This window comes from Mytilus galloprovincialis, chromosome 10 (assembly GCF_965363235.1).
Source record: "Mytilus galloprovincialis chromosome 10, xbMytGall1.hap1.1, whole genome shotgun sequence".
Taxonomy (NCBI): Eukaryota; Metazoa; Mollusca; class Bivalvia; order Mytilida; family Mytilidae; genus Mytilus; species Mytilus galloprovincialis.
The window spans coordinates 74,309,420-74,381,508 of record NC_134847.1 but is presented as its reverse complement, the minus strand read 5'-3'; the positions used below and the strand labels follow the sequence as shown (position 1 = coordinate 74,381,508).

Below are 72,089 nucleotides of genomic sequence, written 5' to 3'. Positions count from 1 at the left end.
AAGGCGGTGATTAATTTTCTTTACCATAACACATAAATATAATAAAAAAGACGTCAACACATTTGACAAAATCCGATGAGAATTACAAATATAACATTAAACATTTAAACTAAATACATGAATTTGGGATGGATAAGTACCGTACCACGTCTTATAGTAATGCGAGTTCACATATATTTAATAACATATATTTCATATATTTAATTTCATATTTATATTAATACGCCAGAAGTGTATTTTGTCCACACAAGACCTATGTGTGACGCACAGATACAAAAGTTTGAAAGCCGAAACGAGTACAAAGTTGAACATTATAAATGAAGGCGGTGATTAATTTTCTTTACCATAACACACACAATATGAAATAACACCGAAACGGACCAAGCATCAGACAAAACACCACGAGAATAACAAATACAACATGAAAACCAAATATATGAATTTGGGATAGACAAGTACCGTGCCACGTCTGATCTCAATATACTTGTGATTTAAAGAATTTTAAGTTTTTCATTCTGCCGTCGATAGCCGAAAACTAACCCTCCCATTATTTATCCCACCCAATATTTATAATCAGTAGTTTCAGTCTCATTTTCTGTGGAAGTTTTATTTTTCAGCGTATGTTCCTTGCCGGTGTTACTGTGGATATACGAATTTACAATATATTCGACTGATTAAAGGACGTTGGATCAATAGAGTTTATAACCGATAATTTGGATTCGGATTAATTCACAATGGTGTAGATGTCAGATTTATCGTTGCCGCTGGATATAGACGTGCGGTCAAAGTGTTGTTGATGAATGGTGCTGAACATTGATTGGATTAACTTTAGCGTCTATTATTGTTTTTTCATATGCAATTGTAATAATTTGCCAAAATTAAATGTTTTATTTTAATTCGTTTTAATTCCTACTGAGCATTTATTTAGTATTGCTTTGCATCCAGTCGTCTCATATCTTTAATATATCTGCGTCTAATTACTTCGAAAGAGCAAATTATTATTTTTCACCACTCACTCGTTTCATACGACTTTAACTAACAAGCCAATTAGATTCTTATTGTGACAAAATTTAAACAAAATAACTGCTAATAGCAAAATGTTAATTTTCAGTTCCACATTTATAAATATTTGATGCAGATGCAAATGGTTTAAATCCTTTACGTTACTTATTCATCATCATAACTTTTCAGTTTTATCTGTTCTATTTGACACCTTTTTCGATATTCGTTTATCTATTTCAGAGCATGCCAAAATTTATAGCTATGTTTTGTTCAATAGGTGTATCATTTGTGTACTAGAATATATATTTACTCTGAATCTTAGATATTTATGTTAAGTGTCATTGTTATGTGATGATTTATCTGAATAAAAATTGCATTGTATTTGCTTTAAGATGGCAAGTGCATGATACTATTCTTGAAATGATATTTTTCAAATAAAAAAAAAAAACTGGGTGTACATACTAGTGCTCCGGAAAGGTTAAAAGTTCCTAATCCAAAGTGTCACCCGTTGTGTTGAACATGGCAAAAAAATATGTTGAAATAACACACAAAACAACAGAGCAATATGAAATAATAATGATATTAATGAATTTAAATCTATATCAACGAGTATATTTCTGCTGATTTTATTGAAAACGTGACCGAGAAATTTTCATTACGTAATGAAGTGGTACACACCTAACAATATAATTTTAAGTAAGATATAAAAACAATAGACGAACAACGAATTCTTAAAAATGAGAGAATTGATGATGATGTATATAACTTTGAACCGCTAAAAACTGAGAGGCATTGAGATATTTAATATTTATTTATGATATCGACAAAAATAAAAATATCGGAAATTTACAAATATTTTCGTAAGAAACTGCAAGTATCGTATGATTATAAAAGCGTTTCAAAAGACCAAATGCGACGAGAAGGGAGAAGATTCTTAATTCTATTAATATGCTAGTTCATCGGTTGCAGTAAATTAATACAACTAGTCCAATATTTGTGCACTCGAATTCGATCGATATAATATCAAGTTTAAAAATCAAGAAAATGTCTTCTGCTACCATTTACTAATTGAACATATAGCATTTGTACTCATCTTGACATACAATTAACTTCTTTGCTTGTAACAAGAATGATAACTCAAAGTAATTTGATAGGCAAATATATATGAAGGTATCGTATTTTTAAAATTGTTTTCAAGTAATGGTGTCCATCTAGGACTTCGTATTCTATTTTTTCTATTGTAGCCGAGCTATGAAGGTAATCCTTGGCAACGTTTTTTGCATTTTATGTTGTCGACAAGAACATGTGCGTTTTGCATTCTTGTTACTCCTACATTTGTAAAGTGTACCAATCTCGACCTGGTTGTATACATTTAAAAGGCAAGTAGTAGGAGATATTATTTACTGTTTACGAGTGAATTCCTTAAGTACACATGTTGATCTGGTAAATCTGTTGATTTTGAAATCAATAGGTCAATGGCTAAAGCTACAGTTACAGTGTACAGGACATTTATGTTTTTCTATGAATTCTTTGTATCCCGATAGAACTGCTTAAGAGTGTATGACTTCTAATTTTTCATGCGAATATTTAAATTGGGCACGTAACCTTGTTTGTTAGTCAGTGTCCTAATTTGTTTTACAGAGTTGGTTCCACAAAGAAATTTCTGTATGATAAGGCTATCATGCTAGCATTATTAATACATGCCCGCGATTTTAAAATCTATATTTCACTCGGTCTTGAGGAAGGATAGGGGGACCCCTTTCAATTGTTTTCAATGTGTTCTCATCAAGATTTTCATGGATATTAAGTTTTGAACAGTGTAGTTGTAGCAATTTTTCTTTCTTGATTGCATTGACTTTGAAATACAAGTTGGTATTTTTGGGACCATCAATCAAGGTTCATACTTTGTTTTTACTTTTTTCAATGAATGTAAGCTCTTACTCCAAATTAGATTGATTTTGATTTTCGCGACAGCTTTGTTTCCTTTTAGGATTTTGCAGTAACAGGAATAAGGTTGCCATGAAAACATTACGATATAATGAAGCGAGGAACTGTTAAATAGTGATATATAAAGGCAACAGTAGTATACCGATGTTCAAACTCATAAATCCATGGACAAAAAACAAAATTGGGGTAACAAACCAAAACTGAGGGAAATATAGATATAATTTTTATCAGTTGGACAGGATTAATTGTAAAATATGTATGATGTATTAATTTAACGTCAGTGAAATAAAACTGTATTTGCATGATTACTCAGCGGTAAAGATCAATGATTGTTTAATTGATCAAGTCATCAATAGTCGGAATACATGTTTATACATCAACTGGCAAATATCAATTCTGAAGTTTAAAGAATAAGCCGATTATCGAATCAACAATCTCCCACACACTTAAAGAGCATACGGAACCTGCAGATCATCGAAATGGTTTTATAATGAGTCTAATTTTATGGGAGTGAAAAACAGTAGAACGATGGTAGAATTGTAATTCTATTAGTTACATATTGTGCTAGTAACCTAATATGGTATATATTGGGTCAGTAAATTCCATATGGGGTGTGAGCGAAGATCGAATCTCCATATGGAATGTACTGACCCCATATATACCGTATTACGTCACTAGCACACTAGTGACCTATCAATATGAACAAGTCTTCAATACTGGTAGCATTAAGAAACTACTTCCATTGATCCTATAAAAACAGATGCCAACAATAACAATTTGTTAGGTTTAAATGTGTTTCAATCTTAGTCATCAATTTCTTCGTCTGTTGAAACCTGAAACCTAAAAGATGTTTTTTTCAGTACCGTTTTGTTTTTATAAAGGTACGTAAATCCACCACTTACCGTGTATGAAATAAGCCCCGCCTCCCTACTAACCTAATATGAAATTTACACAGTCTCCACGCTTTTAACCAATCATATTCCTAAAAATGTATAGGAGGTAAGATAAAAATGTATACCCGATAACATCCCATTTATTTTGACCAATAAACGTTAAAAGTCATCCGTATTTCAAATGAAATACTAGTATATTATTGTCCCATATCAATGATAATTCATGTCAACACAAAAGTGCTGACTTCTGGGCTGATGATACCCTCAGACGTATCAACTCAGTAGATACAAGCATTGAGAATTTTGTATTTTTGCCAAACCAGCATTTTGTCTACAAAAGACTCATCAGTGACCCTCGATTAAAATAAAGGTTTAAAAGGCCAAATAAAGTACGAAGTTGAAGAGCATTGAGAACCACAACTTCATAAAAGTGTTTCCAAATAAAGTTTTGTTAACAGTTAATTTATAATTACGACCACATCAATGATAGCTCACAAAGGACAAGTGGTAAATTCAAACGTTTGATCAAATTAACAACCACTTAGCGTTAATTGAAGTAATATATACTAGGTCACACAGGCTTTTAATGAAAATCTCGAATAATACCGAACCTGCATATAATTAAAAAGACCATTTAGAAGCGAATGTTTGAATTTCCTAAGATGCTTAACAACATTTAGGAAAATATAAAGAAGTGCCGCATAAACAAATGATGGACACAGCCACGGTTATTTAGATGTATTGATGTTGTTTAGTTTTAGCCTTTATGTCCTAAATTTGGTTTTCATACATATTAAAAACGTGACACCTTTAGCTAAATATAATATCTAAGCAGGCAGTGCAAAATAATTAAACAACTATCATAAAAAAAAAATACAAAAAATAAACGTAGAATCTTTGGAATAAAATAAATAAGTGAAACATTTTCTGGCAGATTATAAACAATCAACTTATAGTATATAGTAACACATGTACTAAGTATATGACAGTGAGCAATTGAAGATCACTGTTGGAGTATAATGTACCATTTTGGAAGAGTGACCTTCAACTTTTATTCTATTCCTAAAAAGTAGTCCAAAGTCCCTCATGGAAACAAAGAGATCATATTGTTGGTTGATTTGTTATTCACTAAAAGATATGTTAAATTCATTATATATTTAAAGAACTTTATTGACAATATGTCAGGCTTTCGTAATTATAATTTTAACTGATTATTTACATTTCAAATTCTGAATTGAAGGGATAATAATTAGTATTGATTTGACTGCTATTAATGAATATGACTTTCACATATTATGAAATGAAAGTAATTTTTAAAATAATCATATATAAGTCTATTAGGTTCTAATAAATTGCATTTTTAAAGAAAAAAAATTCTTACTGTTAAAAAAAGTACAAATAGTTTAAATCGTTACTTGATCCGATGTGTTTTTCGACTATTATTATTTTATCCAAATGTTATATTTTATACAATTTACAATTATATATTTATAAAGCAATCATTTACTTGTGGATTTGAAGCTCTACATATTGAAAAGACAGTTGTCTATCGATGAAGACTATATGTTCTTTCTTCTAAGTCATATTTTGTTCAAACAAATTGCATTCCTAGATCCAGCAGAGGATATTTTAGTAAAGAAAACTGATATTTTTGTGGCTTAATTTATTATTGCTATTATTTTAAACAAAATATGACTTAGAAGAAAGAACATATAGTCTTCATCGATAGACAACTGTCTTTTCAATATGTAGAGCTTCAAATCCACAAGTAAATGATTGCTTTATAAATATATAATTGTAAATTGTATAAAATATAACATTTGGATAAAATAATAATAGTCGAAAAACACATCGGATCAAGTAACGATTTAAACTATTTGTACTTTTTTTAACAGTAAGAATTTTTTTTCTTTAAAAATGCAATTTATTAGAACCTAATAGACTTATATCTTCCTGTAGTGATTAACAGACAATTATAGTCTGTTCCGACTCAGGTCCATGTGGATCTACTAACAAACAGTTGTTTTTGTCTTTTTGTTTTTAGAAAATCGAAACATCAATCATATATTGGAAAACAATTTACCGTTGTTATCCATATTTTTAATACTAAAGACTCAGATTAAATAGTATTTACCTGCAAATTGAAAAATGTATAAAGTATATACTCGTATGTTGTCATCATGTGGTGGATTCCCTAATGCGTTAGTTGTTCAGTAATTTTGAACGACAAACATATAATGATAATAATGATTTATTTTTACAAAATTGAGTTTTGAAGATCTCGACTTCGCCTGGTCACTAATTTTATATATAGCTTTTATTTTTGTATTATGAACTTATGCATATTGTATTACGTAGGTACTGAATACCACAAAATAACGCTTGCACATGTCGAATTTAATAGAATCATACACATTTGTTTTTTAAATTCCTTTATTTCCATCAGTTCCTTGTTACATTGTCTTCAAGAAGTCCAAGCTCCTTGTGAAGAATACATATACATTTCAATGTTATTATATCAATAAATAAAACATCAATCTAATAAATGTTTCTTAATATCATAAACATTTGCACACACACAAATGTCCTTCTCCTGTCTGTTTCATTACATTATTATTTATAACGTACCAAGGCTGGTCAATATTCTAATGAATATATTTGTATGATGTGCTTTATTTCACGGTTGAAATGACTTTGATACTAATCGTTTGGAAATAAGCACATGAAGATAAATAAATGATTAAAACCGAAGGCAAATACATGAACAGATGAACAAACATCGAGTATTAATCAATAAATATTGTTATGGAACATAGCTATGTACAGTTATTGTGGTGATGTGTTTTAAAGTACGTGAAATGAGATACAATCCATATAAACTCATTCAAAATTCAAAGTACAGAATTAAAGGGAAATCATTTAACACGATTGTATGAAGATGTTGAGTTTTATTTCCTTTTTTTTTTCATCGATAACAAATTATTTTAGAACAAATGAAAGAAAATATTACAAAATATTTCTTGCTTTATTTCTATCAAAACTTAAGGTCTTACATCCTGTCAATATATTGCACTTATATTTTGAAATGGCACTTTAGTCTAGCTCATACTTTCCCCAGACTGCTATTACATTTTGTACACTAAACCCGTCGGATATGTACTGACTGATAATTTATTTGGGGATAATATGATTTATTTATCAGTTGGTATACTCTCTGGACTAGCTTTAAGTCAATTGCAGATACTTTTAGATCAATTCTTTAAGTGCTTTTTTTATCTGTTCATGTATGTAAGTTATTGTGTGTACTTGATGTCAATTTGTTGAGTACAGCCATATATAATTAAATTTAACAGTGTTTACTAAATTGTGCTGTTAAATCACTGTACCATGTTAGTTGTCTCATTGACAATTAAAACATCTCCTTGTATTATATATGTTTATAAAGCAACGATATTGATAACATTGTTATGATTTCATAAAAAGTGTAACCCAATATTTTAACCGAATAAAAGTTAATTTGTGAAAATATTATAATTAGACTATTGCAACTATTAAGGGAGGGGCGAAAGATACAAGAGGGATAGTCTATCCATAGATTGAAAATAAACTGACAACGCCATGGCTGAAAAATAAAAGACAAACAGACAAATAATAGTACAGAAGACTCAACATAGAAAACTGAAGACTACGCAAACAGGAACCCTACCAAAACTGGGAGTGATCTCAGGTGCTCCGGAAGGGTAAGCACCTTATTGATAACGGACATGATACGATTTGACAATTAATCAATTAGTTTACTAGCTTCTAATCATATAATGATGTTTTTTTACTGTATACTCTATACAAAATATGCCATTTTGTAACAACCAGTAGCTTGAGAAAAAACCCGGAGACCTATTATTTTTAATATATTTTTAAAAATGTCACAATATACGTCATTCAGGCAACGTATGAACAAATTCTATAATCTTTAGTATTCCCATACCACTTTAAGTTATGTGATGCTTACGTGTGTCATGGTTCAGTACGAAGATTATTTTCGTTCCGATAGAGCAACGTAATGAGGAAAATGAAAAATGTCTTGTTTTAATGAAGGTAAATAAACTCATCATAGATACCCCAACATACCAGAATTAAGCCAGACGTGCGTTTCGTCTACATAAACCTACAAGTGACGCTCGAATCAAAAAAGATAAAAAGGGCTAAAAAAGGTAAGAAGTTAAAAATTGTTAAGAATCAAAATTCGGAAAGGTTTTGCCAATACAGCGAAAGTAATCTATTTCCTGGGTAAAGTTCGAGTAATTAAAACAGTGGATAATGATCAGATTGAGACCTCATGAAAGCTCAAGGCAAATGGAGGGGTAGTAAAGAGTTTTAGTATGAATTTAAATTCTTAGAAGTTCGAGGCATATACATGTTAAACAAATGTGTCACAACGCTATGTTTTAACCTTGGCAAAACAAAGGTAGTACATATGAACTTTCCATTCTAGGATATAATTTTACGAAATTTAGTTGTAAAAGGGCAACGTTATAACCGTAAAATGAGTTCTGATTACAATAACATTGTTTATATTTACAGACTGAAGTGCAACTTTAAAATATGTGATATGAATATACGCGCGTCTGGCGTAAATACAAAATTTAAGCCTGGTATCGATGATGAGTTTATATATATCTAAATACGTTTAAGACCACTAAGTTTTTCCATGTTAGGAGCCTTTAATTCATAATTAGTTGTCGTTGGTTTCTTTAATGTCTATCATTGTTACTTCGAGCATACTTTATGTTGTTCGTTTTCCTTTTTGGACTGTTTTACAAGTTGTCTTGCAGGAGGATGTATTAATAGCTTACTAAACCATATATACGAGTGTGCTCATTATCGAGGTTCGTACAGTGATCCATATAAAATACGATTACGGGTTATACTTTTCAATGAGGGAACTAGGAACTAGAGTCCAAATGACGTGGACGTTAACAATTATAGGTCAAGGTATTTACATCTGTCTCTGGTGAATACTTGACTCATCATCAATAAAAGACATTAATTTTCCTTATGTTTATATGCAATGTAATCAATAAAAATAAAGGCAACAGTAGTATACCGTTGTTCGAAATTCATAAATCGATTGAGGAAAAACAAATCCGGGTTACAAACTAAAACTGAGGGAAATACATCCAATAGTGCTATAGCATAATTGTGCTTATTGCAATAAACGTATTTATCTTATCTTATCTTATAAGAGGAGAACTACGACACAACAGAAACTCAACACTGAAAGGCAACACTTACAGAAACGAACTATAATATAACAATGGCCATTTTATAATCAATTATAACACAGATAATAATTAAAGCAAGATGCTCAAGAATGAAAAGTAATTAGTCAAAAAGAACTAACTATTGACTGACCCTGATGTATTATCCATAAATAAACTTGTTGTAGATATGGAAATAGAACTCTCAAAAACAGATAAAAAATATTGTCCATTAATGATTGATAATTATGAAAAAAATGATAAGTCATTCCGGAATGTCGACGTTTGTAGTTTTGGGCATTTTGTTGTTTTTTTTTTTTTATTTATTAACGAAGACCAATTTGTATTAACTGTAAGTAGAGGATAGGATAAAACGTCGGTGCAATGCTGTTGGGGAGTAAGTGAAGAAAGACAATTATTTCGATAATACCCACCCGCTCTCCACTATAACTATGTATTTTGTTTTTGGTACTGCTATTCTGTTCTAAATATTTTCAGGTACATGTATATACTAGTTAATAAGCGAGAGTTCTTGATTGTAAAACAATCCTTAATCATTGATGATTTACCATTTGCTGCCAATAATTGCAGAAGTCAGTGAGAGGTTGTATTTATAGAAACATTTGTTCATTAATAAGTAAAAATTGTGTTTGGAAACTTCGTGTGATAACTTTTGGATACAGATGGTTCATATATTATTTTAGTAATTAAGAACATTGTATATCAGGATCATACATATATCTACAAGTCTAAAGTGAAAACAACGGTCAAACCTATAATTGCAAAGAATAAAAACAAAAATTTGTATATGTCTTCAAAAGACCAAAAAAAGTGAAAAGTATATTTTAACAAAACACATTTGACCAGCAGGTCGAACACCCGTTTGCCAAATAAACTGATTACCAGATGTAATTAATAGATCTTATTATTTACCATCAGAAAACAATTAATTTGCAGAAAAGATGGTAAACCGCCAAATGTAAGGTGCGAAATTTTATACACCATATCCGGATTTCGTCTATTAATGTCTCTTCAATGATGTTAGGAATTGAAACGGTATTTGGAAGGTCATAAAATTAATCTCAATTAAGGAAAGACTCTTGGGTCTTGAAAAAAGTCTAAATAGGATGAATATATTATATAAATCCGAATTAAAATATAATACAAGCCCACTCGAAAAAAAACATAACAAGTCTAAATTGAAAAAATCGTTCAATTAGATGATTGCGTTGGATAAAAACTGATATTTTAAACATGTTCATGCTTAAGAAATGTCTTGGTAGAGGGATCTGAATACAGAACAAACATCATTTCCCAGAAGACCAACATATTTGACAAGAAGGTCGAACAACTGATGTTCTAAAACCCTGCTGACTGCCATTGGCGATTGCAACAGAAAAACAGATCACTAGATGTAACAAAATGGTATGGAACGCCGGAACTGTCTTATAGTGTAAATATTTAATGTGTTTTGTCGATTTGCCTTTACGTCCTGTCATTTCTTCTTTATGTTATGTGCAGATGCCTTTATTTCCTGACACGGCATCTCTTTGTTATGTAAAATTAGTAATTTGTTTGGTCAAACAATTGTATGATATGTCATTGCTAATCTTTGTTGTGTAAAATATGCATTACATTATGCTGTAACTACTATATATTCTGTGAATAGTTCGAAACTTTACGATCAACCACCTTTTCATTCTCTTATATTTTATCTATGCTGTGTCTATTCTTCTTTTACGTAAGTCTGTTAATAATTGCGTCCTGTCTCAAGTGTTATTGTTATGTCAAATGTTCTAAAGCTTTTGTTTTGATACACCTTTGTTCTATGTAAATATCATGATATTATAGTATTTTGGCATTATGTTTTGTTTATACATATGTATCTCCAGTGAAAAACCCAATACATCATGATATAATTCATATGCGTTTTGCCGAACAATTGATACTCTCTGTGAGCATTCATTACGTCATGTGCAAATGCCTTTTACATTATATGCAAATAACTAATACGTTTTGTGCAAACCTCGTTTACCTTATGTGCAAACATCGTTCACCCTGTGTGCAAACATCGTTTACCCTGTGTGCAATCATCGTTTACCTTATGTGCAAACACCTATTATGTTATGTGCAAATACCTATTAAGTTATGTATAAAAACTACATCATTATGTGCAAACACTATTACGTTATGTGCAAATACCGCTTACATTATTGCAAACACCATGTAAGTTATGTGCAAATGCCTATTACATTATGTCCAAACATCTATTACGTTATGTGCAAACACCTATTACGTTATGTCCAAACACCTATTACGTTATGTGCAAACACCTATTACGTTCTGGTAAACGCTTTTTTGACACAGATTAAAACAAAACGCATCAATGATGTGCATTTTGAAAATGAAGAAATTAAAAGTTTGACCTTTCTAACTAACTGTGGATTTTTATATTAATTATATTGATTGGTGTAAAAATGCTATATACATACAATGTATCTAGTTTTATGGGAAATTATTTTGCTCTACGCAAGAGTGTGCGTTATGCATCCATGCTTTGAAAATTTGTTTACTTTACTTGTTGAAAATTGTAACAAATATACAGACACGACTTTAGTTTTCAAGAGGTGCAACCGAAAGGAACAATACGATATAAAAAGGAAGATGTCGTACGAATGCTAATGTGACAACTCTTCACAAGAGACCAGGATGATTTGTTATTACCCTCCAAGTAGGGTTTTCATCTAGCGAGAAACGTGTACTAGATTAATGCTACAAATGTAATGACGTCTCCCACGATTCATTTAGCAGCTAAGGAATCCTACAAATGTTTAAGATTTTTTTTTTTTTTCATATTAAAAACTGCATTATCCTGTAATCTACAAAAATCATGACGCATACACATATTTTTTTTTGAATGAAAGGGTTATCAGCCTTGTTTCACCTTCACTGGCCATACTCGAATATAAATCCCGCAACTTGAAACTCTAGATAATGACTTTCATTTATCCGTTTTTAGTCCGGTAACTTTTCGAACCGTGTCATCAAGAACGATACAAAAAAATAAATATTATAATAAATTGAAATGTTTTCTTCTATTATTTTTTTTTATAAGTGATATGCATATCGTTTATTTTGTTGTCTATAAGAATAAATAAATGATTTCGTTGCTAAAATGGTCATCTTAACATAATTTTCCTTTTGAATTTCAGAAAAAACCTGACTATCTATAAAAAAAAAGATGTGGTATGAATGCCAATGAGACAATTCTCCACGAGAGACCAAATGACAGAGAAATAAATAACAATATATAGATCTTCGTATGGCCTTTAACAAAACACCCATACCGCATAGTCATCTAATCTATTTATTTTTCTACCCCATTTAATTTTTCACCAGTTTAAAAAAAAATGGTTACAGTTAAGTAATTCGCTTTTATCCTGCAATTAGCTAGTTATTGTATACAAATAACAGATAAACAAAATTTTTTTTTGCTTTGTTTGTACATGTACAAATACATTTTCCTGCTACCCGTTTCCATGTTGATCAATCGGTAATATATTTCTCTCTGGGTAATCTTCATTTTGGGGTTTTCTTCGAGTCCGCGTTTCAATAATTGTAAAAATCAAAGACAATGGTTAAGATTTAAACAACTTATGCTCAAATACCAGGTGCAAATTGTAAACAATATAATATGTACATTGTCAGAAATATAAAATGTATTAGTTGTCGCTGCGAAACAGGAGAAAATTCGGTAAGCGTCGCTTTTCGTCCTGTTTCTAAAGCTCGTACAAATAAATTTCACGTTTACCGACAAAGTACGTTTATAATCAATACATTATTCCACAGTTGTTGATATATTTAAAAGAAGATGTGGTATGATTGCCAATGAGACAACTATCCACAAAAGACCATATTGACACAGACATTAAAACAACTATAGGTCACCATACGGCCTGTTGATATTTTATCTTTTTTGTTCAATATTTCAACGAATATCGTCGTATAAACTAGAAACATCAACCTATTTTCCGAACGGAGAGTCATAAATTCAATGAATATTATTGCTTGATATACGGTATAAACGGTAAGCTTCGATTCGTTTAGTTATGAACGCGAATGGTTCGATAAATATAGCTAAATACACAATTAAGCCAAATGTTCATAAAAGGGATTAAATTTTGCTGCACATCATTATTTAAGAAATCTTCTGTTAAAAAATATAAAATTTCATACAAATATATTCTTTTGGATCTAAATGTTATCATTCTAAAATATGTTTTGACAGTTTCCGTTAAATATTGCCATTTTTAGATATATCTGTCCCCTTTTTCTCGGCTACTGTTAAAGCGAAACGGTTTTTTTTTATTAATAGGTTTCGAGGCATGAATTTCTTATGATTTAATCCAAATTATCCTCAAAGTGCGGTAACAATCTTGAATTGATGCAATCTTGTTCGCCTTGAAATCGACGTAACATATTTAGTCAAAATTCTTAAAATGAAATCACCTATATAACGAAAAGAAAACTGTGAAGATTTTAACACGAAAGGGAAGGCTTAAATTCTTCTGTAATTTTCCTGCTACCAATTATAAATTAAGAAAGTCATGTTTTGTATTGTTGGACTTTTGGAACCCTCTTATTCATCCGTTTAAAGCACCATGAAACAATTGCCAGCTAACTCCGTTTTCAAAAATCTTTAAATGTGCAGTATGTCATTGATACGGTTTGAGTTCTCAAAATGAATCAAGATAAAATAAAAATAGCAAGACATTTATAAAAAATATAAAACCCTTGTTATGTTTTATCAATTTTTGAGAACATCTTTAGGTTGAAAATATTAATCAAAGTACTGAAGTACTGAACATCGGATGATCGCAAGTTCTAGTGGACGGTCACAAGCACTTGTCTAAGAAAACCAAATCACATCTCTTTACCTGAAAGTGACGTTAAAGTACAGATATATATTTTTTCTGTGCGTGGATGATAAATTCAACCTCATCGTAGAAGTGATACAAATCAGTAAACTCTGTTTTTTTTTGTTTTTTTTTATACATTATTTTAATATTTGTAAATTACAGTTACAGGTATATATAATTTTTATCCATTTGTTTATCATTCTATTGCACTATATTAATTATAGTGCTGTGCAAGTGCATGGTGGACACTCTGCTGTAATGATTCGATTTTTCTGATAGATTGAATTTGATGGACATTCATATTTTCCAGCAAAACATTCAATGTCCAACGCAGAGAGAGGGAGCAAAGACAGATAACTCTGCATGGGAGATTGCAAACGTTCTTATAAATATTAAAGATTTTTTACTTTATTTATGTTTCTAACGAGTTTAACGACATTTTCATATCATTAATTTATGTTCAAAACAATATATTTTTAGGAGTATCCATTTGAAATGAATTAAGAACAAGTGATAAGGAATGTAATTTTGCACTCGATAACGTCCGAGTATTTATTATGATCATGTTTATAGATCGGTTACAATCTCAAAACAAAGGTTACGTAATGGAAATTTTAAGCGACAGCAATACACATTAATTCCCTCACGATCATCCGATGTAAAATGAATAGAGAAGTTGTTCATTAAGATATCATTAGATAAACAAACACACGGACCTATTTTTTTTTTCTCTTTTTGATTTCTTATTCAATGACCAGTGGCGGAACCAGAATTTTGAAAATGATGGAGCTGCGTTTGATGGTTCTATAAGCAGTTTGATTAAGAGGGGGCTCTGGGCTCAGTTTTGCCACAACTCCCTGCTGATTCGAAAAAACAAATACAAGATAAGAGGTGGCGGGAAAATATCTTCGTCCTCGGTCAATAACATCTGAATAGACGCATATATAATGTGTTGACCTTGTCAAAAGTCTATAATTCATAAATGTAATTCGGCGCCTTCTAAAACCATATGTCATGAATATGTATGCAAGATATGGCGACCTATGAAATGACCCGCTTGGTGCAGATGAAAGAGAACATTACATAAATAAGGCCGTTAGTGCTCTCGTTTGAATTGTTTTACATAATCTTTTCGGGACCTTTTATTGTTGACTATGCGGTATGGGCTTTGCTCATTGTTGAAGGCCGTACGGTGACCTAAATGTGTTAATTTCTGTGTCATTTTGATCTCTTGTGGAGAGTTGTCTCATTGGCAATAATACCACGTCTTCTTTTTTAAATCAACTTATTTTCCGTTCACATTTTGAGGTTGCATTTTGTTTTTTACATGTAGCTTTTTTTGCTTCGAATAACAGGACAGAGCTTTTAGTTTCAGTCTATATACACGCCATCTTGAAATAATAAATTGTCACATATAAATTCTGTTTGTTTGCTTCATGATGTGGCTGATACTTAGCAACAACTAGTGGCTTAAATACGATAAATAATTACAAACTGTTCTCTTCTGAGGATATTAAGCCATCAAATGCCGGAAATTTAACTATGTGTATTATATTTCAGATCAAATGTTATTAATTCATGGTCGTTTTATTATGCATATATATTACACACTGAAATTGAAATAAGTGTTTATTTGCATTGCTAATCTGCAATATGCACGACTTGTTTGCTAAAAAATTTTCCTGTACAATGTTTTCAATAATGTATTAAATGTATTTTATGACTTTTGTCAATCTAGGCACACCTCCAGAGAGACACACCTCGAGAATCGTGTCTATATATTTGTAAATATTTTAATTTTCAACAAGTAAAGTGAACAAAAAATAAAAAGAATGGATGCATAACGCACACTCTTTAAATAGAACAAAAAACTAAATATTAATATAACATTTTTATATCAATCAATATATAAAAATACTACATTTCCAATACTAAATCAACATCCCGATGCACATATATAACCTTCAGTTCACATGGATATGGATCCAATGGATATTATCTTAGAAAAGAATACAACGAAGTAGTTCAGAGCTTTTTAGAAAGCTAAAACTTATAATTTTCTTAATTTTCAAAGTGTATATCACTGATGCGTTTTGTTTTAATCTGTGTCAAAAAAGCGTTTACCAGAACGTAATAGGTGTTTGCACATAACGTAATTGGTGTTTGGGCATAACGTAATAGGTGTTTGCACATAACGTAATAGATGTTTGGACATAATGTAATAGGCATTTGCACATAACTTACATGGTGTTTGCACAAAATGTAAGCGGTATTTGCACATAACGTAATAGTGTTTGCACATAATGATGTAGTTGTTATACATAACTTAATAGGTATTTGCACATAACGCAATAGGTCTTTGCACATAAGGTAAATTATGTTTGCACATAGGGTAAACGATGTTTGCACATAAGGGGAGCGATGTTTGCACATAAGGTAAACGAGAATTGCACAAAACGTATAAGTTGTTTGCACATAATGTAAATGGCATTTGCACATGATGTAATGAATGCTCACAGAGAGTATCAATTGTTCGGCAAAACGCATAGGAACTATACAATGATGTGTTGTGTTTTTCACTGGAGATACATATGTATTAACACAACATAACGCCAAAAGACTATAATATAATGAGGTTTACATAGAACAAAGGTGTATCAAAACAAAACTTTTAGAACATTTGGCATAACAATAACACTTGAGACAGGACGCAATTTTTAACTGACTTACGTAAAAGAAGAATAGACAGAACATAGATAAAATATGAGAGAATGTAAAGTTGGTTGATCATAAAGTTTCGAAGTATTCACAGAATATATAGTAGTAAAAGCATGATGTAATGCCTATTGTACACAACAAACTTTACCAATGACATATTATACTACTGTTTGACCTAACAAATAACTAATTTGACATAACACAGAGATGCCGTGTCAAGAAATACAGACATTTGCACATAATATAAAGAAGAAACGACAGGACGTAAAGACAAAGTGACAGAACACATTAAATATTTACATTATGAGACAGTTCCGGCGTTCCATAAAATGGAACTTATTATTAATTTGTTACCCAACAGAAAACAATAGATGCGGAAAAGATGGTATACCATAAAACATGAGATTAAAAAAATGTACACCATACTCGGAATTCGACTCTTTATGTCTCTTTAGGGATGTTAGGGAATGAAACGGTATTAAGAAGGCCATATAATTTACCTCAATTTAGGATATACTCTTGATTATCGACAGAGTTGAAATAGGATGAACAGATCATATAAACTAAACGGCGAATATAATACGAGTCCAAACGAAAAAAATTAAACAAGTCTAAATTGAAAACAACGTTCAAACCAACGATTGCGTTGGATAAATATCTAAGTTGCCAGATATAACAAACAATTTATCTTTTCTTAAAACATAATCTATCTAGTTGAATAATATATATCTTTGAATCTATCTAGTAGAACAATATTTTTCTTTGAAACTATCAAAGAGAACAACATATATCTTTGAATCCATCTGTGTGTCAATATTTGAATTTGAGTTAAAAAATATTAAAGCTGTGGAAAATACTGCCTACACATCTTAGTTTTACAATCCATCTCTAATTACAGTTATCATAAGCTAAAAAACACGATAAATAAGCTACATGCAAAATGATTTTAATGCAAAATTTGATTAAATGGTATTTAAAAAAGGTCCTTATTTCATTTTTGAAATTCACATAGCCAATAATCTTGAAGTCCGCGAAACAAGTATAAGAAAATTCAATGTGTCCCTACCTGTCGTACTGAACAAACATTCGTCGGATCTGTGTTATAATAGCCAATACCGATATATATCGCCAAAACTTCCTCGGGGTTAGAAATGTTTGTTTGCTTTCTGTAACTTTTGGTTTCGAGCATATCCAAAAATAAAATACAGTTGTATCTGATATCTGTTGATATCGGTATAATCGGTTGATCTTTTAGAAATTATTATTGAGATAATAGTAATTTGTAAAGATCTCATGGAACAATTTATCATTAAAGATCATACCAATCCGCCGTTTTATCATATTTAAAAACTTTTCAAATATTGTCTTCTTCATTTTTATTTATTCTAATATACATTATATAAACACGTTAATCTAGAGAGTCTGTGGTTTGCTTTTGTTTGACAACTGAAGTCACTTACAGTAACTTTAAACCATTGTACAGTACAACTACTAAAGAGTGTGACAACCAAGAATTGGATTCTATTTATTGGGGTGCAATGATACATATATGTTATTGTATGCACTTTGTTTAAATATTTACATACACAATGAGAGACATAATACGTTAAGTTTCGATCAAAAGTAAACCTTAAAGCTATATAATCGATATGTCGAAAGTTCAGATCCAACTGTTCTCATGTGTACGTATATATAAGGATATGAGGCTAATTATCCTCATACGAGGATAGGAAATCAGAGATAACATTTTAATTAGATAAAATAATTTATAGACTTACGATACCAGATAGACGGGAAAATAGTTCTGAAATTAAAAAAATTACTTTTGTTCGTCTAAAGGAATATATACCCCCCCCCCTCCTCCGAAGTTCGTATCTCTGATTTTATATCCTTGTCTAATCTATCGAAGACATTAATATGAGATTTTAAAAGTTGGTTCATTTCTGTCATTTCTGTCATATCAGTTTTGCATAAATTGTTTTGTTACAAACTAGCCGTTAGTTTTATCAGTTGGAGTGTTCTAAATTTTTGCATATTGGGGCCTTTTATAGCGGACTATACGGTATGACAATTGACAATCTTACCACCTTTATTTGTATAGTGGAAAATAGCCAATTTAATTGATATTTTATATTATGTCTTTTTATGTTGTGATGAAACACTACTGATTCAAATAAGGGTGAATTTTGATACCTATTAAAACGTTTGAACCCGCTGCATTTGCACCTGTTCTAAGTCAGAAATATGATGTCTAGTAGTAGTCACTTGTTGATGTGACTCATGAGTGTTTCTCGTTTCTCTTTTTGTATAGATTAAACCGTTGGTTTTTTTTTGAATGGTTTTAAACTAGTCATTTTTTGGGCCCTTCATAGATTGCTGTTCGTTGTTAGCCAATGCTCAGCGCTGAGGACCATACTTTGACCTTTAATGGTTTACCTTTATAATGGTGACTGCAATTGAGAGTTGTCTAATTCGCACTCATACCAAATCTTCTTATATCTTTTTGGCCTCGCAATATAAGGGATTAAGAAATCACGACATGAAATAATGTTATGTAAAAAAACTTACTGCAATTGTTCATTGTTCCAAAGTTATAAAAAGCATATTTCCCTTTCCTATACAGTATATAGTTTTCTTCCAATACGTCAATGGTTTCAAGGCTTTTTTGAGACATTTTGTTTGTTATCTATCCCATCAAATTATTCTTAACCATAACCCCATGTGCACATTATAAAATTCTACAATAACTTCACATATCAAACCAACAAATTCTCTAAGTGTCGGACTCCATGGGATAGATCAATTTGCATTGTTAAATAATATCTAATTGCAACTTCCTTATTCATCAAGAACTTTAGTTATTACATGATGGAATAGCGCTCAGATAATAAATTATTCTGCTAAAAGCAAACAGCTACCAAAACTTCTATGTATCAAAATAATTCTGCTCTTAAATATTAATCAGTTCGTGCCTTCCTAGCTATGGTACAAGGGATTATTGTTTTGTTAACAATTGCAATATCCAACATAGGCAAACATTCTGCATTGCCAAATCAACAAACAAAATCAATAATGACAATGTGATAAATGTTCAGTGGTCAAAATTAATTTAACTTTGATACGAACGTACGTTCATACAATTTAATAATTTAGAATAATCGCAAAGAATGTTACGACTAATTCAGGTACGATGAATAGATAATATCATATTGCATTTTAAATATTACATTCGTATCAACCAGAGACACATATTTAATTCCAACATCTCTGGTGGAGGGATTATATTGGTTGAGGGTTGATACGCGGGTTGTGATAATAAAAAAAACATGTATAATAGTTGTTATGTATGAAATTTTTACGTAAATTACAAGACATATACACATTGATCAGGAAGGATTTAATGGCTGTTGAATTTGAAGGTAGACAATAATGCATATACTAGGATATTTTATCATATGTACAGGTAGTTCAACGCTCAAACATATCTTATTTTGGTTTTCAATTGTATTTGTTTAGCGAAACACATGTAAGATTCCGCTGATTATACTGTTTCAAAATTGCTTTGGTTGTTGTTAAATTAGGCTATATATAGAGCTACGGGTCTGAAATTATGAACAGAGGGTAACACATTGGTCACAAAAAATCAAGAACTGCCATTCATTAAGCTTATCAAACAGTTGACCTAAAATGGGTTGGGCTACTATATTAAGGTAGTTTTTGGATATATAGCTCTTCAATTTATTCGGTTCTGATATAAATCTTTTGCTTTTAAATATTCGGCTTTTAGATTTCCTGTTGAATGAAAAACTGGGAAAGGCTTATGATGCTACAAACTTATAAAATGTTATTTTTATTGTTTACCTCACTAGCATAAGAAAACATGAAGTTCCAATGATTTGCACATTTGGTATAATTACGATTGTCCCGCAGGTCTACTCTTTTCTTACTCTAAGTTGGTTTTGAACTTTAAGTTTAACATTATTAGCGGAATTGAAGCAAATGCAGATTTTCCTGTCATTTTTGTTAATTCATATTTTTTGTTCGGTGGCCTTGATAACTGATCGAGTGGTACAAGTTGTATATCTACAACTACAGTTTTTATGTCACCACAGGCTATGAAGTCGAACCTCGCATGTGACAATTGCGTTCGACCCCCGATCTCTCTTGACCAAAACTAACCAGTTTTTACACAAAATCAATCAATCATCAATATATCTGGTTCAAAATCATCATGCTGGCTCTACATTATATAAAATTATTTTGAGCTTTTCACTAGTATGTTTGAATTTAGATTAATTTGTAGTAAAACACGTTAGATGCCAAAAAAAAATAGTTTTATTTTATACATCAAATTTATAGTACGATATTTGGTTTTACACTTTCTTTGCAGCCAATTAAACAACATTAACACACTTTAGCCACATGTAAACCTGTCGACTCGGTTACAATTTTATATGTTGAAAATAACAAGAGCTGATTTTCTTAAATAAAATTTGTCAATTCGCAGAGATGGAACCATGTCCCTGTATACTTCAATTAAAATGTATAGTTAGTACATGATAGAACACATATTTCTAACGGGTGTATTTTAATAGATCAATAATATATCATAAGCATTTGGAAATAAGTTCCTTGACACTTGTTAGTGGTTATGTGTACTTTAAGCACGATCTTGTTGTTGAAAAGTGTTTTTATTTTATTTTACACATTTCATAACTATGAAGGATTCACATATGCTGATAGGATCAGTTTCTACAAATTGTTAGACAGTTACTATGACACCATCGTATAAAATTATTTGTATAACTTTAATTATTTGTGATTGCATTTTCAAAACATGGTCTACCTGCCATAATTTGCTTTAAACAAAAAAATGTTTTGAATAAAATAAAATTGTCAAGTAAGAACGAGCCATAAAAAACTCTAGCACGTATTTAGTTTATTTAAGTTATTTGAACACAAGGAGGCATAAGAGTTAAAGATTTATGATAATTATTAAAAAAAATAAATAATATGGTAGATTGTATGACTGCCAATGAGACAACTCTTCAAAAGAGACTAAGGGACATATAAATTAACAGCTATTATTATACCTTACATACATTTCAAACAATTCTATTGAATAAAACTTTAACCCTATTATTCACCGGCGAATAGCCTTTTTAGTTTGTTGATTTGTACCCATGAAAATGACGTCAGAGACGTAAAAAAACATTATGACAACGTTCAAGTTACATGAAGCCCATTGAATGATTGATCGAAATAAGTGGAAATAAGACTTTTGACGTGCATCTTGATATGATATCTCTTATAACGGTCTTTTCAGGGTCATCAATATTTTACAAAAAGAATCTACCTTTGTTGTACATACGAGAATTCTAAGACACAAATTACATGTATTTTTGAACGTCAACTTGTGTTTGTTACTGAAGTAAGGGTAAGTGCTTTAACAATGATTCAAAATGCCCTTACATTGTTAGTTCGGTATAATAAAACAATTGTGGCCCCTTAGAAGCGATGAATATCCAAAATTTTCAACTCTTAAAACATGTAAAAGTTATTTCACTTCGGGTTGCGCCCTCAATGAAAACGTTCTTGTGTTGACAATTTTAGATATTCACCTTTTCAACGGGCCATAATTGTATATTGACCATACAATACGGCCTGTGAGTATGAGCAAAGTCCATACCGCAAAGTCAGCTATACAAACTGTTTATGAAGATCGTTAACAATATTGCACAATATTGGACAAAATGGGATCCAACCATCAACAAAAAGTAACATCAAAATACTAATCGACTATAAGATAATTAAAATAAAATTCGTTACCAGCAACGTTTCCAGTGCTTTCCGTCTGATTTTTAGCCTTTTTCTCACTATTTTTCTGTTGATTAAGTCCAAATTTTTGCCATGCGTTAGGCATTTCGTCTTCTTCATCCGAAACATATTTCCTTCTAGGGGCATCATTTTTATTTGGAATATTATAAAAGGTTTGTCCATTCTTCTTTATGATATAATCTGTCTGCATTTTAGTAAATAATTGTATATTACCTTCCTTTTGTATCATGTTTCATTCCAATCAAAATGTTTTCCGCTTTTCTCGTAGTGGTCGACAATGGTCTGATCATTGTATAGTGTATTAGCCATAAAGGTAGAATGATTTCCTTTTTCAACCAACTACATTAAAATGATCATATCAGAGAATCCCGATAAATACTTAACATCCTCAATAGTTCATAAATAAAATATTCTGAAAAACTAGCTTATTGTTCACTCACTGCGAAATTACTTTTTTTTATCTTTGAATTTTTTTACTTCATTGAATTGTGCATTTTTTAAAAGTTAGCTACTTTCATATTGACAATGTTATAAAAGATTTAACAGATCGATTTGCCTCGCCTCCTTATAATTATAAAATTTGTAAGGGTTCCGTGGAACCAAGTGTCTCGCCTACTTTTGCTGAAAATCACAGGCTCAACAAAACTGAGGAAAAAAATCAATAAAAATATTCCTCTTGATACTATCTTTTGATTGTCAGAAGCTTCTCTCCAAGTTTCGTAAAAATCCAGGATAGTTTATGAATCTAATAAGTGTTTAAAAACTTTAATTGCAGACTGTATGTAATGTTAACAGGAAGAAAAACTAAGTCCATTTATAAGTAAAATACAGATACACAGGTACAAAATATTAACAAAATTTCCTTCTAAATACTAGCTTTTGATCATAAACAAGCTTCTGTCTAAGTTTGGTACAAATTATAAAAGTAGTATAAAAAAGTTATTATTTTTTTAATTTAGCCACAGAGTGAATGTGTTGTTTCCTGGCAGAAAATCTAAGTCCATTTAAAAGTAAAATACGGAAAAAACGGATTTATTTTTTTTTTTTTTTATAAAATTTACTCCTGGATATTATTTTTTGATCATAAACAAGCTTCTGTCCATGTTTGGTACAAACCACGGATAGTTTAAGAAAGTTATCAAAATTCTAAAAAATTTTACCACAGAGTGAATGTAAAGTTTCCCCGCAGAAAAACTAAGTCCATTTATAAGTAAAATATGGAAAAAAATGGAATTTTATTTTTACAAAATTTACTTCTGGATACTATTTTATGATCATAAACAAGCTTCTGTCCACGTTTGGAAGTAATCCAGTATAGTTTAACACAGACTGCATATTTGTGGACGACGACGACATCGATGACGACAGAGTGTTGGATCGCTTAGTTTCGCTTTTTCGACAAAAGTCGAAGGCTCGACAAAAATGAACATAATCATCTCCATTAAATTTTACATAATCATTTTAAAAAAAGTGTTACCTTTATTTTAACTATCTGAACATTTGATATTAAAGTCTAACACTAGTTTCCTTTGCATTATATAATTAGTTGGACGTAGAACTACCGTCTACACTTGACACTCGCTATATGTATAAAGTAAAATCACAAAAATACCGAACTCTGTGGAAAAGTCAAAAGGGAAAGTCCTTAGTCAAATGGCAAACTAAGCTCAAACACATCAAACGAATGGATAACAACTGTCTATATGTATCCGATTATTATGTACTACTATATGGTTAAGAAGAAGTTGATAGAATGTGCACCGGGCACATGACATTTATCAAGTGTTATTTTTATTTTGTAAAGTACTGGGTCCATATCGCTGCAAGGAGACTATCAGTCTCCGATGATATCATCAGTTGTTATATATGGCTTTCAATTTGCAGCAAGATAGATACGGGAAATCCCTTTACGGAAGCCTGAAATTTATAAAGTACAGTTTTCCCGTTTTCCTGATATCAAGTGTTGACAATAGTTCGCTGTCCAACTAATTATATCATGTGATGGAAACTTTGTTAGAAAGGCACATGCAGACTGTATCAAGGTCAAACATGTTTGCTGGCGACAGTCTTCACCCTTCATGGGACAGTGGTGTAAAAGTACAACATACGAACAAAACTATGTATAAAAAGAACTAAGGAAGATAGAAAATAGGTGACAGTCAATTTAATCTCAGAAGTGGAAAAAGATTTATTTTTTACTAAAAAAGTTTATTCAATCTATTTTTTATATGATTCATTTATTAAAATGTAAAGCATATTTATCATTGATGATGTAAACACAACAAATAAAAATCACGTGGTATCCAAGAACAACCATTGTACATGAAAAGATTGTAAACTTGAACATAAGTATAATCATTTAAAAATGGTTATTGAACCAGCGTTTAAAATTAGTTTTAAAAAAAATCACACACTATTCTGCTTCATTGATAAGAAAAATGAAGAAGCGAAACAGAACTGTCATATTTCTGACTCTAAAGAAAATGGTGAGTTTAATTTGGTTTATGTCAAGTTAAAACTTCCTTTTGAATGACAGAAATTAACTCGTTTAATGAATTTAAGCATTTGATTTTGCAATTTGATTAAGAACTTCCCGTTTTGAATTTTTCTCAGAGTTCGATATTTTTGTTACATTTGTATTTTCCTTTTTTTCCCTGCTATATTCACAACTAGGATGAGCATTTAGAACAAAAGATCTTCATTTATATAGTATCTTTTCATAAATATTTAAAGATAGGTAAAAAAAATGTATTTATAATTTCATAATTCCGTATATTAACTTATTTCATTTATCAAAAAGTATTATTCTTCGAAAAAAAAGTTTCATATTTGAACATGTACAATGTAGATAGTAAGTTATTTTCTTTTTAGTTGCCATAAACGCAAAAAGGTATTTATGAACAAAAACTCAAACATATATCTATTGGAAACAGCTGCCCCCCCCCCCCCCCCCCCCCCCCGGAGTAGAGTGCAACGAAGTTTTATTATTCTTGTAATACAACTGTCCTCACTTTGCCAGCACATGTTCACTAAGACCGATGCAGCATACATGTCTTACAAACATATCTATAAGGAAAATAATGAAATAGAATTTGCTCATATCACTAAACAATATTTACATAATTTTCTTTCAGGTTCTGCCGAAAAACGTAATACGTTTACAATAATTTTAGAACTTAGTACAAGACGTATGAACAGAGGTGGGAAGCGAAAAACCTTACTGCATTATTACTGATCGTCGAATGGTCAAACCATGATAATGAATTTTCATTGTAAACTTTAAGGAGGCTCGAGGGTATAAAAAATTCAGAAAAAAATCAAACATTTGTTTTGCATTACAAATTTTATTTATTTCCTTTTGTAGTTGTTACTTTATCATATGGTACAAAAATCATTCAAAACAATCAATTCGTGTTGGCCCCAGATGACTTTCAAAATGTATACATCATTGAAAAAGTTCCAAATTATCTCCCTTTGATGGAAAAATGCCATTTTTTGGCTCTAAAATTGAAATATCTTTTTCAACTCATCGGTGACCTATCTTTTTTAATATAATTTTCATATAAGCTGTACTTAAACTAAATTATTGTAAAATTTTAGCGATTTCTGTAATAAATTTCTTTTTTTTATTTCGATATTACCTTTATTTCTCCTATTACTTCAACAGAAAAAAAACACCTTTACAAAAATGTATGCTTCTTTCGAAGGCAGATTGTGAGCGCAAATGAACGGTGACCCCACTTTTTTATTTTATTTTTCTATCAACTATAAGATAAAGTTCATTTATAGAAAACTATAGAGAAATCCTATATAAATGATTTAGACCCGCGAACCCCCTTAACAGCGAATGACCAGTTCGTTCTATCATTTTAACACTCTTAACTACTCTTGGGAGATTGACTTATTGTTATGCTAAATAAATTAAAGATTGTTGTAAACATAAACACATGTTCCGTATATATATAACAAAAAAACCCATTTGCTATTGAAAGTTAATAAATACATTTTAGTTTCAACTTTCTTGGTTATTATACATCCTCTGCTGCAAATAAAAAACAAAACAAAAAACGCTCCGTACGCATGCAATTTATGTTTTGCTTTCATTTTTCAATTGCGTTTTTTGAAATCCACTTTGTATTCAGTACATATAAATGTAGTGTTTATGTGTTACATGGTTTAACTCTGTTGAGATATTAATTGTTAATTCAGTGTCAAGAAACAGAAGTTTCTTCGTAATATGAGTTCCAAATGAAAAAAAAATAATTCTGGAATACTATTTCCACTATGTTTTTAAATAAATATAAGTAACAGTATATGTTCCAAACGGAATAAAGGGTAAAGTATATTTTTTCAACAGAAACTTTTTTATTGGTTTATTACATAGTTTCCAGCACACTTCTGTTAGGCGAAACAAATATACGATGACAGTGGATACGGCACTGTAAAGATTTTGAAATAAAGCTGATAAAAAAAAGATAAATTACGTTCAAATATGTAATGGGACGGGTTCTATGCATTCACACATATATATATATATATATATATATATATATATATCCTATTAGACATCATTTAGACGAGATCTATGAACAGTGTCAATCAATAGATAAACGTTATGTTATGTTGCCATGATTGTCATGGCTTGTGTAATATGTTTGGTTTCTGTGCAACAAAACTTTAAATATCCAATAATAAATAGAGAATTATTTATTTTTATATTCTAAACACTATCTTAAATAAATTCATCATTAACATTCTTCTTAAATTAATATTAACCAAGTGTAGTTTCACTTCAAAGACTATATAATTACTTATTAATATTAATATGGTAAAAACGTCCTTTTATTTATTTGTCATTAAAATATAGAAAAAAAGGTTTACGCTGTTTATTCAAATATTCAGTTAAATAATAAATTATTCGCTATGATTATACACAAACAACTTTTCTTTATGATTTTAAAAATGTGATTTCTATTGTATCATATAGATATAGGAAGATGTGGTATGCGTGCTAACGAGACAACTCTCCATCAAAGTAACAATTTATAAAAGTAAGCCATTATAGGTCAAGGTACGTATATAAATCTGATTCATCCCAACAATGATAGATTTTCTAACTTGAGTTAGCAAATTTTTGTGCTTCCCTCAAAGGGATTCAAACCCCTGCATAATGTTAGTACCGCCTGCAATGTGTCCAGAAAATGAATATATCCAAATGATACATTACAATCGGATCGTAGTAAATCATTGCGTTTGTTTGAACAAAGAATTCAACGTTGGACCTTTAATCAGAATGACTGTTTTCTCAAGGTCCTCTGGGAAACGCATTGATAAAAGTTTTTGCAAACTTGTTTCTGAAACCAATATTTCAATTTTTATTTGACATTGTAGTACTTTATTGTTGTAATTTTCTCTTAAGAAATACTCAGTCTTTTTTAATAAAAAAAAAGAAAAGAAAGAAGGTCACGTTGTCTCTTTGACACATTCTCCATTTCCATTCTCAATCTTATTTTGAATTTGAACGATCTCGAAAATATATAGTTTTGGTTTTCTAAAGTTTAGATTACAAGCGCAACTGATGAAGGTTATTCAATAAACGTACGCGTCGTGTGCATATTGGAATCGGTATTTAACGGCGGTTGTATTGTCTCAATACGCTATTTGAAGTAAACTTGCTATGACCTGACTTATTTGGTGTTCAGATTTTCTAAATTGGGTTCAGAACAAATTAAAACCGACAAAAACTTATCAACTATAAGAGGAAAACAACGGAACAGGACATTTTAAGAAAAATGTTGAGTTGAACCTGTAATTCATGTCTAGCCATACCTCCTGCTTATATGTCAATCTGAATAATATGAAATAAGTTGATGTGGTATGATTGCCAATTTGACATCACAGAAATATAATGAAGTTGAACATAACATTTCAGCTTTGACATTGATGACCATATATTTGCGACGTGAATTACCAATTCAATTCTAGTAAATAAGCTTACAACAAATTAAAAAAAAGGGGGCATGCAAAGAAATGACTGAAACAATATGTTCTGCCATTTGACAGTAAAACGAACGCTCAAGACGGGTGTGCTTTTGGCTTTTAGTGGTCTTAATACTCGATCTTCAACATCCATCCGGAGTAGAAAAATTTAAATCATAAGTCTCGTGTAGAACAGTCACTTTGAGTATCACACCAACAGCACAATATATAATTTTTTCAACAGTTCTCTTATTCCATTAGTGTTTAAAACATCTTATATAATTGTCGATCGAGACAAACAGAGTCCTTGTTATAAACAGATTTCTGTACAATCATGTAAAAAGTAAAACCACAAAAATACTGAACTCCGGGGAAAATTCAAAACAGAAAGTCCCTTATGAAATGGCAACATCAAAAGCTCAAACACATCAAACGAATGGATAACAACTGTCATATTCCTGAATTGAAACAGGCATTTTCTTATGTAGAAAAGGGTGGATTTCATCTGGTTTTATAGCTAGCTAAACCTCTCACTTGTATGACAGTCGCATCAACTTCCATTATAATGACTACGATGCGTAAACAAAACTAACAGACATAATAGGTAAACAAAGTTAAAAAAAAAAAAAACCCGCTGTCAACATTTTGTTATAATCTTAAACTCTAAAAAGAAAGAAAAAACCTACAAATATGAAGCACAAAATGGCATATAGACCAAGCATTTTATCCAAAAAGTAAAGATAAGAATACACAAATTTACCATTGTACAAAACCGCAATGACGGGTTGAATAGGTAAAGAGCCACGTCATATATGAGAAGCACAAAAAGGCATATAATAAATTTAACAACTTCATACATTGCTTTCTTTTTTTTTAAATTTTATTTATGTATGTTAAATCCACCCATAAACGTTTGAAAGGTTTTAAGCATTGGGACCGAATGGCCAGATCAACATGGCTATAAAGAAGAATCGCTCGTTTAACGTCAGAATGTAAACGTCACACAGGTAGTGTCATTTACTTCGAATATTATTTTCTTTATAAGATAAGTATACCATATTTTGACTATTTTCCAAATTGCAAGCCTTGAACTATTTTACCGGTCAATAGTTACAAACTATTTGACCACGATGAAACTATTTGACTGCAAGCAGCATTATATTTCGCGGAATTTCAAATGCAGATAGTTTTACCTATTGTATCTAGAGCTAACGTCAGTGCAGGACGTGGGCGTAGCATTTCAGAATATTTATGAAGTAAAAATTAAACAGTATGGTTGCGTTTCTGCTTTTTGTATTACGATAATTGATGTATTCCCTCCATTTATTTTCTGTTGTCTTTTTCGATATAATAAAACACTTACTAACTGGATACTCATGGAATAGTAGATTTATTGTCCCCTCGTATACAACTATTGCCCTCGGCTACCCCTCAGGGCAATAGGCGCACCTCGGGGACAATAAACTTGTTATTCCACTAATACATAGTCAATAAGTATACAACATAAAATAATTTTGTCGTTCAAGTATGTATATAATATAGTCTAGTGTTCTTTCAATAGGCATATCTTCTGCAGAATTATAAATAAAAGGTTTACATTTCCTTCTTATCGCTTGTCTATAGGTGAATTGTGGATTTTTTTTTCTGAAAGAGAGCCACGCCATTATGTATAAAAGAAACACAAAATGATGTCATATAGGCATAGCATTAGCAAGTATGAAAGACCATAACACATTTTTTTATAGAACAATAACACAATGGCCAGATGTTTAAGTACAGAGCTACCACATGTGTATCAAAGAAACAAAAAAAACCATACTATTTCAATGAAAAAATGCACAATTTTAAAAATATCGCTGCTGCTTACAGTACGTAAGCCAATACAGTACGTTTATGATATATGTAATGGGATGGGTTCTATGCATTCATATATATATATATATCCTATTAGACATCATTGGAACGAGATCTATGAACAGTTTCAATCAATAGATAAACGTTATGTTATGTTGCCATGCTTGTCATAGTTTGTGTAATATGTTTGGTTTCTGTGCAACAAAACTTTAAATATCCAATAATAAATAGAGAATTATTTATTTTTATATTCTAAACACTATCTTAAATAAATTCATCATTAAAATTTTTCTTTAATTAATATTAACCAAGTGTAGTTTCACTTCAGAGACTATATAATTACTAATTAATATTAATATGGTAAAAACGTCCTTTTATTTATTTGTCATTGAAATATAGAAAAAAAGGTTTACTCTGTTTATTCAAATATTCAGTTAAATAATAAATTATTCGCTATGATTATACACAAACAACTTTTTTTATTGCTTTTAAAAATGTGATTTCTATTATATCATATAGATATAGGAAGATGTGGTATGAGTTTTAACGAGACAACTCTCCATCCAAGTAACACTTTATAAAAGTAAGCCATTATAGGTCAAGGTACGTATATAAATCTGATTCATCCCAACATTGATAGATTTTCTAACTTGTGTTAGCAAATTTTTGTGCTTCCCTCAAAGGGATTCAAACCCCTGCATAATGTTAGCACCGCCTGCAATGTGTCCAGTAAATGAATATATCCAAATGCTACATTACATTCGGATCGTAGTAAATCATTGCGTTTGTTTGAACAAAAGTTTCAACGTTGGACCTTTAATCAGAATGACTGTTTTCTCAAGGTCCTCTGGGAAACGCATTGATAAAAGTTTTTGCAAACTTGTTTCTGAAACCAATATTTCAATTTTTATTTGACATTGTAGTACTTTATTGTTGTAATTTTCTCTTAAGAAATACTCAGTCTTTTTTAATAAAAAAAAAAGAAAAGAAAGAAGGTCACGTTGTCTCTTTGACACATTCTCCATTTCCATTCTCAATCTTATTTTGAATTTGAACGATCTCGAAAATATATAGCATTGGTTTTCTAAAGTTTAGATTACAAGCGCAACTGATGAAGGTTATTCAATAAACGTACGCGTCGTGTGCATATTGGAATCGGTATTTAACGGCGGTTGTATTGTCTCAATACGCTATTTGAAGTAAACTTGCTATGACCTGACTTATTTGGTGCTCAGATTTTCTAAATTGGGTTCAGAACAAATTAAAACCGACGAAAACTTATCAACTATAAGAGGAAAACAACGGAACAGGACATTTTAAGAAAAATGTTGAGTTGAACCTGTAATTCATGTCTAGCCATACCTCCTGCTTATATGTCAATCTGAATAATATGAAATAAGTTGATGTGGTATGATTGCCAATTTGACATCACAGAAATATAATGAAGTTGAACATAACATTTCAGCTTTGACATTGATGACCATATATTTGCGACGGGAATTACCAATTCATTTTTAGTAAATAAGCTTACAACAAATTAAAAAAAAAGGGGCATGCAAAGAAATGACTGAAACAATATGTTCTGCCATTTGACAGTAAAACGAACGCTCAAGACGGGTGTCCTTTTGGCTTTTAGTGGTCTTAATACTCGATCTTCAACATCCATCCGGAGTAGAAAAATTTAAATCATAAGTCTCGTGTAGAACAGTCACTTTGAGTATCACACCAACAGCACAATATATAGTTTTTTCAACAGTTCTCTTATTCCATTAGTGTTTAAAACATCTTATATAATTGTCGATCGAGACAAACAGAGTCCTTGTTATAAACAGATTTCTGTACAATTATGTAAAAAGTAAAACCACAAAAATACTGAACTCCGGGGAAAATTCAAAACAGAAAGTCCCTTATGAAATGGCAACATCAAAAGCTCAAACACATCAAACGAATGGATAGCAACTGTCATATTCCTGAATTGGAACAGGCATTTTCTTATGTAGAAAAGGGTGGATTTCATCTGATTTTATAGCTAGCTAAACCTCTCACTTGTATGACAGTCGCATCAACTTCCATTATAATGACTACGATGCGTAAACAAAACTAACAGACATAATAGGTAAACAAAGTTAAAAAAAAAACCCGCTGTCAACATTTTGTTATAATCTTAAACTCTAAAAAGAAAGAAAAAACCTACAAATATGAAGCACAAAATGGCATATAGACCAAGCATTTTATCCAAAAAGTAAAGATAAGAATACACAAATTTACCATTGTACAAAACCGCAATGACGGGTTGAATAGGTAAAGAGCCACGTCATATATGAGAAGCACAAAAAGGCATATAATAAATTTAACAACCTCATACATTGCTTTCTTTATTTTGAATTTTATTTATGTATGTTAAATCCACCCATAAACGTTTGAAAGGTTTTAAGCATTGGGACCGAATGGCCAGATCAACATGGCTATAAAGAAGAATCGCTCGTTTAACGTCAGAATGTAAACGTCACACAGGTAGTGTCATTTACTTCGAATATCATTTTCTTTATAAGATAAGTATACAATATTTTGACTATTTTCCAAATTGCAGGCCTTGAACTATTTTACCGGTCAATAGTTACAAACTATTTGACCACGATGAAACTATTTGACTGCAAGCGGCATTATATTTCGCGGAATTTCAAATGCAGATAGTTTTACCTATTGTATCTAGAGCTAACGTCAGTGCAGGACGTGGGCGTAGCATTTCAGAATATTTATGAAGTAAAAATTAAACAGTATGGTTGCGTTTCTGCTTTTTGTATTACGATAATTGATGTATTCCCTCCTTTTATTTTCTGTTGTCTTTTTCGATATAATAAAACACTTACTAACTGGATACTCATAGAATAGAAGATGTATTGTCCCCTCGTATACAACTATTGCCCTCGGCTACCCCTCAGGGCAATAGGCGCACCTCGGGGACAATAAACTTGTTATTCCACTAATACATAGTCAATAAGTATACAACGTAAAACAATTTTGTCGTTCAAGTATGTATATAATATAGTCTAGTGTTCTTTCAATAGGCATATCTTCTGCAGAATTATAAATAAAAGGTTTCCATTTCCTTCTTATCGCTTGTCTATAGGTGAATTGTGGATTTTTTTTCTGAAAGAGAGCCACGCCATTATGTATAAAAGAAACACAAAATGATGTCATATAGGCATAGCATTAACAAGTATGAAAGACCATAACACATTTTTTTTATAGAACAATAACACAATGGCCAGATGTTTAAGTACAGAGCTACCACATATGTATCAAAGAAACAAAAAAAAAACATACTATTTCAATGAAAAAATGCACAATTTTAAAGATATCGCTGCTGCTTACAGTACGTAAGCCAATACAGTACGTTTATGATATATGTAATGGGATGGGTTCTATGCATTCATATATATATATATCCTATTAGACATCATTGGAACGAGATCTATGAACAGTTTCAATCAATAGATAAACGTTATGTTATGTTGCCATGCTTGTCATGGTTTGTGTAATATGTTTGGTTTCTGTGCAACAAAACTTTAAATATCCAATAATAAATAGAGAATTATTTATTTTTATATTCTAAACACTATCTTAAATAAATTCATCATTAAAATTTTTCTTTAATTAATATTAACCAAGTGTAGTTTCACTTCAGAGACTATATAATTACTAATTAATATTAATATGGTAAAAACGTCCTTTTATTTATTTGTCATTGAAATATAGAAAAAAAGGTTTACTCTGTTTATTCAAATATTCAGTTAAATAATAAATTATTCGCTATGATTATACACAAACAACTTTTTTTATTGCTTTTAAAAATGTGATTTCTATTATATCATATAGATATAGGAAGATGTGGTATGAGTGCTAACGAGACAACTCTCCATCCAAGTAACACTTTATAAAAGTAAGCCATTATAGGTCAAGGTACGTATATAAATCTGATTCATCCCAACAATGATAGATTATCTAACTTGTGTTAGCAATTTTTTGTGCTTCCCTCAAAGGGATTCAAACCCCTGCATAATGTTAGTACCGCCTGCAATGTGTCCAGAAAATGAATATATCCAAATGATACATTACAATCGGATCGTAGTAAATCATTGCGTTTGTTTGAACAAAGAATTCAACGTTGGACCTTTAATCAGAATGACTGTTTTCTCAAGGTCCTCTGGGAAACGCATTGATAAAAGTTTTTGCAAACTTGTTTCTGAAACCAATATTTCAATTTTTATTTGACATTGTAGTACTTTATTGTTGTAATTTTCTCTTAAGAAATACTCAGTCTTTTTTAATACAAAAAAAAAGAAAAGAAAGAAGGTCATGTTGTCTCTTTGACACATTCTCCATTTCCATTCTCAATCTTATTTTGAATTTGAACGATCTCGAAAATATATAGCATTGGCTTTCTAAAGTTTAGATTACAAGCGCAACTGATGAAGGTTATTCAATAAACGTACGCGTCGTGTGCATATTGGAATCGGTATTTAACGGCGGTTGTATTGTCTCAATACGCTATTTGAAGTAAACTTGCTATGACCTGACTTATTTGGTGCTCAGATTTTCTAAATTGGGTTCAGAACAAATTAAAACCGACGAAAACTTATCAACTATAAGAGGAAAACAACGGAACAGGACATTTTAAGAAAAATGTTGAGTTGAACCTGTAATTCATGTCTAGCCATACCTCCTGCTTATATGTCAATCTGAATAATATGAAATAAGTTGATGTGGTATGATTGCCAATTTGACATCACAGAAATATAATGAAGTTGAACATAACATTTCAGCTTTGACATTGATGACCATATATTTGCGACGGGAATTACCAATTCAATTCTAGTAAATAAGCTTACAACAAATTAAAAAAAAGGGGGGCATGCAAAGAAATGACTGAAACAATATGTTCTGCCATTTGACAGTAAAACGAACGCTCAAGACGGGTGTGCTTTTGGCTTTTAGTGGTCTTAATACTCGATCTTCAACATCCATCCGGAGTAGAAAAATTTAAATCATAAGTCTCGTGTAGAACAGTCACTTTGAGTATCACACCAACAGCACAATATATAATTTTTTCAACAGTTCTCTTATTCCATTAGTGTTTAAAACATCTTATATAATTGTCGATCGAGACAAACAGAGTCCTTGTTATAAACAGATTTCTGTACAATTATGTAAAAAGTAAAACCACAAAAATACTGAACTCCGGGGAAAATTCGAAACAGAAAGTCCCTTATGAAATGGCAACATCAAAAGCTCAAACACATCAAACGAATGGATAGCAACTGTCATATTCCTGAATTGGAACAGGCATTTTCTTATGTAGAAAAGGGTGGATTTCATCTGATTTTATAGCTAGCTAAACCTCTCACTAGTATGACATTATAATGACTACGATGCGTAAACAAAACTAACAGACATAATAGGTAAACAAAGTTAAAAAAAAAACCGCTGTCAACATTTTGTTATAATCTTAAACTCTAAAAAGAAAGAAAAAAACTACAAATATGAAACACAAAATGGCATATAGACCAAGCATTTTATCCAAAAAGTAAAGATAAGAATACACAAATTTACCATTGTACAAAACCGCAATGACGGGTTGAATAGGTAAAGAGCCACGTCATATATGAGAAGCACAAAAAGGCATATAATAAATTTAACAACCTCATACATTGCTTTCTTTTTTTTTTTGAATTTTATTTATGTATGTTAAATCCACCCATAAACGTTTGAAAGGTTTTAAGCATTGGGACCGAATGGCCAGATCAACATGGCTATAAAGAAGAATCGCTCGTTTAACGTCAGAATGTAAACGTCACACAGGTAGTGTCATTTACTTCGAATATCATTTTCTTTATAAGATAAGTATACAATATTTTGACTATTTTCCAAATTGCAAGCCTTGAACTATTTTACCGGTCAATAGTTTCAAACTATTTGACCACGATCAAACTATTTGACTGCAAGCGGAATTATATTTCGCAGAATTTCAAATGCAGATAGTTTTACCTATTGTATCTAGAGCTAACGTCAGTGCAGGACGTGGGCGTAGCAGGTGAATTGTGGATTTTTTTTCTGAAAGAGAGCCACGCCATTATGTATAAAAGAAACACAAAATGATGTCATATAGGCATAGCATTAGCAAGTATGAAAGACCATAACACATTTTTTTTATAGAACAATAACACAATGGCCAGATGTTTAAGTACAGAGCTACCACATGTGTATCAAAGAAACAAAAAAAAACATAGTGACAAAGCGAATATGAAAGATAATGCAAACAACACAATGACGGGATGCATAAGTACAGATCCTCGTCAAATGGGTATCACCAAGAATAGACCAGACAGTAAAAGTAATATCAATAAAGACAAATAAAAGAACACTATAAAACAGGAGAGGAATATAACACGTATGAAGATGATAAACAACGTCAGTACGCAGAATCTACAAAAGAACGTATTGCCTATATCATAAACGTACTGTATTGGCTTACGTACTGTAAGCATCAGCGATATTTTTAAAATTGTGCATTTTTTCATTGAAATAGTGTCCAATTAGCAAGACTTCTTTACATCGGAATCGACTGGCCGCTCAAAAAAGGCATTTAAAATCTGCATATTTGAATATTCAGTTTTTTTAAGTCGTTTTGATTGGTATTCAGTCCTCTACAAGTATATGTAGCAATACTACATAAATATTTATGTGTTAATAATATGTACTAAATATCTGATCGGTATTCAGTCCTCTACAAGTACATGTAGCAATACTGCATAAATATTTATGTGTATCGTTGTTTGTCTTTTTCTTTTGTATCCATAATATTGTAAATTTATTAGGAATTTGAATGTGCCTTTGACATCCTTATTCTCTTTTTTGCTGTAATAAGCATTAATAATTACAATTTTGATACGATTTTTTATGCGATATTTACTATTAATATATAAATAAATAAATGTGTGGTATTTTTATATTTCATCTTAGTAAATTAATGTAAATGATTTTTTCATTAAACAATTAAATCAGTCGTTTATATTATTTTTTTTTTCGAAAACTGAAACTAATTTCGAAAGTTTTTGTATTTTTTGTATTTTTGTGTGTGTATCCATTTTCGATACTAGATTATATTGTCAATTAAAAATATAAATATACATCAATATCGTTGATTTTTCTGCAGTGAATATATAAAAAACATGTAATTCCAAAAGAATCATAATACAATAAATATAATCATTCAAATCGGATATCTGAATTTTCCAATATCTATTATTATGGTCAAAAGTGCTGTTTGTAAGTGTGGACACAGATCAGTGTGGATAGTATTTCTGGATGTATGACAGTTTTCTGACAAAATAGATCTCTATTTTTTTCGTACTCATAGGGCTCTATGACAGTGACAGCCAATCTATAACAACAAATACCAATAAGCAGTGTTTTAGCATTTTTCAATGTTCAAGACTGTCAATCATGAAGAGACACTAATTTAAATCAGTGCCGACCGTTCTATTTATTTAGCTATACATTGTTAGATATCTTATCTACGTCTTTTTAAAGCTATTAAAACAACACAGATTGCCACTTGAAAATATACTTTTTTAATAATGAAAACCTCTCAGCAAATCTTTTCTTCGTCTAACTGCTTGTATCCCTGAAAGTATTAAACACATTTAATTAAAAGATTAATTTGCAAAATGTAACGAAAAGAAAATGCAAAATGTCTCGAGTTATTGTTGTTGTCTTTTCCTTCCACTACGATTATTTGTTTATATTAAGTTTGAATGTCTGCACAATAATTGCATTTCAAAGTTTTAAATCCGAATTCTGCTATGTTCTACAGAGATGTATTCGTCCGTTAAAATATTCCTAGCCAAAATAAATTCAAAGTTTTATATTTACTAGGCTTTTTTCTAGATATAGTATTTACATTTTCACCTGCATTTATTTATATTTTCAACATAATCATTATTAAAGTCATTAACAATGCCCCCATTTTCCATCAATGTTGTTCATATATATCTACATCTAATCCTTCAGAGGATGAAAACATACTTTTACTTACACCTCAGAAAGACCTTAAACTCTCTGATTTGTTAAAAGCAAACAAAAGGCGATAATTCTTTAGACAATGTATTACACCCATGACCACTTTCTGTTTCTTTAAATTCATGTACATTTTACTCTTACTTTAACAAGGACTTCAGAATCCCCCATCTTAAATCAATATCAATAACTATGAAGTATAATTTAACTAAGGAAATAAATTAATAGCGTGTATGGTTCAATTCAATAGTACATCAATAAATGTTTACCATTGTGACTACTGGAGTGTGAAAAACCTCGTTTCACAGTATTGCTGTAAGGAGGATAAATGATCACCAATATGATATATAATTTTGACGCATGAGCAATTCAAAATCTTAGGAGCCTCTAGTTTCTACTATGTTTACAACTCAACAAATTGAATGAATGAATAATTGTGATGATTCATCAAAAAAGGCAACAGTAGTATACCGTTGTTCGAGGGTCAAAAATTGATTGAGAGAAAAAAAAAACGGATTACAAACTTGTCATCACTTGACTGCTTCCTTAAAAATACTTGCCATCTTCCTAAACGAGCAGAAAAAAATGGATCTGATGTGGTTAACCACTTTTGTATACTTATGAAATAACTCACGGTTTCTCACAAATGTAATAGTAGCCTCCATGAGTTGAATGATGTGGGTTTTCACATTTGGCATCATACCAAAATGCCTGAGTCCCGTTCAAACTTGCTTGCACACAATTTTGGGAGGTATCTCCATCTGGCTGACCTGGTCCCCAACTACTGTATGATCCTAGCGAAGAACCAGATTCTATCCAACGCCAGTGTCCTTCAATAGGGGCGTCTTTCAACCCAATCCAAAAGTGAGTATAACGGAAACCTAAAGAATATTTTAACCACTGCATGATTGTATTTCTTCGCCATATTACTTATTAGAGATATTATTTACTCTACATTTTATAAAAGGAACAATTTTGCCTTTTCCTTTTGGTTATCATATAATATTTATTTTTTAGACACTTTACTCATTGCAAAAATTAATTAAGTTACATTTTATAGAAAAGAACATATTCTTTCTTTCTATTGGGTAATTATACAACATGCACAATGCATGGTGTTTATTTTCGACAGTTAAATAATTAATGATTGCAGCTGGAACTAATTAATTAACAATATATCATTTTCCAGATTACAGATATTAACTTAATTTTGGTTGACTTTCAAACACAGGATATTTCTTTTCTCTTTTCAATCGGAAAATCATATTAAAATCGAAAACTTCTAATTACTCTTGTTAAATTGTCCCTTTTAAAATTGTTATACGATGATGACTGATGTACCCATATTTTGACTATTTATTTATTGTGTCTGTTTAGTTAACGCATCGATGTAAATATAACGGAATTTGACGAAACTGTCATCAAAGTGAGAGGGTTAGCGCTATAAAACCAGGTTTAATCCACCATTTTCTACATTTGAAAATGCCTGTACCAAGTCAGGAATATGACAGTTCTTGTCCATTCGTTTTTGATGCGTTTTGTTATTTGAAATTGCCATGTGATTATGGACTTTCCAAATTGATTTTCCTCTAAGTTCAGTATTATTGTGATTTTACTTTTCTCTCTCTAGTTTAATATATGTTTACGTGTTTCATTGTACATAGTACATCTTTTCTTTTTATTTCATCGATGCATCGAGGAAAATAGCAGTTTTAACAGAATGGGCAAAGGGAAGCTACTCTAAATTTAAATAACATTAATGATAGAAAAAGAAAATCGTCGAGAAACGTTTCCATTAAATTCCTCAATATTTTCATAAAAGCAGGATGTCTAATGACCAAAAATGCAAGTTGCTATAATTTGCATGTACCTGCACTCCGTCGTCGGATAACTTTTTTCTTATATTTGCGTCACTGAGACACCGTTAGGGTTACTTGAACTAAATCAAATTGAAATCTGTTCACGCAATGTTACAGATCAAATGTTTCTTTAAAACAAATTGAAGAAACAACACTTTCTTTGTCAATTACAATTATCTTACTCAAAATGAGTCAATGTTAACTGATAAACTTATAAGTTATACACATTTCAATTTTGGAAAAATTACACATTTATTGAAATAGATTCAGCTACTATATATGCAATCATAAATTTTGATTTTGCATTTGAAAAGGGACTTTCCGTTTGAATTTTCCTCGGAGTTAAATGAAACTGAATGATCAATAACAGTTTTTTTCTTACTTTGAAAAACGTTGAGATATTTTGATACGAAGTTCATTTTATCTTCACTGTCAATCGTTACCAGATAGGCTCCTTTTTTCTCGCATGCTGCCTGAAATAATATGACAGGAACGATTATTAATATTAAAACATTTACGTCGTAAATATTTATAAATGATATCAGAGAAAACTATATATTTGCATAGCACATTTGTGCATACCCCAATTGCATAGTACGTGCTAAATCAGCATGCCTCTCAATTTTACTTAATACACAAAATTAAGATTAATGATAAAAAAAAAAGTATTCATGAACTTAAGTCGCAGCTTTAAAATTAAAAAGTGGGCCCATACATGTATCGATTTGTTTATTTCAAATTTTGTGCATTATTATTAAACACTTTTTTTATTTGATTTTATGATATAAGGCATTTTTCACACGTAATTCGCAATAGCATAGTTGAAGTTTAAGTAAAAAAATAAACCCAAGATGAATGTATGGGGTTGAGAAATATGATCATCTTTGCACTACTGCCATTTTCAAGTGAAACCCTTATAATTTTTAGCAGCCGTTCAGGATTTATATTTAATACACATTAATATCCCGTCAGAATGAGGACTTTCAATCTAATTTCACGTAACAGGTTTATTCACTCTCTGTTTACTTGAGACCACCTGCAGAAAGTGATTGTAGGTGACGTTTTGCTAGGCAAACTTTCTGTTCTTTTCCAAAATGGCCTCATTTTGCCTTTGCAGTGACAGTCGATATTTCCTATAGTTCGTTCCAATCGACCTACTTTAATTTGCAAAATCTATCTATTCAGTATTGTATGAACTGTTTGCGCGTTTTCCTTTAGAAATAGTTTGCTATTTGACATTAATCAAACAATAATCTCTAATAATAGATGTCTAGAAACAACATGAACCGTATTACGAAAATTTGGTTTAATTACCTTACAATATTTATTATACATTTTAATTGATATATACCTCTGCTTCGTTCCAGTATAGTTGTTTGTTACTGAAATAAATGCATTTCCCTTTGTATGAGGTCCATCCAAGATCACAGGCAGTGGATAGTAGTATGGAAGCTGAAATAAAATATGTTTATAGTCTTCTAAAAAAAAGGAAATTGTTATTAATATATAAATATAAGAAGATGTGGTATGAGTGCAAATGAGACAACTCTCCATCCAAGTCGTAACGTGAAAAAGTTATATGTTTGTTTACTTTGTGTTTTTATTTCCAGGATACGAAAGGAGTTTTCTAAAGAATTAGTTGTTTTCCGAAGCTCAAAAAAATGAGTATGCATGCAAAAATATCAGACCTTTAAAGTGCAATAAAACCAATGTATCAGAAATGTCACTTAAAGGGGTTGTACAACTTTTCACAATTAGTTTTCTGTTAAAAAATACTATAACTATACAAAATAAAACATATAATCGTTTGTGAGAAACATCGTACCTGACAACAGGGTTAGGACTTGTAGCATGGACGCCATTTTGACACTTGTGAAAATAACAGCTAGTACATTTGATCTATAATCTTATCTTCATATAGTATTACATGCATCTAGTAACCTCAAGATACCAATTTCGTTGGTCCGTCGAAGGATCTATAAATTCACATATTAATATGTGACATACTTAGTTTTAGTGTTCCAAAATTAAACTTTTGTCACTCGTTCTTCACGTGAAACGTATATTTATACATATACACTGAATGTACTATAAAATTTCAGAAAAAGATAGAGAATATATATACTATATTAACCCGAATGAACGGATTATTAATACATGTAGTACGCATTTATGAAAATAGTTTTATTTCGTACATGTACCACTTAGAAAATGATACCTTGACTACAGATTATTTTTTTTTCCAAGTTACATAACTCTTAATTGTATATCTAGCTACTTCCACATTAGGAACCCTTGGTGCGATACCTTATCAAGGAAGTCATCATACGATTCGCACATGTATTTTATGGACAGGTGCTGTTCAGATGTTGCAGCAGACAAATGAACATTTCATAATTTGAAAAACTAAAATCAATAATTTTTCATAAAATTAAGGTTTCTACCGCGACCTTCATTGCCAATTTCTATATGTTAAAAGTGAAAACGGGATAAACAAATGCATAGATAAAAAAAGACAGAAAACACAAGTATCAAAATTAAAAGAAACAAGAAACGATAGTCCTTTAAGCAATACACAGACACTAAAAGATTTGCCAAAACAAATCTAATCTTTGCTAGACACACCCATCATTCGGTGATAAGTCGAATTCAATAATGTTGCATTCGTTGAAAAGAAAACTGTTTTCCATCTATGATAAGTGTAAATATGAGGCACACGTTATTTCAATCAACAGTCACAAAACTTTAAATTCTAAGTGAGATGACACCTAGATGATAGACGGTTAAATTTAAGGATGATACAAGCTTCATTTTATTTATTTTCAGAAGAACCTGCTTACCCTTCCGGAGCACCTGAGATCACCCCCAGTTTTTGGTGGGGTTCGTGTTGCTTAGTCTTCTATGTTGTGTCTTATGTACTATTATTTGTCCGTTTGTCCTTTTATTTTTAGTCATGGCGTTGTCAGTTTATTTTCAATATATGAGTTTGACTACCTCTCTGGCATCTTTCGTCCCTCTTTTATAAAGTCTGCTTCATAGCATAACATGAACAGGTTGATAAGTCGAAGATCGAAGGCGGTTCACTTGTGACACAGACACTCCATAACAGCCAATAAACTTGCGACGGAGTACATTACACTTTCGAAGGGATGGCTATGTTTTGTTCTACACAAAACTTTTACTTCAATAGCTAAATAATAAACAGCAACACTATGTCAAAAAAGTATGGCAAGAAATTGTTTTTATAAAATACATCCTTCTAACGTAATAAAAATATCAGTTAAATTTAAACACCAAGTATCCTTAATATGATAGTTACATATTACTTTTTGTTTGAATCATAGTGGGTGTTGATAAAAAATATTTATATCTGCCTTGGTCATTCCTTGTTTTTATGAAACAAACACAAACGTATGTCTTTAACTTTAAACAAACACAAACGTATGTCTTTAACTTTATAATATTGAATACACATGTTTATGTTATAATATTGCTTCTGTATTGTCATGAATTTGCATTGGTAAGGTCTTATTTACAAATAAATTGTTTACAAGACTCGGGTGCTACCAAAGGGTAAACATAGTTTTTATCTTTCCCACTAGTGGCGCTCGTTAGGTTGCTCATGGTATGTAAAACAGTTCGATGATGAGTCTCTTGTATATGTCTTGTACATGTTAATATTTTGTACAGGTTATTACTTGTACAAACTTTTTATACAAGTAATTACTTGTATGAGGCCATCATACAAGTTATTACTTGTAAAAATATAATTGTACCAGTAATTACTTGTACAATTTTGTTGAGAAAAGGATAACAACTTGTACAACACATTATCTTTGAGTTATGTTTGTTTCTTCTTTTGCTTTAAATGTTTTATTAAAAAAACTCCTTTCTTTGGTTTTGTAAGTCAAGGATTTTTTTGTCGATTGTCAGGTATTTGTTTTTCTTGTACTATTTTCTTATTTATTTATTTGTTTGTTAATTTTTGCATAGTACATGTAGATATAAAATGTACACAACATATATATAAAATAATAAAATCACAAACATACTGAACAAAACTCATCATAGATACCAGGATTGAAATTTTGTATTTTCGCCATACGCCCGTTTCGTCTACAAAAAACTCATCAGTGGTGGCTCGAATCAGAAGAAGTTAAAATGGCAAAATAAAGTACAAAGCTGAAGAGCATATGAATGTCAATTATACAACTAGCCAACGTAGTCTAAGTTCCAACTGAAGCTATAAATCCCGACATGACACAATCAATGTGAAACAAACACAAATAGTGCCAACACGACACAATGTGAAACAAACACAAATAGTGCCAACACGACACAATGTGAAACAAACACAAATAGTGCCAACACGACACAATGTGAAACAAACACAAATAGTCCCAACACGACACAATGTGAAACAAACATAACTAGTGCCAACACGACACAATGTGAAACAAACACAAATAGTGCCAACACGACACAATGTGAAACAAACATAACTAGTGCCAGCACGACACAATGTGAAACAAACACAAATAGTCCCAACACGACACAATGTGAAACAAACACAAATAGTGCCAACACGACACAATGTGAAACAAACATAACTAGTGCCAGCACGACACAATGTGAAACAAACACAAATAGTGCCAACACGACACAATGTGAAACAAACACAAATAGTGCCAACACGACACAATGTGAAACAAACACAAATAGTCCCAACACGACACAATGTGAAACAAACACAAATAGTGCCAACACGACACAATGTGAAACAAACATAACTAGTGCCAACACGACACAATGTGAAACAAACACAAATAGTGCCAACACGACACAATGTGAAACAAACACAAATAGTGCCAACACGACACAATGTGAAACAAACACAAATAGTGCCAACACGACACAATGTGAAACAAACACAAATAGTGCCAACACGACACAATGTGAAACAAACACAAATAGTGCCAACACGACACAATGTGAAACAAACACAAATAGTGCCAACACGACACAATGTGAAACAAACACAAATAGTGCCAACACGACACAATGTGAAACAAACATAACTAGTGCCAACACGACACAATGTGAAACAAACACAAATAGTGCCAACACGACACAATGTGAAACAAACACAAATAGTGCCAACACGACACAATGTGAAAAAAACATAACTAGTGCCAACACGACACAATGTGAAACAAACACAAATAGTGCCAACACGACACAATGTGAAACAAACACAAATAGTGCCAACACGACACAATGTGAAACAAACATAATTAGTGCCAACACGACACAATGTGAAACAAACACAAATAGTGCCAACACGACACAATGTGAAACAAACACAAATAGTGCCAACACGACACAATGTGAAAAAAACATAACTAGTGCCAACACGACACAATGTGAAACAAACACAAATAGTGCCAACACGACACAATGTGAAACAAACACAAATAGTGCCAACACGACACAATGTGAAACAAACACAAATAGTGCCAACACGACACAATGTGAAACAATGCAAACTTAAAAAAACAACACCCTGTTTTATCAAACAAACAATAACCACTAACGTGTAGGTTCCTAACATAGGACAGGAACATATATAATATGAAGGAATTAGTGTGCGCTAAACCCTTTGGAAGACTTTAACACTTGTGTTATCACAACATAAAACGTAGTCATCTGTGACACATATACCCGTATTTCAAAACTATCAAACAACTTGTGATGGCGTCCAAAACACTTTCGAAGAATCACCAACTTTACCACTTTGAACTCTTAGTTCAATAGCTTCCATGAAAGCAGCATCATTTAGTCAATAACATTGTGACAGAATATTCAAACTTTGAAATATTGTTTCGGTATCAATTGGTTGGGAGATATTCTTAATATTGCGGTGCTGCTATAATGCTGATACATACAAATGGCAAGTTTATAAATGGAGCCCTTTTGTCGTACAGTTGTGTTTTAACAGACCCATTTAGGAATTTATGAATGTCAATTTCTTGATATTAGTCATGATACGATGCAGCCTTAAATATAAGTGTGGTATACTTTGTTTCAAGTTGCATAGTATACAGATGTATTCAACATAGTCATCAAAAGGTGTTGGTAAGTTTTCATATTGAAGGAAGACGGAAATGTTGGAAAATTGGCAGTCCTAAACAATTAGGATTGAACTCAATCTAACCTGCCACGTGTTGACGGGCTGGTGATACGGATATTAAGACGACTCAGCCACCGAGACCCCTTTTGTTTTAGATAACGATGATAATGTTATTGACGATGGTTAACAACGTACATCTAACAGCATTTTTAATGAAAGCATTATTCAAATAGCAAAATGACTTTATCAAAAAAATCGTCAGCAGCCTGCTGTAGGAACAAACAGTTTGTCCATATCCAGAAAATAAATACCCTCTTTTTCATTGGAAGTTTATATTTTCCTTTTAGTGTTTCTTTTTCATGTCTATCATCATTGGCGTTACTGTTTTCTTGTTTAATCGTTCCTGATATAGTTGGATCCAAATAAAGCGCTGCAGAAGCACACAATTTGTCGATAATTGTTATTTTTCTTTCATCAACGTTAATACACATTACAAAACCAACCTAGTGGATGGATGTCGTTGTCCTGAATATACAGGAAATATGTTCAATAGAAAGTCGAGCAAACTATAATTAATCAATCAATTTTAGAATTAAAAAGGAAGTGAAATTTGCAAACCGCAAGGGCGGAGAAGTGACGGTGTCATCATCAGTATCTGTTTACACATCAGGTTTATTTTAAACCTTTAGCTATTTCGAATAAACAATTGCTAAAGTTCACTATACAAATTTAACATTGAATATCTCATTGATATATTAAAGGTGCTGATAAGAACATGTGAATTCTGACATGAAAAATAATGATCATTAAACAAAAATTGCAAATGGAATAATTTTGTGTGTTGAATAGGGGCGAAAAGTTTTATCCCGCACAGGTACCTCAGATTGGTTGCGTTAAAGATGCCTCAATGTCGGAAGAGAATGGAACACACGAGGCATCAAAAACCCATTATAATTCTGACCGGATGGAGGTGCGTATTAAATACAATTTTATACATCTAGTACAGTTAAACGGATGCCCTTCTTGAGCATTGTTAAATGTCGGATTGAGTAGTCCGGTGATCATATGTCTATACTCAAGTCAACTAATTGAGTTCATATGAGCAGAAATACCATTAAACAACGTTTCACACCCTCGGCACGACCTTGCCATGTACCAAATCAGCAAAACCTTGTCCTTTACCGAGTCAGGAAAATGAACTTTGTTATATTATAGTTCGTTTCTGTGTGTGTTACATTTTAATGTTGTGTTTCCCTCAGTTTTAGTTTGTAACCGGGATTTGGTTTTTGTTCTCAATCGATTTATGAATTTCGAACAGTGGTATACTACTGTTGCCTTTGTATAGCTGATGTTGTACGTTTGTATATAATAGTAGTTCTTCATTTGTACATTATGTACCGTTGATTTATAATTAAAAATGTAACTATAATAACGTGTATCCCATATTTTATTGATTTCTAGCTCAAATTGATTATCCAATAATGGATGCAGAAGGCTCCGCCCTGAAATACACAAAAAAAACAAATTATACTATTGTACGTTTATGGAACTGTGTTTTCTCGGTAAAATCGTGGTATCTTATAGTTGTTGAGGTAAAAAGTAGTCATAATTATGCTAAATTGTAACAGCTTGAATCCTAATAAATACTATCGGTTACCTTTACTTTAAATCGATGCTATCATCAAATGCAATAATTTTTCCACCAATATAAACCTATTGACTGCATATTCCGATTTTGTCAGGTTATTTTTTACCTCGACCGTACCGTGTCGATTACTTGACGAAGGTTAATTCAACTATCGGGACTTTTTTAAGTACAGTCACCATCGGTGGCATCGACCGAGCGATACGGATTTAAATTGGTGCATCAAATGCGCAGTTCAAAATTATTGCAATAGTATTTTTTTATATATATTTTTACTATAAAGGATGTAAACATTATACTAGCTATATCATTTTCTCACCTGATGACATCATTTATCCGTAGTTTTTAACTGTTTTCGTCAAAGTAGTTTCGAAAATGGAGATGGGACACAATGAAACTTTGCAGATTTGCATGGCGTAACAGGATAAGACGCCATTAGCCGTCAAAAAAATATATCATAGTGGGTTTTCATTTCATGGCAATTCGCGGCAACAACAAAAAATAATGAAAATCGGCGAAAAAAAGTTGAAAAGAAGGCTTATACTTCAGTTTTCGTCGTCAAATGTTACCCGGGACAGCCCATTATTTTCCCAAAATCCGGAATAAAATGCATAACAACATGAACAAATGCGTTTTATATTGTTTTAATGGACATAATTGAACAAGGACATTTATATCCAGTACAATAATATCTTTGTTTTACTTAAAATACGTTTTTTCTGCACCTGCAGCGCAGTTTTACCCACAAAACATACAAAAAAACGTAAACGGTACGAACATCGCGCGTAACGTCATTGATATATAAATATACATACGACTTTTCACATATATAGTTATATCCATGATGTCTGTGCCCAACGTTGTGTCCACAGCTTAGGTCTTGCCAGAATAATTCTGTCCCATTAAAATATGTACTCAAACAACTTTGGCCCAATCCACCTTGTGGGTAGCCAACTCCCCAAATTGAAAATCCGGTCATCGATACACCTGTCTCGACCCAACGCCATTGTCCTTCAATGACGTAATCAGTGCCACCTAACCAGAAATGTGGTGCTCCCCAGACTAAAAGTTGGAAAAGATCTTAGTTTAGCTTAGTAATGATTGTAAATTGTAGTATCTTGTACACATCTTATGACTTCAATTGATGTCGTTGTATCGACTTGAAATATTGGATTTTTGTAATTGCTGTTGTTAATGTTTATAGATATGGGAAGATGTGGTATGAGTGCCAATGAGACAACTCTCAATTCAATTCACAATTTATAAAAATAAACCATTATAGGTAAAGGTACGTTCATCAATACGAACAGCAAGTTATAGATGGTCCCATAAGCATAGCTAGTGTAAAACCATTCAAACGGGCAAACCAACGGTCTAATCTATATAAAAACACATTTATTTTCTGTTGTTAATGCTTGGAAAACAATCATTCAACATACATGTACCTACCGATTAAGACATTCAAAATTTCTTTAATGAATTCATGCTTTTTTGGATTGTCATCTGTTGCTAGGTAAGAATGCATGTTCCTACAGGAAGCCTACCAATATAATAAACAACATAAAATGCACCGTTATACATGCATGTAGTTACTTCGTTAATTAAAATGTTTCATCGGAGACTTCGGAGTATTGAATAAGGAGCTGATTGATTAATGATATAAACTATTTCATTACTGGCATGAATATATGGATGTGTTCTTTTTTTCAATTTGCTGTTAAAATTTCAAAATAAATTAAATTACGAACGTATCGACCTCATGCATAGCTTCGATACATTCTTAGTGTTTTGTTTTACATTTGGTTTTATCAGGTCTGTAATCTTTGTATTGGGTCGAGCCATCAAAAGAGTTTGGCTTCGATCGTTACTGTAGGAAGAGACATTACATGTCGAAATATGTATCTGGTGCAATGAAATTAGCAAATTGTATTGCTATACATAATCTCTGACTCGTTTTACCTACACATATTGGTATAAACACATATTAAGAATGCTAACCGATAAGCAATCGGGATAAACACAATGACGGTTGTTTGTCTATCAGTACGATTTTGATAGAAAATTATTGCAAACGAGCAATGTAACACATTATAACTAGTTTCAAATTTTTAATATTTCGACTTTTATATAATGTTCGGATAATTTTTTCCCCTCAATGACATACAATTGAAGGACGAAAAATTTACAAATGTTGTCCATCGGAGGAAGTGTATACCACATTAAATTTTTCTGTAAAACATTGTTTGTGTTTGGTTTTATGTTGCTGTTTTCATTTTTCACAAAAATACAATTCATTTGCAACATTTTTAAATCAAATTGGTTAGATTAAAAATGCATGTATATAAAAAAAAGTTAAGAAATGGGATAATGATTACACTTTCATAGCCAAAACACGGAACAAGAATTCGAAGCGATTTTTTAGTGTAAACTTACATATGTTCAAAAGCTACAAAAGATTTGATTGACAATGCCGATTTTCAGTAATTACTAGAAACATACATCTTGGTCTTGAAATATTTGGACTTATTAATTAGGTAATTGTAAAATAGGTTTGAAGTGGTTTGAAACTGTGTTTGCTTGTTTGTGTATTTTTTGTTTCTCATTATTCATATTTTTATATTTGAAATCATTACCTCGGCATCTACCCATGTTTTTGGAGTTTTGCTGAAATAAAGGCATTCTCCATCAAATTCTGCCCATCCTCTTGGACATGTAGCGCTGGTCAATGAGATGCCTAAAATTAGAAATAAAGCTTATCAAGTATACTCGTTATATGAATGGTACCTATCGTGGTTTAAAGAAGACAAATATATAAAATAAATACTTTCGTTTGTTTGTTTTCTGGGTGTATCAATTTCACCTATTTTACATTTGTTAGGCCGGTGTTCGATATTAGATTAATTTTAAAGTCTTTCTCTATTTAGGATCTGTGTTTAAGTCACCTAACAACATCATTGTCTCCTTTTATTTACATTCAATAGAAAATGATGGATAAAACTAGTGTCAGACAATAGTAAATGTCCCCTCAACGTGTGCACACATGATATATATATAACTCGTCTAAACATCAACCCAACAATGTTAGATCTGTAAATTTGCTTTCGCAAATTTTTGGTTCTTCCCTCGCCGGGATTCGAACCCATGCTACTGTGATATCGTGACACCAAATCGCCTGCACTGCAGCCGTCCCGCTAGACCACACGACCACCTTGGGAATGTGCCAAAGAGACAACAACCCGACCATAGAAAAAAACAACAGAAGAAGGTCACCAACAGGTCTTCAATGTAGCGAGAAATTCCCGCACCCGGAGGCGTCCTTCAGCTGGTCCCTAAACAAATATATATATGTTCCAGACCGTATGAGTATTTGGACCGTACGCGTACGGTCTGGACCGTATGCGTACTTTTTCAAAATACTCATACGGTCGGACCGTACGCGTACGGTCTGACTTATATTAAGAAGTTGGCAAAGTTAATTAGATGCATATATCAGATCAATATAGCTTAATTCTCAAATTGATATAAAAAAGTTTAATTGTAATTGAAAAAAAAACACTTTAATATTTTATAGATTTAAAAAATTCACGCTAATTGAATCTGTTAATCTCTTGTATTTAGCATGTCGATCACTCAGTAAAATAATTGAATTATGAACACTAAAATTGAAAATATTGGAAGTAAATATAATGTGGGAGGACAATTGTTTGAGAATATTTAGCAACTTTACGAAAAATGGAAATGCTAAGGAACATACACGAACTGCAAAAATGTAAATGTAAAAAATATTAGTACGTTACTTGTGGTAGCAAGTGTAACATTGGTTGAGAGTACCAAAATAAGGATCAAGATATATACAATTAAACAAATATTTAATTTCAATTGTTCATTTGTTCATTTTATCCGTGTAATTGTAATAATATTAATTAGTAAACCTAAAAATAAAGATTGTGATTAACGTTAATTTGTATAAATTTAACCCATATAATCTAATACATATATAGTCAGCTGGTTAGCTCGTACTGGACCATACGCGTATACTCATACGGTCCGACCGTACGCGTATGGTCGGACCGTACGAGTATACGTATACGGTCCGGACCGTACGCGTACGGTCCAAATACTCATATGGTCTGGAACATATATATATATATATATATATATACAACTCGTCTAAACATCAACCCAACAATGTTAGATCTGTAAATTTGCTTTCGCAAATTTTTGGTTCTTCCCTCGCCGGGATTCGAACCCATGCTACTGTGATATCGTGACACCAAATCGCCTGCACTGCAGCCGTCCCGCTAGACCACACGACCAACTGGGCTCTCTAAATAAAAGAGCTTTCGCTGGCCGTGTGTTACCTTTCCTCGTCAGTTTTAATCTAGCGGCGTACTACAGTACATGATATATAAGGCATGAAGATGTTTTTGTTACAGATCAGCTAAATTATCTATAGTAAAGGATCCTACAAAATTAATGTAATATACAGTCACAGAAAATAATTACATTAATTTTGTAGGATCCTTTACTATAGATAATTTAGCTGATCTGTAACAAAAACATCTTCATGCCTTATATATCATGTACTGTAGTACGCCGCTAGATTAAAACTGACGAGGAAAGGTAACACACGGCCAGCGAAAGCTCTTTTATTTAGAGAGCCCAGTTGGTCGTGTGGTCTAGCGGGACGGCTGCAGTGCAGGCGATTTGGTGTCACGATATCACAGTAGCATGGGTTCGAATCCCGGCGAGGGAAGAACCAAAAATTTGCGAAAGCAAATTTACAGATCTAACATTGTTGGGTTGATGTTTAGACGAGTTGTATATATATATTTATATATATATATTATGTTTAAACTTTTATAAAATGGTTCTACAGAAAAGTAATGCATATACCAATAATGTTGCATCTTGTTTTTGTTTTTTTTTATGTTGTTTTTTTTTCTATCATTTATATTTAAAGTAAAAAATAATCTACAGACTTACTAAAACATATATCTTATATATCTTTATATGTTGATACTAAAACAACACAAATGATATATATTTTCAAAACCTGTGCATTTGTTATACTAGAATATATATGTTTGAAAATCTTAATAGTCAGCTTCTCTTTGATATTACTGACATGGAATATAATTTATTTCAGTATGGAATATTGTATGTATAATACTAACAAAAACTAACAGCTGTATACACATATTATTTACTAATGTTACCAAGGCCGGGATAAGGCTCAGGAACTTGATGTTTGCGAACTAACAAATGTACAGATTTCAATAAAACATGATAAATTAAAAAAAAAAATTGTTGCATCTTAATATTGTATTCAATCTTCAAACATGATTAATCAAACAAATTTTAAGACCAATCAGTATGAATCCCGCCTGAAACGGTAGTGACCTATAATGTTACAGATCTTGCTTCACGTGATGTAATGGTTTTCATCTTTGAAGACCTCACGAAGTTCTGCAATTCTGAAGAAAAAATAAAAAGGGATTTGAAAAAGACTATCTAATGTCGGAGATGAATTTAGGTTTATGTTTAACTCGTATATATTAAATCCAATTACAGAACAGGCTTTTGAAATTATTTTTCATTTTCATTTTAATTTTGGGGTTTTCTTTTGACAAACTCGTCCTTTATATGCATGACCTATTTGCCACCAGAAGTTAAGCAGTAATCAACAAACACAATCAATGCCTTGCAAGGCATGTCTTTCCATGAGAAATAGTAAAATATTTTACTTACAAATAAATAGAAAAGCAACATAGAGCACCATTCTGGTTATTTTATGATATATATAGATAAGGAAAATACGACTAAATAACCCTTATCTTGACCTCTTTATTTCACTTACAATATCAGTTGAACATAGATATGTAAGTACGGTAACTGGTTTTAGAACCAAATTGAACTAGATAAGCAATCTTTAAGTCGTGCTGACTAAATATTCATGACGTTTGTGTGGAACCAGCTGTATTTTTAGCGTACATTGCTGATCTTCTTATGTATGTCACGTCCATTAAAGCTAAACTTGAATTGGCACTGTCATTGACATGATTGTTTCTTATCCGTCTACGTTTTCCGTTTTTGTTTTCAAATATCGAGAAACGTTGAGATCTCTTAAAACGTGTTGCACCCTATCAAACGTCCAGGCCCCTTTAAATTGTCAGGACTCTCGTACCTATATCATATATCATATCTTAATGTTGATAATTCTTTGAAAACTGGGTTGTAATAGCTAATCTGTTATTTTTTCTGTAAGATACATTTACAACTTGTATATACTTACGACAATTTAGTTATGACATATTTTATTTACAGTGTCTGTTGTTTAAGTCCGTGTGTTGCTCTCCAGTTGTCTGATAATGCAGTGAGTTCGTTTAAGAGGACAATAGAAGTATGCAAGTCCTGCTTTTCGCGCTCCCTGGTGTTAAAGAAACAAATGTCAATTCCTGTAGTAGTCGGGAAATACGCAATAGTAGGTAAAAATTTGTGAACTAATCTTTAAACCAGAGTTCTCAAATATACAGTATTAAAACCTATTTGCCGCTTTCATGGCTACATGTATGTACATCTGACCCTTTTGATTAACATGTCTGTTGGTTTTATATGTACATATGCATTAAACTTTTGACAAAATAAAAGAAACAATCAAGCAATTTAAAAAGATAGTAAAAAAAAAACCCAACTTTTTAAGCATTTCTATTTGTTAATAGATTTAAATCTAAAATAAAAATAACAAATTGAATAGCTGAATTCTCGTATCAGTAAGGGGCTCAGTCTCATTCCTCTCATTAGCGACTGTATATATCATAGAGAATTCAGCAAAATGTAAATAAAAACTCTTTAAATATTCAAATTAAAGAGAACCATAATGGTTATCGAGGATAACGGAATATGGTTACATAGAATAAGGAGGGTTGTCCTGTATAGTTGTTTGTATGATGTATAATGAATAGGTAACCACGTTCCTTTCGGAAAGGGACATTGAAACTATTGCCTTGTATAGGAAGAAGGATACGTTCTCTGCTTGTTGAAGGACTTTTGTAACTGCACGTTCACGGTTGATGTTTTTGAGAAAAGATCTTTCAATATTCAAAAATACACTCTATTTCCAATAACAGTTTAAATTTCAATACCTTTATCGTTACTAACTCAGATCACAGATATAAGGTATCTATTGTATTAATAGTCCAGTCGATTTGTGCAGATTTTTGACAAAATTGCTCAGATTGTGGTAAAAGCATAAAATTTGGCATAGTAGTAGTATATGACATGGACAACATTTTAAGCTATGGACCCAATCTGAAAATCAAAATTGGCGGAAGAGGCGGCCATTTTAAAATGGCGGCCGTTTGATCTCAATAGATTAATAACAGAAAATCATCAAAATGATACAAGAGAAGATATTGACATGAAATCTGGTTGGTAGAATAACAGTGCTGAATCCAATTGTCTCGTAGAACAAAAATTTCGGAAATATTACCCATATTGAATGGCGGCCATCTTGAATAAAAAAAATTTAAGCCAAAATATGTAGTCATTATTCGATAAAAAAAAAAATGCATTGTGGAAGATATATACAAATGCATTTGTTTGAGCTATATAAACAGGACAAAAAGATAGCCTTTTCCCCTCTTCGAGTTATTCTTCTGTTTTGTGTACAAAAGCATTAAAACGCGGACACGAAGAGGATCATAAAATGAACTATTACTCTGAAAGCAATATTCGTGCAACCGCTTGTTCGACATAGAATAACAGGAGAATTTTATTTTATACGTAGAAATAAAGCAAGAAAATATGTGTATACCTGTCGTTTATAACAGTTGAATGATTACTGGATAATTCGTTTTGTTGATATTGTTCATTTGAAACAACTTTTAAAAACCTTGATTGCAGACATAATCAATTTTATATGATACAAGTAAATTAAATGTTATAAGAACATCAACTGCTCAAATGTTCTCAATTGACGTTGAAAATATCTAACAATGAATGAAATGTATACTTACAATGTTTTGTCAAACCACACTCTGTTTATCAATTTCTATCACATTGTCCTCCACATCAACATAGAGTAGAACAACTTAATACTGCCTTTACAAATTTGCATTTCCTTAGTAACCGTGTTCACTTTGACTTCTAAGTTAAGCGCTTGCTGCAGGAAATTATTATATAGTCATATGGTATATTCATCACCATTGACAAGGACTGTTATCTGAGGACTTCATATATATTGATTTTTTGGTAGCCATCTTGAATGATGGCCATTTTGAAAACATGAATTTTCAATATATAATTATTCGCTTATCTTATTAATTCAATGTTTGCTTTCATACTTTATTTTACTAATTTATATTGGATATTCACAAAGAGGTCAGATAAGGCATGCACCTGTTTACAAAATTAAGATTAGTATCAAAATTGCTGTTACTTACACGTTTGCCTAAGTAACTAAAAACAGAAATTACGTATATATTATTAATTTATGACCGAAAGTTTTTTTAGTTTTTTTGGAAAAGTTCAAAATTGTAGATTTCGAAAACACTGGAACTAGATATACGAAAAACATAATGGGCAATTAGACTGGAAGGAATGTGTGAAACGGCAAGAGAGGACATGTAATGGTTTGCAATTACAAGCAGATACAAACAGAACAGTCATAGACATTTGAGCTGGCAATCACTCTTTCGATGCAAGCATACGAAGATGTTAGGTCTTGAATTGGTTTTCCTTTCGCTCAATTCGAACCAGTTGAATGAGGGCTATGGAACTGCAGAAGCACTCCAGAATCACAAGGCAAAATGGCACAAATTATGTCAAACAAATTTTCAGACCTCAAAATATTTCATCAGCAAAATGGAAAACATACTTCTGATGTTGAAGATTAGTTGCCAATTGAAACGAAACAATAAGTGACCAGACACTGTAAAGTGGAACTGGATCAAAAAGAACAATGACTGCAATGTATTTTTTTCTGTGGTGATGTATCTGAAGATCTCCATGATACATCGACATTTTCAAATCAACAAAAATAGGGCATGACAGTGCACTTGTACTACAAGACATTCTCCCTTAGCCAAAGTAAGAGCTGGAGATGTCAAATCACTAGTATCATGCTTAATGATTGATGAAACTTGACAACATAGCAAATAGGCAGAATAAAAGACACAGAAAGAAAGCCAGCAATTTTTATCCTTGGAGTTATGCTTTCCTAAATAATGAAATACATTGATGGCACCAATCTCCAAGCTTGCAGAACACGCCTGGAAGATCTTGGATTATCATGGAAAGAAGAACTGATACAACGCAGTTAACAAAATTGGAATGTAGCTGCCATAGGATAACTATAAGCATACAAGCAAGATAAATTAGCGCTCTTGATTTTTACATATGTAATCGTGAAGCTCTGAAACAGACCTAATAATAAAAGGGTAAAAATGAAGGCATCACTATAGCCATAGCAGGCAAAATATATATACTTGATACTAAGAATAACTTTACAGGGACACTCAATAACAGCTGTTGACACGAATCAGTTCAACAGACATAAGTTTTCTTAGTAAGAATGGCCAAACATCAGGACACAGTCCAGAAATATCGTTGAGTGGCAGACACGACTTACCATTTCTCAGCTATAATAGTTCAATTGTGCAACTCGTCGTTGAAAGGATACAACTGCAACTTATCAGTCCTCAGATAGAGAGTAAGATGTCTTAAAGATTGTGGAACTGATTCATTTGGAAAGCCTAGATATAGATTATAGTAACAAGCTTAACTCTTAAAACTATTCTAGTTACTTTGACTATGAAGAGGCCTTCATCATCCCGACTAAAAGACATGGCCTGTTTCAGAACTTCCCCGACATATTCGTTGAGAATCCAGAGAAAGACGCAACCTTTCATGTGTACTTGCATATCATCTATGGCAGCTAGTATTCAATTTTTTAGAGGTTTTGTATTAATAAATCCTTCCATGACAACTCATATTTACTAAGAACGTTTACTGTACAATTTACCAATATCATCAATTTCAAATATTAAAACAATATCTGTTCCAGAGTGTGAGCCGTCACTGTTTTCTATCAATTTGGCAGGCCTATTCCATGGATATCAGATTCTTGACTTTTTTTCTGTGTCTCGAATTCTGTCTAATTGCCCTGTCTTGTAGTTTTAACAAACATTTAGCATGATATCTGCTGCTGAAATATTAATCTCCAGCACTGAGTCTTGCTAAAAGAACAATGGTTAGTAGTTCAAGTGACAGTCACATACTCTATTGTCGATCATAATTGTCGAGGCTTAATGATGATAGTCAGATACCTCATCACAATGAAAGAAAAAAAAATCCTGCAATCATACTGTTCTTGTTAATTCATCACAACCGTGGCTGGTTATTTTACTAGTATTTTCAATCCGTGACTCATCTTAGACTTTTTTCCTGACAAAATATGTTTTGATCTTAAGCTTTGCTTTGACATGATACGCACCTTTTGCCTTGTGATTCTGGAGTGTATCTCCCATTACATGGCCTTCATCAACTTGGAACAGTTGTATGCTTACAAAAATGACTGATTACCAGCTCAAATGTCTATGTCTGCTCTTTTTGTATTTGATTGGCATTGTAAATCCTCATGTGTCCTCTCTTGGCGTTACGAAATTCTTTCCAGTCTATTTATTATTTTTTCAGCTCCATTGACTTAATAAATACGTACAATTCCTTTTCAACATACAGTGGTCATAACTTATATTGTATATACGCATTTTTTGGTGGTAAAAAAGTAACTAAGCCCTACATGCTAAACTTCAATTATAAGAATTTACGCGTATTTTTTAAATACAATTATTTGTAAACATATGCATGCCTTATTTGAGCACTTGGTGAATATATCCTATATGAATACCAACAGTCATATAAATAAATGATAAGAAAAACTAGTTGTAAATGCATATAAAACTTAGTATTAATTAAAAAAAATACATTTGAAATTTACGTTTCCAAAATGGCCACCATTCAAGATGGCCACTTAATACTTCAATAGTCATCAGTTGATTTTCTTTGTCATAGGATATACGAAAATTTATCAAAATTGGTAATGTAATATGATATATTTCATATTTTTAATAATAATTTTTATTAATTTTTTGGACATGATTTCAAAATGGCCGCCCAGAGCCGCCATTTTGATTTTCTGAATTGGGTCCATAGCTATAAATGTTAGTTAAGACATCAACTAACACTCTGCAAAATTTTATGCTTTTACCACAATCTGAGCAATTGTTTCACAAATCGACTTGACTATAAGTGATAATTTGATCCTGTCCTGAATAAGTATGATGTGTAGCAACAATCAAGTAAAGTTATGAACTCTAAAATTCCGACTGCCAGTTTGTCTGACTATCTAGTATTGTGTCGATGCATACGATTATACTAAACCAAATGTAAGCTGATCGTCAGATATAAGTTATATGCTAGGGATATGCCCTTGCTGTTTAGTTCCCAGTACACATTTAAAGGTCACATGTGCTAAGTTGTAGCTTTATTAGATTGGCATAACTTGATTTTTTCTTCAATTGAGAATGTAACCTCATCTTATATCTTCATTGAGATGTAATTAGTATTATGTTGCAACATTCAGCAGCACTTGCATATGAAGTATACATATCTCAGTTGATACGGTTGTATTTGCTATCATGACTTCACTGTAAGAAGGCTGCTACACAAGGCAAATGTTGATCTAATTATTTCAATGGATGAAATTGGAATAATTTTTTTTCGAAATTTTACGGACGCCACCATGACTTGGTTAACAAATGTCATATAAATTACCGGTGTCACACGAATGAGACCTACCAAATTACTTATCGCTGATTATATATACACGAGTAAAACGATTCGTGCCACATATGGAACCGGATCTGCTAACTATTCCAACATCGCCGCCAGTATTTTAGTGGTTATTATAAAAAAAAAAAAACGATGTGGTATGATTGCCAATGAAACAACTCTTCACAAGAAACCGAAATGACACAGAAATAAACAACTATAGGTCCCCGTATGGCCTTCAACAATGAGCAACGCCCATACCGCATAATCAGCTATAAAAGGACCCTAAATAGTAATATAAAACAATTCAAACGAGAAAAACTAACAGTCTAATTTATGAACGAAAAACAAATTTGTAACACATAAACAAACGACAACCACTGATGTACGTGTTTATGTTGCTCGGCCTTTGCTTTGCTATGCTATGTTGTATGTACTGGTTTTTTTTCTTTTCGTTTTTCATATTTTCCATTGCATCGTTACTTGTTTTCGAGTTAAAATACCGCTTTGGTATCCTCCGCCTCTTTTATACAATGCATATTAACAGCAATATTAAACCAACAACTGTGGCTATCTTACCCTCGTTGAGTTTCATGTAGGAGCGCTCACGTTTGATCCAACGTTCCAAATTATTTACCGTCTCTTCTTTTCGTGTTCCAGTCCAAAGTAAAATCACAAAAATACTGAACTCATAGGAAAATCAATTCGGAAAGTCCATAACCACATGGCAAAATCAAATAACAAAAAGCATCAAAACGAATGGACAAGAACTGTCATATTCCTGACTTGGTACAGGCATTTTCAAATGTAGAAAATGGTGGATTGAACCTGGTTTTTTAGCTAGCTAATCCTCTCACTTGTATTACAATTGCATCAAATTCCATTATATTGTCACCGATGCGTGAAGAAAACAAATAGACACAATAGGTAAAAAGTAAAAAGAATAGGGGTACAGAGGTCAACATTCTGTTATCATTTAAATCACTATAAAAACAACAAGGGTCTCCTTGTTTGTAGCTGGATTGTGCAGCTTTTCAATTGTGAGATTTTCTTTAACGACATATAGAATAGCCTAGATTCCCCCTTTCATCGCATAGGACCGTGTTTTATCCGTTCTTGTTTGCTTTGGTTTGACTGTCCGGTATATTTTGAGGGTTAGTTATGGTTTGTGGGGTGTGTTTCTTAACGACGTTTAACTGTCATCCGATTTTGTACTATTTGATTAGCTCTCAAAATCCCTGCATATTCAGAGATCTTTAAAAGTTTGTTTTATCCTTTGGTGATTTGAATACAAGTATTAAGAAAGTTGAGTTTAAACTACCTCAAACATAAATGACCTTAGGGGAATTTTTCTATTCTTTTTGGTAATATATATCTACATTTTACGAACGTATTTACACATCCATAGCATGCATATGTTTAGGTTTGAACGTTTTCGATGAAGTTATAATCAGAATAGCGCTTTGGATGCGTAACTTCTTGTAGTAGTTAAGTTTTATTTTTAGATTTTAGCGTCTTCAGAACTGTGGTATTTCGTCTGGATTGTATAAGAAACTCCTATTGAATAGCATTTGGATTGCTCCAAATTAGAAATGAGACTTCAATTGTCTGTCTAAATCTATAAACAATGGCCATACTAGTTTATACTGGCTAAAGTCAGTTATAATAAGGAACTATATACTATAGTAAAAATATGTACAGTACATTATCAATACTTTACAAATCATTCAATCTCTGACATTTTCGATTCACATCATCAATTTTACTATGATACCGTATTCTATCTTTTAAAACAATAGGCCATAAGAGTAAAACATTTATTCTAGCACAATCTTAATTTGATATTCTTCCTTTAACCAATTATGCTTCCGGCGTTGTAATCAGGATCCCTGTAAAAGAATAAAGGTAAATTAATCTCATGTTCTGAAATACGGGGAATACATGTAGTTAATTAACGATAGGTTTAAACTACCTCAGACATTTTTTCTATTCTTTTTGATAATATATTCCTACATTTTACAAATGTATTTCGATAAAGTTATAATCAGATTATGAATCATGAACGATTTTCATTGATTTCCTTTTTTCATTGTAAACGTAGTTGAGCAGGATGTTTCTGTACTATGAAATCAAATAAAGAAGCAAAACTTAAATTAATTGTCTTTCTTAACATATCTTTTCACTAATTAAAACTTTCTCTTCGAAGTTTGTATCAGTTGCGTATTCAGAAAAAGATAAAAAAAAAAAAAAAAGTTCCTCTTCGTACTTACGGTTTTTCACAAATGTAATGTAACCCTGCAGTCTTATGGCCATGGTGGGAGTCACATCTCTGGTCATCCCAATATAATTGTGAACCATTAAATACAGTCATCATACAATTCTGCGACAGATTTCCATTTGGATACCCAGGAAGCCAAGCCGAAAAGCCACTGATTACACCTCCTGTTTCTAGCCACTGCCAACGATTTTCAAATGTATAGTCACTTGCTCCCAGCCAGAAATGGTTCAAACCCCAACCTGTTAAGATTTACAGAAAAAATGTATGATTTAAAAAAATTGTATTAAAAACAGTATAAGGCCTCCTTATTTAACTAATTTTTTTCTCCTGTTTTCAATACAAATTTAAATTATAAGATACTGAATTTGATCTGATTGCATATACACTGACTCAATCAACTATCTATCTCTCTTCACTTATTCTATTGATCTGTCAACATTTGAAATGCAGATTAGATCTTTCCAAGTATATGAATTTTATAGAATGCAATAGGCAGAACAAATAAAATTTTGACGGCCTAAAACATGGTAAAACTATAAATAGTATATGCAAATATACAGTATGCAATTCCATTTCTGAATCTTAAAGTTATTGTACTATGGACAATTTGAAACATACAAATATTTCCCTTCATAATTATATTTAGTACTATTTGTTCGGAAGCATGTAACACACAGGAAAACAATGCATAACTGAGTCTCCTCATAGGGTTTTTGATTGTATGATTACTTGATTATTTTTAAAATGATTATTTGATAATCCGAAAATTGTACTAATATTAATCGATTATCTTGTTTAAAAAACTAATTAATGATCATGTGATTATATTGGCAAAATATTTGAGTTTATATCAATACTTGAACATCCCCATGATGGGCCTCATAATTGTTTGCTTGTTTGTTTTTTTTTCTAAGTTTTGTTGCTAAACTTACTTGTGAAAACATTAAGAAAATCGGCAATGAAATTGTGTTTTGCCTGATTGTCATCTGTGGCCAAATAAGCTTGATGTCTTCTGCAATCTGCCTGTTGAAAGAAAGAAACTATTAACAAGATACCATGAGCAAAAATAAACGTTTTGTGTTCAAATGTTTCTTAAATTGTCATAGAAAGAGTATGAAGTCAGTTTTGGGTTACCTTTTTCCAAACATGTTTAGACGTAGAATGGTTATTGGTCGTATGAATTTATAGATCATTTTGTTTTCCTGTAATCGAGATCTCAAACTTAAAGGTTTTTATAAGGAAAACCTATAAAAGAGTTAAACCAAAAATTAAATCACAAAAATACTGAACTCCGGGGAAAATTCAAAACGGAAAGTCCCTAATCAAATGGCAAAATCAAATGCCAAAACATATGAAACTAAACAAATGCACAATAACTGTCATATGCCTGACGACTTGGTACAGGCATTTTCAAATGTAGAAACTGTCTTATTATGTAAAGCGTTGCAAAAATATTTAAGTACGTTTAGCTGTAAGTCTACAAGTGCGATCATGTGTATTATTCGCTGCAAATCCGGTACGAATATTACCCATAATTATTTTTATGTTAGGCGTGACTTTTTTAGTCTTAAACTACAGTTCAACATTACTTAAACTTCATTTCTTAACTATAGTAATAACCAGTATTTGTACTCTGCATAAACCATATCGAAAGTATTCGTACACTGCATAAACCATAACGAAAGTATTCATACACTGCATAAACCATAACGAAAGTATTCGTACACTGCACAAACCATAACGAAAGTATTCGTACACTGCATATACCATAACGAAAGTATTCGTACACTGCATGAACCATAACGAAAGTATTCGTATTCTGCATAAACCATATCGAAAGTATTCGTACACAGCATAAACCATATCGCAAGTTTTCGTACTCTGTATAAACGTTAACGAAAGTATTCGTACTCTGCATAAACCATAACGAAAGTATTCGTACACTGCATAAACCATAACGAATGTATTCGTACACTGCATGAACCATAACGAAAGTATTCGTATTCTGCATAAACCATATCGAAAGTATTCGTACACAGCATAAACCATAACGAAAGTATTCGTACACTGCATAAACCATAACGAAAGTTTTCGTACTCTGCATAAACCATAACGAAAGTATTCGAACTCTGTATAAACCATAACGAAAGTATTCGACCTGTGCTTAAACTATAACGAAAGTATTCGTACTCTGCATAAACCATAACGAAAGTATTCGAACTCTGCATTAACCATAACGAAAGTATGTGTACACTGCATAAATTATAACGAAAGTATTCGTACTCTGCCTAAACCATAACGAAAGTAGTCGTACTCTGCATAAACCTTAACGATAGTATTCGTACACTGCATAAATCATAACGAAAGTATTCGTACACTGCATAAACCATAACGAAAGTATTCATACACGGCATAAACCCTAACGAAAGTATTCGTACTCTGCAAAAACTCTAACGAAAGTATTCGAACTCTGCTTAAACCATAACGAAAGTATTCGAACTCTGCATAAACCATAACGAAAGTAGTCGTACTCTGCATAAACCATAACGAAAGTATTCAAACTCTGCCTAAACCATAACGAAAGTATTCGAACTCTGCATAAACCCTAACGAAAGTATTCGAACTCTGCATAAACCATAACGAAAGTATTCGTACACTGCATAAACCTTAACGAAAGTATTCGTACTCTGCATAAACCATAACGAAAGTATTCGAACTCTGCATTAACCATAACGAAAGTATTCGTACTCTGCATAAACCATAACGAAAGTATTCGAACTCTGCCTAAACCATAACGAGGTATTCGAACTCTGCCTAAACCATAACGAAAGTATTCGAACTCTGCATAAACCCTAACGAAAGTATTCGAACTCTGCATAAACCATAACGAAAGTATTCGTACTCTGCATAAATCATAACGAAAGTATTCGTACTCTGCAAAAACCATAACGAAAGTATTCGAAATCTGCATAAACCATAACGAAAGTATTTGTACTTTGCATAAACCATAACGAAAGTATTCGTACTCTTCATAAACCATATCGAAAGTATTCGTACTCTGCATAAACCATAACGAAAGTATTCGTACTCTGCATAAACCATAACGAAAGTATTCGTACTCTGCATAAACCATAACGAAAGTATTCGTACTCTGCTTAAACCATAACGAAAGTATTCGTACTCTGCATAAACCATAACGAAAGTATTCGTACTCTGCATAAACCATAACGAAAGTATTCGAACTCTGTATAAACCTTAACGAAAGTATTCGTACTCTGCATAAACCATAACGAAAGTATTCGTACTCTGCATAAACCATAACGAAAGTATTCGAACTCTGTATAAACCTTAACGAAAGTATTCGTACTCTGCATAAACCATAACGAAAGTATTCGTACTCTGCATAAACCATAACGAAAGTATTCGTACTCTGCCTAAACCATAACGAAAGTATTCGAACTCTGCATAAACCCTAACGAAAGTATTCGAACTCTGCATAAACCATAACAAAAAAAGAGCATTTAATGAAAGTCTATAAATATTTACCTCTGCATCCAGCCAAACTTTGGCGGTTCTACTAAAGTATAAACATTCTCCTTGAAATAATGCCCATCCCTTATCGCAATCTGGTATAACAGCTCCTAGGCCTGGATATACAAAGAGAATGAACATGAATGTATCTCTATACCATATTTTGTCTAACTAATCTATAAAATATATTGTGTACTATTTTTCTATTCTCAATTGTATTCTGTTGGGTTTTATTGTCATTTGCATTGCCCGTATTAAAGAATCAAGCAGTAATTAGTATAACAATAATTGTTACATATATTTACTTTTGTTGAGAACTAAATAACCTTGTTCAATAACGCCATGTAATAATGTGTCTGAACAAGGTAGGACACCTTTTCAGTGTGTGTCTTTAGTTAAATCGTATTGTCCTGTATATGATATTTTGTTGAGGGTATATTATTGATATCGTCTGTTAAAATAGTTCACAACTTGTTATAGCGATTTGGAGACTGACATATGGTAAAGACATCCGTCAATTGTTTAAAAACAAATGTTGAATTGTTTTAGATTTCTTTTTTGGGTTTTGTACGGTTTTATTGCTGTGTTATCTAATTACATTAATATTTTGTTAGGTTTACAAGATGCACGTATGTGTTGCTACTCTTCACAAATGCCGATGAGTACATTAATCATCTATACACAGATGCTTTAAGGCATAAATAATATGCAGTTTCTTTGCGATCCAAAATATTTACCTTTACGAAATATTATAAAAGTTGAACACAGTAAAGACTTCTAAATCTGTAACTTTTCACATGTTTAGCTTATTCTATTCTAATTACCTATGATAAATGTGAACAAAGCCAACGCCACCATGATTTCGTCTTTGATAAAAGTGTCAAGATCTGACAGCTCTCTTTATCTATATTTGTATTCACTGAGCATGTTTCAATTGTATGATTGAGGATTGACCTATTTTGAAATCTCGTACACTTACTTTAGTACTCTTAAAATGGCGTCTTCACATAACAATTCAAGTGCCAAATAACCTTTTCAAGAATCCATTTAGACTTTTTTTCCTTTATTTCGATGTTTGCACCTGCATGTTTCTATTTTGAATTCTATCGCATGTAAGAAACTTATTCTTAGAAAATCTCTGAAAAGAACACCTTATTATTTGTTACATCACTGATGAAAACTAAGTCGTTTTTTCAATCTTAGAATTTGATAAAAAGATTCGTATGCGCTTGACAATCGATATAGACACGTGTCTTAAAACAGCTGTAAAAATGGATACACTATACTTCTATCGGGATAAACATTTTGCGGGTCGTTCTTATTTTCTGAGTGTCCATACTTTCTCGTTGTAATAAATCATTTGTTGAAATGTGTGACAAAATATCATGAACTGTTTCGCATATGCAGCTGTAACACATCGTTTATCAGAAAAATGACTAAGACTGTTGAATATTAAATGAAGTCTACTAACAAAGAAAAAGAAAAACGGTCTGTCCTCTTTATTTGCAAATTGTTTCACTGGGCAGGTTAAAGAGCTTGTATACATGTTGTATAAACATTTGTCAATTTACATTGCACTATAGACGAAGGGTATATGTTAATGAAACAACACAGATAGATACCAAAAGATCGAGACAAAATTATTTTGAGTTTGGTTTTGTAGTCTAGAAGGGTTGGGGTGTCATTAACTAATATATGAATTTGAAAGATTGTCAGATTTTCAATGGGCTACTACATGACATTGTTCAAATATTTCGAATTTTATAACTTTCTTGTGTTACTGTCGTGTTTCATTATCTTTATTTAACAGTGTCTTTTTTTGGACTATTGTAAATCGTTTTTTGTGGCCATGTTATTGTCTTGTGTTCCTTCGACTACTTGTTTTGATGGCCATTCTCGGTATCTTCGACTACTTGTTTTGATGGCCATTCTCGGTATGGACGTAACATATTAAATCTCATCCAAACGCATTTCATAACGTGTTTAAACGATATTTTCACAATTTACATTGAAATTTGTGAATATTGATTTTAGTTTGAAAAGAAAGAGAGGTGTTATGACTAGTGGTGAGGCAACTATCCAACAGAGTCAAACTGACATGAGTGTATTGAAGACTAGGCCGCATTTAACATCGAAGGTCCTCTCTTTTTCATTGATATATAAAGTGTTCATATGTAGCATTTCAGATATTACTATTAATCAATCGTAATATATGTCAAATCTATTGAATAATGATAAAACAACAAAGCAAACTTCTAAAGATTAGAAAGTCGGACACGTTAGACAAGTATAGCGAAGTACAGATAAAGTTCAAAATTCATTTAAGAGTAATTTGATAAGCCGCAGACTATGTATGGAATTACTTTATTTACACTATTGGTGGTTGGTTAGTATTACAGAAAAGACTATATTTTTTATTTTTATTGTACACTTACATTATATATACACTCAATGGGTTAAATATACAGTATGCATCCAAAGGGTTAGAAGCTTAATTTTTAATCGTCCAGAGATTGTAATACTCTTCGATTTAACATGCAACATCATAAGCAAGATCCATTTTAAGGGTAGCCATTATCACAAACGAATAACATTGTCTAAACAATTGTTTACATACATGTATCGGTTATCTTTGAATTTTTGTATAATTAATCATTATTCTTTATTTCATTAGCTTTAGGTGTAGTACAACCAAAAAATCTGTGTCCTTTAGATTGGGCAGAGTTTAAAGGTGAATGTTTGTTCTTCGCTAAAGATGGCAGAAGCTGGATTGATGCTCAGGTAATGATACAAATATCAATAATAAATGTTTGACTTTTTAATATAAGCAAAATGCAAACAACTTACACATCTGTCAACATATCATATCACTTGATACCCATGCTGGTATCACCATTCACGTATCTTTTAATGCTTAAGTATTTGTTTGCTTTTACATTGAAGCGGAAATTTTTTTCCCAGACATTATAACTGATTCTCAAACATTAATCAAGTTTTCAATGTTTTATTCTGAAAGCAACAATTTCGATTTATACACAGATGTTCCTTAAGCATGTTTAGTTTTTGAAATAAACATTTCAATAAACCAAATTCACGTTGATGTCTGTCAATTTCATATGGCACTAGACTCATATTTGATCACAATGTATTTTGCGACAGTATTTATTATTGTAATTTATTTCTAATAGAGAGATTGCAGAAGCAGAGGAGCATACTTAGCATCAGATGACAATCCTGACAAACATAACTTCATGCGACAAGTGATGAGTGCCCTTAAAAGTAAGACTGAAAAAATCATCTGTAAAAACATTCAATTAAAACCAACCTTTATGTCAACCTAATACCATATTGTTTTGCGTGGGAGTTCATTGTGTTCAAGCCGTTTGTTTTCTTAGCACATTGTTGGTTATATAATTGAATTTTATGCTACTGTGATACACTTGAGAGGTTTTGCAAGCTATTAAACCAGGTTTAATCCACGATTTTCTACACAGTCAGGAATACGACAGTTGTTATCAATTCGTTTGCTGTGTTTGAGAGTTTGATTTTGTCATTATGTTGCTTATAATATGCTTTCAGAATTTTCTTCAGAGTTCGGTATTTTTATTACTATATTTTTTGTAGAAAGCAAAAGTATAACAAACAAGAAATAGATGAAACTACATTTATACAAATACAGATAGAAAGGGGAAATCCGTTTACGCATTCACTCTGTACCTACCGTATCGGTTAGAGAGAACAAAATCTATCGATGCTAAAAAATCTCAACAATTCATTTATAGAATACCGAAAAAAAAAATACCAATTGAAAATAACAGATGGAGGGAATTGCTTAAATTTAAGGAATTAGATACGGCATTCATAATTCCATTATTTAGCTTAAATTTGTCTTTTGTTCAAATTATTTCCAATTTGAAAACATTATACTCATCTTATTGTAACAGGTTATTCTATCCATGTGTAGATAAACCTTAGCTTATTATACTTAAAATCTTTCAGTTCTGATTGCTTTGTTTGATATAATGTTGGTGTATTGGTGGTTTTTTTTTTAGAAGAATCGGATTATTTGACCATCCCCTCTGGTATCTTTCGTCCCTCTTTTAAAGATTTTGTCAACATAGAACGGGATGAATAAATCTCAAATATTCAACAAAATGTATAAAAAAAATGCTACATATAATTTTATTAATATCCTTTAAAAAAAGACTTTTTTCTCCGATAGCTTTTAACATAGATGGATTTTATTTGGGTTCCGATGATTTTGCCTTTGAGGGTACATGGAGATGGATGGAAACTGGCTTCCCAGTCTCGTCCTTTACTGCATGGGGCTCAGGCATGCCTCAAGGCGAGGACGGCCATAATTGTATGAAATTTAGCTGGGAGGATAACGAAGCTGTTTGGGTTGACGAGGATTGTAATCAACGACGTCATTATATATGCGAAAAACAGTAAGTTCGGATTTTGATAAGCATTAAAATTGAGAATGGAAATGGGGAATGTGTCAAAGAGACAACAATCCGAACGAAGAGCAGAAAACAGCCGAAGGTCATTAAAGGGTCATTAATTCAGCGAAAAAAAATCCCGCACCCGAAGGCGTGCTTTAGTTGGCCTCTAAACAAAAATATGTACTAGTTCAGTGATAATGGACTCCGAAATATATAAATAAACTAAAATTATAATACTACAAGACTAATATAATAAAGGCCACAGGCTACCGGCTTGGATTTTTAAGTATTGTTTATTTCACAGTTTGTACAACTTCTCATGAAAAATTGACATCCGATTAAATTAGATATTCTTTTATATCCCTTTTGATCATTTGGCTCCTAACGTTGCTACATATTTTTACATCCATGGTTTTTCAATTTTAGTCTTGAGAGTCAATAAGGTTAATCCATTAAACCGATTCGACTGGACTAAGATCCACAAAGTGCTATTTGTATGTTCTGCAACTATATCAAGGCCTGTACCTATTTAGGAGATTGACAGTTCATTTCCATTCGATTGATGTGTTTGAGCTTTTGATATTGACATTTGATAATGTACTTTCCAATTTGAATTTCCCTTGAGTTATGTATTTTTGTTATTTTACTTTATTCATGAAGCTTCTGGTTTTCAAATGTTAAGACTTTAGCGTTCTTGAATATGTCAGTTGTTTCTATGTATTTTAAAATTTGTTTTGTTGCATTTCATTGTATCTGTTGTTCCGTTGTTTTCCTCCTATAGTTGATGTGTTTCCAGGTACAGGCGTTTTTTAATCTTCTTAATAACGTATTATAGTATTCTTTTATTTATCTTTGTAAATTATTACTTTTAGCAAAACTACATCCCGTCTTTGTGTTATTGTGCTATGGTAAATTTTTGTATTCTTGTCTTTCGTATTGCTACAGAACTGTGCTTTCTCTACATGCCTTTTTGTTTTTCTTTGTTGACATATTTGCTTGTTTTTATAGTTATTGAGATTGATGACCCATACTTTTTTTTAAATTTTCACCTATAATGTCTGTTTGTTTTGTTCACACTTCGGTGTCAATATAATTGAACTTTATGTGACTGTCATACAAGTAAGAGATTAAGCTAGCTATAGCATCAGGTTTAATACACCTTTTCTACATAAGAAAATGCCTGTACCACGTCAGCAATTTCATAGTTTTTATCCATTCGTTTGATGTGTTTGAGCATTTGATTTTGTCATTTGTTTAAGGACTTTCCGTTTAGAATTTTCCTCGGAGTTCGGTATTTTTGATATTTTACTTTTTTTCCCTCAGTTTTATTTCGGTACCCGAATTTGTTTTCTTTTACTCGATTTATGACCTATGAACAGCGGTATTCTGCTGTTACCTTATTTATGGTTTATTAACAGTAACCACTATGACAATCACATTGGGTGTTCATTCCAATATAATCATCCTTTCAACTTCAACATGATTGACGAAATTCAGGAAAATGATCTCAAAAGTTAAGTTAAAAGCTTTCCAATATTATTAGTTACATAGTGTGCTAGTGACCTAATACGGTATATATGGGATCAGTAAATTCCATATGGGGTGAGAGCGAAATTCGAATCCCCATACGGAATTTACTGACCCCATATATACCGTATTACATCACTAGCACACTATGTAACGAATTTATCCTACCGACTATTTTAACGTGTGAAATTTAAATTAGTGACCTGTCAAAACGAGTTTCATAGTTTCATAGTTTATTAAAGAAAACTCAGCCGCAGAAGACTGCGTAACAGGAGCATATTATACACAATATAAATCACAACATATTTCATAATACATTCAGTATACATTTTTATATTATACATCTTCAGAAATA

General features: G+C 31.7%; 4 protein-coding genes across 4 annotated transcripts in view; 1 reads left to right on the top strand and 3 right to left on the bottom strand.

Moving 5' to 3' along the window:
• Positions 1–38,019: 38,019 nt before the first annotated feature.
• On the bottom strand, positions 38,020–42,313 carry LOC143048368 (C-type lectin domain family 10 member A-like). The gene is made up of 5 exons (XM_076222021.1): positions 42,172–42,313; positions 41,698–41,798; positions 40,729–40,819; positions 39,122–39,368; positions 38,020–38,095 (listed from the first exon to the last, which is right to left on the bottom strand). Exons 1-5 carry the CDS (start codon positions 42,206–42,208, stop codon positions 38,080–38,082), a joined length of 492 nt encoding a protein of 163 aa, XP_076078136.1. The 5' UTR covers positions 42,209–42,313; the 3' UTR covers positions 38,020–38,079.
• Positions 42,314–47,907: 5,594 nt separating this feature from the next.
• Positions 47,908–54,006, bottom strand: LOC143049341 (hepatic lectin-like). The gene is made up of 5 exons (XM_076223015.1): positions 53,873–54,006; positions 50,755–50,855; positions 49,571–49,661; positions 48,937–49,183; positions 47,908–47,978 (listed from the first exon to the last, which is right to left on the bottom strand). Exons 1-5 carry the CDS (start codon positions 53,901–53,903, stop codon positions 47,948–47,950), a joined length of 501 nt encoding a protein of 166 aa, XP_076079130.1. The 5' UTR covers positions 53,904–54,006; the 3' UTR covers positions 47,908–47,947.
• Positions 54,007–61,756: 7,750 nt separating this feature from the next.
• On the bottom strand, positions 61,757–66,718 carry LOC143048367 (hepatic lectin-like). Its single transcript, XM_076222020.1, has 5 exons — positions 66,587–66,718; positions 65,778–65,878; positions 63,164–63,254; positions 62,224–62,470; positions 61,757–61,842 (listed from the first exon to the last, which is right to left on the bottom strand). Exons 1-5 carry the CDS (start codon positions 66,618–66,620, stop codon positions 61,806–61,808), a joined length of 510 nt encoding a protein of 169 aa, XP_076078135.1. The 5' UTR covers positions 66,621–66,718; the 3' UTR covers positions 61,757–61,805.
• Positions 66,719–68,020: 1,302 nt separating this feature from the next.
• LOC143049340 (perlucin-like protein) overlaps positions 68,021–72,089 on the top strand; it is a 7,137-nt gene continuing 3,068 nt past the window's right edge. The window contains exons 1-4 of the mRNA XM_076223014.1: positions 68,021–68,148; positions 68,437–68,543; positions 68,951–69,041; positions 69,985–70,210. Coding sequence (XP_076079129.1) covers positions 68,112–68,148; positions 68,437–68,543; positions 68,951–69,041; positions 69,985–70,210 — 461 coding nt within the window. The 5' untranslated portion in view covers positions 68,021–68,111. The remainder of the gene's footprint in view (positions 68,149–68,436; positions 68,544–68,950; positions 69,042–69,984; positions 70,211–72,089) is intronic.

Excerpts from the sequence above, each read along its gene's own strand:
- LOC143048368 (XM_076222021.1), bottom strand. The coding sequence starts at position 42,208 with ATGGCGTCCATGCTACAAGTCCTAACCCTGTTGTCAG. Across the intron at positions 41,799-42,171 it reads AGTCCTAACCCTGTTGTCAG|CTTCCATACTACTATCCACT; the intron begins GTACGATGTTTC and ends ATTTTATTTCAG. Across the intron at positions 40,820-41,697 it reads TATACTGGAACGAAGCAGAG|GCAGCATGCGAGAAAAAAGG; the intron begins GTATATATCAAT and ends ATATTATTTCAG.
- LOC143049341 (XM_076223015.1), bottom strand. The coding sequence starts at position 53,903 with ATGGTGCTCTATGTTGCTTTTCTATTTATTT. Across the intron at positions 49,184-49,570 it reads AATTTTGAATGTCTTAATCG|TCTGGGGAGCACCACATTTC; the intron begins GTAGGTACATGT and ends TCCAACTTTTAG. Across the intron at positions 47,979-48,936 it reads AACTATATATGTGAAAAGTC|GGCGGAGCCTTCTGCATCCA; the intron begins GTATGTATATTT and ends TGTGTATTTCAG.
- LOC143048367 (XM_076222020.1), bottom strand. The coding sequence starts at position 66,620 with ATGGTGGCGTTGGCTTTGTTCACATTTATCATAG. Across the intron at positions 65,879-66,586 it reads TTTGTTCACATTTATCATAG|GCCTAGGAGCTGTTATACCA; the intron begins GTAATTAGAATA and ends TTGTATATCCAG. Across the intron at positions 61,843-62,223 it reads CATTACATTTGTGAAAAACC|GGATCCTGATTACAACGCCG; the intron begins GTAAGTACGAAG and ends ATTCTTTTACAG.